Source organism: Oncorhynchus mykiss, chromosome 19, assembly GCF_013265735.2.
Source record: "Oncorhynchus mykiss isolate Arlee chromosome 19, USDA_OmykA_1.1, whole genome shotgun sequence".
NCBI classification, from domain to species: Eukaryota; Metazoa; Chordata; class Actinopteri; order Salmoniformes; family Salmonidae; genus Oncorhynchus; species Oncorhynchus mykiss.
This window is the reverse complement of record NC_048583.1, coordinates 5053624-5108470: the sequence shown is the minus strand read 5'-3', so window position 1 is coordinate 5108470 and position 54847 is coordinate 5053624. Positions and strand designations below refer to the sequence as shown.

Here is a 54847-nt window from a genome sequence, read left to right as displayed (position 1 = left end):
ATCCATAGATGATGCAATCGCTATTGCACTCTACACTGCTCTCTCCCACCTGGACAAGAGGAATACCTATGGGAGTGCTGTTCATTGACTACAGCTCAGCATTCATAGTCCACTCAAGCTCGGGACCCTGGGACTAAATACCTCCCTCTACAACTGGATCCTGAACTTTCTGACGGGCCACCCCCAGGTGGTGAGGGTAGGTAGCAACCCATCTGCACATGCATACACACACTCACATTCAAACACACAAACATGCATACACACGGACCCACACATACACACAAGTAAATAGTGCCACACATGCACTCAAACGTATACAGTTGGCCTTGCTGTTTAGATGTTTCTTTTCCTCTGTCTTTTGTTTTAGCATTGTTGTTTTCTGTAGTTTTTCTCTTTAGTTATTTTTGTTGGTGCATTGGGTGGGTGGTGGTTTTGGTTAGGTTGGAGGGGGACGGTGTCTTGGGAGGGGTGGGAGGGGTTTGGGGTTGGAGAGTGGCGGGGGAGGTTTTTTCAGGGGGTGGAGGGGTTGTGGGGGGATCTTGGATGGTTGGTGGCCTGGTGAATGGTAGCTAGGACCAGTGGCCAAGAGGTTGCTCATTTGGGTCCCCAGTTCGACTTGGTGGAGATTCGGTCCTTGTGGCCTTGGGCGGAGCGCTTGAGCCAGGTTGCTCCTGTGGGTCGCTCTGGATGGGAGTGTCTGCTGGAGGACTGAATGTAATGTAAATGTTGAGCGGCTTCACTGCAGGTAGATTGTATGTTTTAAAATTAGATTTAAACATTTAAATTACTACCCATCTGCCACGCTGACCCTCAATACGGGGGCCCCTCAGTGGTGTGTGCTTAGTCCCCTCCTGTACTCCCTGTTCACCCATGACTGTGTCAAATCAAATCAAATGTTATTGGTCACATACACATGGTTAGCAGATGTTAATGCGAGTGTAGCGAAATGCTTGTGCTTCTAGTTCTGACAATGCAGTAATAACCAACGAGTAATCTAACCTAACAATTCCAAAACTACTGTCTTATACACACAAGTGTAAGGGGATAAAGAATATGTACATAAAGATATATGAATGAGTGATGATACAGAGCGGCATAGACAAGATGCAGTAGATGGTATAGAGTACAGTATACAATCAGTTGTGGCCACGCACAACTGATGGTCGGATTCGCGTTTATCACGGAAGGAATGAGCGTTACACCGAGGCCTGTACTCTGGAGCGGGACGCCATTTCCGGTCACAACTTGCAGACTTGTTTACGTGTTGAGGTGCGTTTTGTTGCCAACCTTACTTTGCTACCTGACAACTTTACGGTTTTTACTTTTTAATTACCGTTTATATTTTTGTTTTTTCCTCAACTTTTTTTTTTCATTCCGGATGCTTTATCTGGATATGGTTCGTCAGGACCTCCAACAGCCGAAGCTAAGTAGTAACATTAACACGATGCCTTCTAATTGCAGTCGCTGTACTCATAATATACAGGAGAACGATCGCCTTACGGCGAGGATAGCTGTGCTACAAGCCCAGCTTCAGACGCAATCGTTAGGCAAGGGTAATTTCAGTGTATGAAAGGATGAAACAGCGTCTGTGCCACCAGTAAGTACAGATAGTTAGTATAAATCCCCTGGCACGGTCCCTGCAGCCGGACAACTTTCTCACGGTTTCTGGAGGGAAATGCTGTAGGAACGCTCAGCCGACAGAAACTTTCAACCGGTTTTCCCCATTAAGCAGCGGGGTCGGAGTCAGAGGCCGAGCCTTCTCTTGTCTCTACTCCTCCCGTTACGGGGTCTGAGACGCCAAAGCTTCCCACCATTAGCTCTGACAAATGGAAAACTCTAGTCATTGGCGACTCCGTTACCCGCAGTATTAGACTTAAAACGAATCATCGAGCGATCATACACTGTTTACCAGGGGGCAGGGCTACCGACGTTAAGGCTAATCTGAAGATGGTGCTGGCTAAAGCTAAAACTGGCGAGTGTAGAGAGTAAAGAGATATTGTTATACACGTCGGCACCAACAATGTTAGGAATGAAACAGTCAGAGATCACCAAGCGCAACATAGCTTCAGCGTGTAAATCAGCTAGAAAGATGTGTCGGCATCGAGTAATTGTCTCTGGCCCCCTCCCAGTTAGGGGGAGTGATGAGCTCCACAGCAGAGTCTCACAACTCAATCGCTGGTTGAAAACTGTTTTCTGCCCCTCCCAAAATATAGAATTTGTAGATAATTGGCCCTCTTTCTGGGACTCACCCACAAACAGGACCAAGCCTGACCCGCTGAGGAGGGACGCACTCCATCCTAGCTGGAGGGGTGCTCTCATCTTATCTACCAACATAGACAGGGCTCTAACTCTTCTAGCTCCACAATGAAATAGGGTGCAGGCCAGGCAGCAGGCTGTTAGCCAGCCTGCCAGCATAGTGGAGTCTGCCACTAGCACAGTCAACGTAGTCAGCTCAGCTTTCACCATTGAGACCGTGTCTGTGCCTCTACCTAGGTTGGGCAAAACTAAACATGGTGGTGTTTGCCTTAGCAATCTCACTAGGATAAAGACCTCCTCCATTCCTGTCATTTTTGAAAGAGATCATGATATCTCAAAATAGGGCTACTTAATGTTAGATCCCTTACTTCAAAGGCAATTATAGTCAATGAACTAATCACTGATTATAATCTTGATGTGATTGGCCTGACTGAAACATGGCTTAAGCCTGATGAATTTACTGTGTTAAATGAGGCCTCACCTCCTGGCTACACTAGTGACCATATCCCCCGTGCATCACGCAAAGGCGGAGGTTTACGTCTTTTGAGCTTCTAGTCATGAAATCTATGCAGCCTACTCGATCACTTTTTATAGCTACTGTTTACAGGCCTCCTGGGCCATTACAGCGTTCCTCATTGAGTTCCCTGAATTCCTATCGGACCTTGTAGTCATAGCAGATAATATTCTAATTTTTGGTGACTTTAATATTCACATGGAAAAGTCCACAGAACCACTCCAAAAGGCTTTCGGAGCCATCATCAACTCAGTGGGTTTTGTCCAACATGTCTCTGGACCTACTCACTGTCACAGTCATACTCTGGACCTAGTTTTGTCCCATGGAATAAATGTTGTGGATCTTAATGTTTTTCCTCATAATCCTGGACTGTCGGACCACCATTTTATTACATTTGCAATTGCAACAAATAATCTGTTCAGACCCCAACCAAGGAACATCAAAAGTTGTCTGTGAATTTATAGCACAACACAAAGATTCCTTGATGTCCTTCCAGACTCCCTCTGTCTACCCAAGGACGCCAGAGAACAAAAATCAGTTAACCACCTAACTGAGGAACTCAATTTAACCTTGCGCAATACCCTAGATGCAGTTGCACCCCTAAAAACATTTCTCATAAGAAACTAGCTCCCTGGTATACAGAAAATACCCGAGCTCTGAAGCAAGCTTCCAGAAAATTGGAACGGAAATGGTGCCATACCAAACTGGAAGTCTTCCGACTAGCTTGGAAAGACAGTACCGTGCAGTATCGAAGAGCCCTTACTGCTGCTCGATCATCCTATTTTTCCAACTTAATTGAGGAAAATAAGAACAATCCGAAATTCCTTTTTGATACTGTCGCAAAGCTAACTAAAAAGCAGCATTCCCCAAGAGAGGATGGCTTTCACTTCAGCAGTAACAAATTCATGAACTTCTTTGAGGAAAAGATCATGATTATTAGAAAGCAAATTACGGACTCCTCTTTAAATTTGCGTATTCCTTCAAAGCTCAGTCGTCCTGATTCTGCACAACTCTGCCAGGACCTAGGATCAAGAGAGACACTCAAGTGTTTTAGTACTATATCTCTTGACACAATGATGAAAATAATCATGGCCTCTAAACCTTCAAGCTGCATACTGGACCCTATTCCAACTAAACTACTGAAAGAGCTGCTTCCTGTGCTTGGCCCTCCTATGTTGAACATAATAAACGTCTCTCTATCCACCGGATGTGTACCAAACTCACTAAAAGTGTCAGTAATAAAGCCTCTCTTGAAAAAGCCAAACCTTGACCCAGAAAATATTAAAAACTATCGGCCTATATCGACTCTTCCATTCCTCTCAAAAGTTTTAGAAAAGGCTGTTGCGCAGCAACTCACTGCCTTCCTGAAGACAAACAACGTATACGAAATGCTTCGCTTCAGTCTGGTTTTAGACCCCATCATAGCACTGAGACTGCACTTGTGGTGGTAAATTACCTTTTAATGGCGTCAGACCGAGTCTCTGCATCTGTCCTCGTGCTCCTAGACCTTAGTGCTGCTTTTGATACCATCGATCACCACATTCTTTTGGAGAGATTGGAAACCCAAATTGATCTACACGGACAAGTTCTGGGTTGGTTTAGATCTTATCTGTCGGAAAGATATCAGTTTGTGTCTGTGAATGGTTTGTCCTCTGACAAATCAACTGTAAATTTTGGTGTTCCTCAAGGTTCCGTTTTAGCACCACTATTGTTTTCACTATATATTTTACCTCTTGGTGATGTCATTCGAAAACATAATGTTAACTTTCACTGCTATGTGGATGACACACAGCTGTACATTTCAATGAAACATGGTGAAGCCCCAAAATTGCCCTCGCTAGAAGCATGTGTTTCAGACATAAGGAAGTGGATGGCTGCAAACGTTCTACTTTTAAACTCGGACAAAACAGAGATGCTTGTTCTAGGTCCCAAGAAACAAAGATATCTTCTGTTGAATCTGACAATTAATCTTAATGGTTGTAAAGTCGTCTCAAATAAAACTGTGAAGGACCTCGGCGTTACTCTGGACCCCGATCTCTCTTTTGAAGAACATACCAAGACTGTTTCAAGGACAGCTTTTTCCATCTACGTAACGTTGCAAAAATCAGAAACTTTCTGTCCAAAAATGATGCAGAAAAATTAATCCATGCTTTTGTCACTTCTAGGTTAGACTACTGCAATGCTCTACTTTCCACACTAAATAAACTTCAGTTAGTGCTAAATACAGCTGCTAGAATCCTGACTAGAACCAAAAAATTTGATCATATTACTCCAGTGCTAGCCTCCCTACACTGGCTTCCTGTCAAGGCAAGGGCTGATTTCAAGGTTTTACTGCTAACCTACAAAGCATTACATGGGCTTGCTGATACCTATCTCTCTGATTTGGTCCTGCCGTAAATACCTACACGTACGCTACGGTCACAAGACGCAGGCCTCCTAATTGTCCCTAGAATTTCTAAGCAAACATCTGGAGGCAGGGCTTTCTCCTATAGAGCTCAATTTTTATGGAATGGTCTGCCTACCCATGTGAGAGACGCAAACTCGGTCTCAACCTTTAAGTCTTTACTGAAGACTCATCTCTTCAGTAGGTCATATGATCGAGTGTAGTCTGGCCCAGGAGTGTGAAGGTGAACGGAAAGGCTCTGGAGCAACGAACCGCCCTTGCTGTCTCTGCCTGGCCGGTTCCCCTCTTTCCACTGGGATTCTCTGCCTCTAACCCTATTACAGGGGCTGAGTCACTGGCTTACTAGGGCTCTTTCATACCGTCCCTAGGAGGGGTGCATCACTTGAGTGGGTTGAGTCACTGATGTGATCTTCCTGTCTGGGTTGGCGCCCCCCCTTGGGTTGTGCCGTGGCGGAGATCTTTGTGGGCTATACTCGGCCTTGTCTCAGGATGGTAAGTTGGTGGTTGAAGATATCCATCTAGTGGCGTGGGGGCTGTGCTTTGGCAAAGTGGGTGGGGTTATATCCTTCCTGTTTGGCCCTGTCCGGGGTTGTCATCGGATGGGGCCATAGTGTCTCCTGACCCCTCCTGTCTCAGCCTCCAGTATTTATGCTGCAGTAGTTTGTGTCGGGGGCAAGGGTCAGTTTGTTATATCTGGAGTACTTCTCCTGTCCTATACGGTGTCCTGTGTGAATTTAAGTATGCCCTCTCTAATTCTCTCTTTCTTTCTCTCTCTCGGAGGACCTGAGCCCTAGGACCATGCCTCAGGACTACCTGGCATGATGACTCCTTGTCTGGTGCAGTCCATGAGGACCCCCCCCCCCCCCCTGTTCAGGGACACATTATTCCATTTCTGTTAGTCACATGTCTGTGGAGTTTATGTGTCAGTTGTTGAATCTTATGTTCATACAAATATTTACACGTTAAGTTTGCTGAAAATGCAGTTGACAGTGAGAGGAGGGGGAGTGAGATAGTTTACCAACATGAGTCATTTGGTTGCTAACTTATTGCTAGTTATTTATTATCTCATCTGATTACATAGTATCTGTCTTGACTGCATTAAACCGAGAGAAGCTAGTTAAGCTCAGCTAGGTAACGATAACTAGGCTAATTGAGTCTACATAAGTTTAACTGTGCTCTCTCTCCCCTTCCAAATCCATTCAGATGACAATGGGCCTCAGGATCTCGTCACGGTATCTCTGCATTCAAATTGCCATCGATAAAATGCAAATTGTGTTCGTCTGTAGCTTATGCCAATGAGTCCAGACAGTTTGCAATGTGCATACGAGAAGAGGGGCATCATTTACTACCAAAATGATCGCGATTATCTGGTTACCACCAGTGTTTGGAATACGTTGACCTCCTTGACAAAACAGACCATGGGACACCTTTTCACAAAGAGATTCATTGTTCAAATTCCGCAGTGGGTCTGTGTAAATTATGCGATTGTATTGGAGACAGGTTTATGGCAGTCATCTATTCATTTACTGTTATAGTATCTCTAATTAGCAGCCAGGAAAACTAATTGTTCTCACTTTATGATAGAACAGTTAGATTTTTCTGCCTGACTGTGGCGTTCTTTACATTAATTATTAGTATTTTCTTGTGATCACAACAAGACGACTTATTTTGCTCAAATAGAACATTATGTTTTCTGCCTGAGTGGGGCGCTGTTTACCACAATTGTCCGGATTATCTGGTTACCGGAACAAAACAATTTATTTGACTCAGAGATCGAAATAAATTGTATTTCTTTCAAAAGATGGGCCTGGCTGACACAAAAATACATTAGGGGAAAGGATCCACAGATACAGAGGCTGCTTATCTTTCTGCACATCTCTTTATTTACAATGCTGGCTGTCATGGTTAACAAAAACGCAGGACATTGAATGCTACCTGAATTGACTCAAAGGTAACATAAGTAGGCCAATAGTATCACAGCGAGGTCAAACAAGTGTGTTTGTGTCCAGTGTCCACAGCAACATCATTGATTATACTCTACTGTGATGTGTACTATGGTTTTAGCCATGCTCTCACTAACACTCATCTTTTCTCTTTCTCCCCTTACGGAGACTCTTGGACCGCAATTCAGGACACCCTGGCCTGATTCCTAGACGTGCCTGGGCCAATCTCACCTGGCCTCCTTCTACCTGCCTGTTGGTGTCCTGATTCCTAGACGTGCCTGGGCCAATCTCACCTGGCCTCCTTCTACCTGCCTATTGGTGTCCCGATTCCTAGACGTGCCTGGGCCAATCCCACCTGGCCTCCTACCTGCCTATTGGTGGCCTGATTCCTAGACGTGCCTGGGCCAATCTCACCTGGCCTCTTTCTACCTGCCTGTTGGTGTCCTGATTCCTAGACGTGCCTGGGCCAATCTCACCTGGCCTCCTACCTGCCTGTTGGTGTCCTGATTCCTAGACGTGCCTGGGCCAATCTCACCTGGCCTCCTTCTACCTGCTTTTTGCTGCCTCCACTGGATCTTTCTCCCCCATCAAATAACTGATCCCACTCTGCACACACCCAGAACCCTGGATTCCATTACTTACCATCACGTCTTTATCAAAAGCCATCAGACCATAGGGTCTTGAAGAGTTAGTACTTTCCCTATAGTCATTATGGATATGGTCTGAGCCTGTCAGTTATCAGTTATTCCATACCAAGGCTAGATGAGGCTGAATGGCAGTATCACCACACACAACTGCAATGCAACTAATGACGGAATATTCAGCAGTCTGTTCAGTCTGTTCAGTCTGTTCAGTCTGTTCAGTCTGTTCAGTCTGTTGAATATTCCATCAATGAACAGAGGGATGTCTTGGCTTTATTCGACCTTCAAAAAGGGACACACACCATAAAGGAAGTTCATCAAATAAAGTCATTGACAAGAAAAGTCATTTACTACATCAATTATAGTCACAGCCTCTCTCCTTCATTTGCTTAACTGGGGTGATGGGCTGAAGTAACAGTTTACAATAAGCAGGGTGGGGCTCAACAGGCGGAAGGCATCCCAAAGGGCACCATTTTCTCTAACTTTTCCCATATAACGCTCTGCTTTTGAGTTTCTGAGAGCCTTGGTCAGACGGTCAAATGGCTTTTCATAAAGACGTGATGGTAAGTAATGGAATCCAGGTTTCTGTGTGTGTGCGGAGAAGGATCAGTGACTTGAGGGGGAGCAAGGAGTGGAGGCATCAACAAGCAGGTAAGAAGGGGGCCAGGTGGGATTGGGCCAGGTACAGTATGTCCAGGTGTCAGGCCAGGGTGTTCTTAGTCGCGGTCCAAGGGGAGGGGAGACCTTGAAAAGACGAGTGTGAGTGAGAGCATGGCTAAAACCACAGTACACATCACAGTAGAGAATAATCTATGATGTTGCCGTGGACACTGGATAATCTGACACACACACCTGTTTGACCTCGCTGTGATACTGTAGGCCTATTTATGTTACTTTTCTGAGTTAATTCAGGTAACATTCAATGTCATGCGGTTGTGTTAACCAAGCCAGATATTGCTTCAGTTGTTTCGTTTTGACTTCTTGTTACCTGGTAAATAACCAACAGCCATGGTTAACCACAAGGGGGAAAAGGCGGGGAAACAGTCCATGTCAGCTAGGGCCATCTTTTTAAAGAAACACCTTTTATTTCCATTTCTAGTTGAGTAAAATAAATTGTTTTGTTCTCGTCATAAAATAATCCAGAGAATAGCGGTAGCTCCAGACTCAGGCAGAAAACTGAATGTTCTATTCTCAGCAAGGCCCACCTTTTCAAAGAAAACAAATTATATCTATTTGAACAAAATGGGTCGTTTTGTTTGTGATCACAAGAAAATCCTAACAATTCAGGAAAAGAGCGTCACAGCCAGGCAGAAAAATCTGACTATTCTATTATAAAGTGAGAACAAATAGTTTCTCTGATTGATATGGCTTTTACTTAGAAATAGAATGAGATGATTTGTCTGTATTAAAACGTGTCCCAGTGCAACATGCCTAGCTCTGCCCACGGGACTCGTTGAAATAAGCATCCGTCACCATTTTCCAACGGATCAAGAGATCTCACCACACCAGTTTGATGAAAACAAGCTACTACACGCACCGCTGTCGTGAAAACTAACAGCAGCAGGGTTTTTCCTGCATAGAAAAGTCTTGGGTGGGCCACCTGAAAATCTGTCATTCTGACCCTGAACAAGACAGTTAACCCACTGTTCACTGGTAGGCTGTCATTGTAAATAAGAATTTGTTCTCAGCTGACTTCCCTAGTTAAATAAAATATAAGGAAATAAATGATGAATTGCAACACATGAGAGTTGCAGGCTCATGTCTATCAGAGCAGAGAGGGATCATAGAAAGCGAATATCCTAGTTATGTGAGAGATACTGGCGCGCTTCTCACACAGCCATCGCCATGCGTTGATCTCAAACATAGGTTACAATGGACTAAGGATGTGGCAAACCATGAAGAGGCAACTCGAAGGAACTTTGATCAATTCCGAAAAAGTTCAAATAAGTGTTCATGCCACTAGAGGTACCGGGTCTGGCCAATTAGGTTCCGGGACAACACAGTCCAAAACGGAGAGACGCCAGGATCCGGTCCAAATTAAGCACTGGGTAATGGCGATTGAATACTGTAGATTGTACCTTTAATCGTGTTTTGTCCTCTCTCCGCCCGAGCAGACAGTGGAGACTAGGAGGTTGCATTCCCATGTGGATCAATAGACACTTCTTGAACAAGTGGAGTATAACCAAGCCATCTGCGTTGTTCGGGGTAGGCTTCCCGGGGTGCAGCCCCGAACCGTTTGATGGTCTAATAATTGGGCGACAATTATTCCTGAGGAGGGCTTTAGGACCATGCGGACTAAGGATGTGGCATCGCGCTTGCTGCAGAGAGTGTGGGAGAATATTGTTCTTCTGCCCAGGTTTTTTTTGGATCATAATTTAGGTGGTGGGCTGGCGAGGCGTGGTCATGAACGTGGCCAATGGTGCAGTCTCCAACATAAAATGTCTTGTTGGTCACAGTGACAAAATGTAGCTGTTGTGAAGATAATTTCCTGCTATTCTACACAATTTGCCATGGTTTATGCTATCTGAGTGACTCAAACATTATGTCAAAATCAATGGGCCCCATGCCATAACAAATATACTCCTGAATGCATCATTTTAGGAATATTAGATTCTCCCTTACTATTTAGCTTTTATTTTGGTGTTCGTTCTCAAAGATGATCTTATTTTAAAATATAGGTCCATTAACTTTTGAGCTTACTTTGTGAGATTTTAGTTTTTAATTTAAAAAATATTTTTTTTTCATCCTGAATTTGTATTTTTTTATTATAATATACTGTACAATATGTGTCTCCAACCACCTAGGCCGAGGCTATTGATGGATTCAAGACAAAGTCGTTTTTCTGCCTGAGTGCCGCTATTTTCTGGATTATTTTGTGACCAGAACAAAACTTCTTATTTTACTCAACTATATATTTAATTCAATTGTATTTCTTTGAAAAGATGGACCTGGCTGACATGAAAAATACATTAGGGGAAAGGATCAACAGACACAGAGGCTGATTATCTTATTTACAATGCTGGCTGTCATAACAAAAATGCAGGACATTGAATGCTACCTGAATTGACTCAGAAAGGTAACATAAGTAGGCCTTTAGCGAGGTCAGACAAGTGTGTTTGTGTCAGATTATCCAGTGTCCACAGCAACATCATTGATTATACTCTACTGTGATGTGTACTATGGTTTTAGCCATGCTCTCACTAACACTCATCTTTTCTCTTTCTCCCCTTACGGAGACACTTGGACCGTAACTGAGGACACCCTGGCCTGATTCCTAGTTGTGCCTGGCAAAATCCCACCTGGCCTCCTTCTACCTTCTACCACGACTGAGGCTTGACACCTGGACGTGTTGTTTTACTGTTCCATGATACATGGCTTAGATGTGTCTATACTCTGGGGCGACTTTACTCTTAAGATGGCTGTTTTTACACCTGTAGGACAATTGCTGAAATATAAGATATTGCATTCGTAGGTAGGATACATTATTCAAAATTGGAGGCAAAATTATTTACATATTTTTTTTAAAGAGTGTGTTTGTCTGATTTTGTAGAATTCATCACCAAATGGAATCACTGTTCTACTGTGAAGTTGTCACATACCACTCCATACCATTGCAGGTAATGACAAGAAAAATGGTTTGCAATGTATTTCAACAGTCTTTCATACTTACAAGTTATTTCCAGTTATCTCCATGACCTTTCACTATCTTTGGGTCGTAGACACAGTCCTCCTCTTCCATGCCAACCTCAGGTGATACCAAGCCAGTGTCATAGCCATGCACAGTGTGCCAGGTCTTCTGCTTGGGGTGGTACTTCTTCTCGATGATTATAACCTTCCCCACATCCACTCTGACTTGAAGTACTCGTTTCTCCCAGTAGGGGACACCAGGGGGGGGGGGTTTCAATGGCTTTTAGAATGTCCCAACTAACATAGGCACCAGTTCCAAGAACACTTTAGTCTGCACTTGGTGTGAAACCATTGTTCTTAATCAACTCTGTTGTGGTGCCGTGGAACATCACATATTCTGTCTGGTCTTCAGGAAGTGTGTTGCTGTCTAGAAAGTTGATGTAGTATGTGGAGTTAGCCATAAACTAGAAACCAAACTGCAACTGAATACACCTCTGCTGAGATGAACTGTATTATAAGTCAATACAATGCACAATAACACATTGTAATATTAAATAGTCCTTTGGCTAAAACTGTTACACCAAATAGTGATATTTATACAATAACAATGTGCTGAATCACTATTGTTACAGTAATATTACAAGTGTTGTAACATCATCATGCTTACATATAAATGTACTTTGTAAACAGGGATTGTTTAATATATCTAAGATAAGTGTCCAATAACAAGACTGTTTAATAAAGACTTGTTTATTATACTGTGTATGCTTAGGAAACAGTGCTTCTTACTGATCTCGCTACTGTGCTTTCCACTAGTTACCACAGCCACAAATGAAGGAAAATAAAAATGTGCCTTTTGGTCTTCATTTAAGGTTAGGGTTAGTCATCAGGATTAACAGTGAGGTTACAGCTAGGGTTAAAGTTAGGGTTAGGTTTAAAACCACACTTTAATAAGAAATAGGCGAGGTTGAAGACTTTGCGGCTGAGGTAACTAGTGACGACTCACTACCGTGCTTAGGTTTCATTTCCAGGTTTCCACTCGTCACTAGACATAGAGAAGAATAGAGGGCACACTTGCCACAAATAACTATGTCACTATGTCTCTAGAGAGCATAGCAGTCCATCAGAATGTAGAACCATGATACCTCTATGTAAGTGAAAAGCAACCATCCCACACAGATAGAGGTGGTCTAATAAATACATAACCATAAACCTACTGTATTAAAATGCTTAAGTGGTATGTCACCAACCTGACATTGAAAGCTGCTGACATCTTTTGCAAACAGTAGTGAGCATTCAGCTGCCACCAGCGTCAAACTGGAAGACACCTTATAAACCTATGGCAGACACACAACATTGACTAAATATTGCCAATGTTTCCACAGTAAAGATGCTTCAGATTAAATGAACACACTCAAACAGTGGGTGACCTTTAGGGGTTTATTTGAAATTTATTATAGGAAGACAATTATTCGGAACAATTATGATCAATGATACACGGCTTGTTTATGTCAAGTGAATATCATTGAATCGTTTTTAAAAATGTGATAAGGTTATACTAATTGCATATACAGTAGGTGTATGGCCAATAATCAGCAAGCCTTTGGCAAAATATAGCATATTCCTATGCAATATTGAATGTGTAGCTATAGCAGCATGTTACATCCTCTTATCCTGATGAACATTGAAGTGTAATGCTCCTTGAATACACCTTCAAGACTCAACCTCCAGTGAGGGGTTTAACCTGAGGATAGAGAAACACACACAATATGTTAGAACCTGCAAGTAGTGGAGTACATATCTCAAGTGCAAGCCTTCTAGGAGAATGAAAACTTCCATCTAGTGATTTGTGAGAGAAGTTCAATATTACATACTTTTTCAAGATGGCCACTTTCAGCAATGCCATGACTTTGATTCTCTTTGGGTCGTAGACACAGTTCTCCTGTTGGTTGCTCGGCACCATGCCAACACCAGGTGGAACCCAGGCCGTGTCATAACCATATGTGTGCCAGTCGTATTGCCTGTCGTGACCCTGCACATCAATGATCTTAACCTTGCCAACATCCACCTTCACTTTCAGAACCATCCTGTCTGAGTCATCGGCCCCAATGGGGTATTTAATGGCTTTTCGGATGTCTCGACTGAGGTAAACACCTGCACCAAGCATGCCATCTTTGGAAGGTTCGAATCCATTTCTCTGTATTTTCACAGCAATCTGTTTTGATGTTCCATGGTACATCACGTAGACGTGGCTGTCCTCAGGGGTGACTCCACTCTGAAGATGACGGTGTCGAGATCTGTAAGATAGAGAGACCGTTTTTGCAGAAATGTGAGAAAAGTACAACCTTCTACAGTTGCAGTATTTTAAATTTGAGGCAAAATATCTCAAACTAATTTGTAAGCCCTCCACAAATATACTATAACAATGCCATTGGAAAGCTCAAAACACAATTGACTGCTGTGAAGTTCAATTGTTCATGACAGGTAAAACCAAGAGAATGTTAGCAGTGCTTTACAACAGTTTATTCTATACTTACATGTTGTTTTCTTTTACTTTCATGACCTGCATGACTTTGATTCTCTTTGGGTCGTAGACACAGTTCCCCTGTTGGTTGCTCAGCACCATACTGACCCCTGGGGGAACCCAGGCCGTGTCATATCCATGCTCGGTATGCCAGGTCTCCTGCATGGGGTGGTTCTGTTGATCTATGATTTTAACCTTCCCTACATCCACTTTGACTTTTAGTACTCTTCTCTTATTGTTGGAAACACCAAGGGGGTATTTAATTGCTTTTCCGATGTCTCGACTGACATACACACCAGGCCCAAGTTCTTCTCTTGATGGTGTGAAACCATTCTTCTTTATCAACTCTGTAGCCTCTTTTGTGGTGCCGTGGAACATCACATATTCTTTGTGATCCTCTGGATGCTCATTGGTCTCAAGAATGTTTTCTAAGTAGTATGGTGAATTTGTTTTGTTTTTCTGCTTGGTGTACCCCTTCAAAGCCATAATGATCAAACTGCAGCTGAATACACCTCTGACAAATGAGCTGTAATCCCCAAAACTATTTTTAAGGCCTAGCCATTTTGCAAATGATTTAGGCTGGAACCGTTAAAGCAAATTGTAATGTTTAAATAACTATTCAACGTATCCAGAATCAATGTTACAATAGTATTAGAATAGCATTATAACATTCGAAAGTAAAGACTGGTAAACAAAACCGTATTTGACTTATATCGAGTGTTCAATAATAAGACAGCTAACTTCTAGTGTTTCAAATAACATTATTCTCACCCGCTAAAGTAACAGACGAATGCAGGACTATACCGTATGTGAGGGTTTCCTCCCACTCAAGTTTCATTTCCTGGTTCTTTGACGAAAACGTTAGGTTTTCTGTTTCTTTGTAAGTAAAAACCACACCCACTCACGTTAGAATCTAGTCTAATAGGTACATGATCATAAACATATGTGAAACGTCATGCCGTATTAAGACCTCTGGAGCGTTTTAAAATTGCAATGCGGACACCTTTGACAAATACATTGAGTTTTTTTGTCTTTATACAGGACCAGTCAAAAGTTTGGCACGCCTACTCATTCAAGGGTTTTTCTTTATTTTTACTATTTTCTACATTGTAAAAAAGTAGCGAAGACATCGAAACTATTAAATAACACATGGAATCATGTAGTAACCAAAGAAGTGTTAAACAAATCCAAATATGTGTTATATTTGAGATTCTTCAAAGTAGCCACCCTTTGCCTTGTATATCAGACTACGATCAGAATCAGTAATGTGTTGTCGATCTGAACAGTGATCACACAACTGCTGTCTGCGACTAACAGGAAGACACCGTTGATACGTCTATGGAAGGCACAACATTGACCAATATTATCAATATATTTCTACATCACAGGCGCTGTACATTAATAAAACCTGATTGGATTTTGTGGAGGTAAAACACTCAAACAGTATAGGGAACTTCTACAGTTTATTGGAGATTTATTATAGGAAGAAAACCCTTCTTTAAACAACGTATGATCATTGATACACGTTCATTATCAAGTAAATATGATTGATTATATTTCTAAAATGTATGATAAGGTTATATGATTGATTGCACATCAATTCCCATATCAACTCCTCAGCCTTTTGTGAGTCTATTTTGCTCCTTCTTACTGTGGACTGTTGCTGCATCATGCTGGACAGTTGAACCATCCACTTCTGACACCGAAAATCCAGAAGAAAACCCTCTTGGTGTTCCAGACACTAAGACAAGAGTAGCTTAAGGGACATTTCAAAGTGTTTCAACTTCATTTTCATCATCTCCAGCACCACCCCAACATCAACATACAGTGTGTGAAAATTGCACATTTCTATGTTTTGTAGTTAAAAAAAATGATGTTTCCAATGACATCATCAACCAATTAGTAGAGAATTATTAGGCAACGTCTACTCATTATTTGTTAAAATCACACAAACGCACACCGATGACGTCATCTTTTTTTACCACAAAACATAGAAACATGCCACTTTCTCATATGTTGTTGATGTTGGGGTAGTGCTGGAGATAATGAAGTTGAAGCATTTTGACGTCACCCATTAAAGTCAGAGTGGATGCAGTACCACCCCAAGGGGAAGACCTGGCAGATTGAGTATGACACTGCCTGGGTTTCACCTGGTGTTGGCATGGTGCCGAGCAACCAAGAGGAAGACTGTGTTTACGACCCAAAATGAATCATGAAGGGAACCGTAAAGAACTTGTAACTCTGAATAATCCTGTTGAAGTGCAAAATACAGGTAACTGCCAAAATAATAGAAACAGTTGAGTAAATGAGGGGTACAAAGTATATTGAAACCAGGTGCTTCCACACAGGTGTGGTCCCTGAGTTAACGAATCACTTAACATTCCATCATGCTTAGGGTCATGTATAGTATAAAAATGCTGGGCAGGCCATTATTTTGGCTACCATGGCTATGCCCCCATCCACAGGGCAGGAGTGGTGACGTAATGGTTTGATGAGCATGAAAACAATGTAAACCATTTGCCCTGGCCGTCTCAGCCACCAGATCTCAACCCAACCGAACACTTATGGGAGATTCTGGAGCAACGGCTGAGACAGCGTTTTCCACCACCGTTAACAAAACACCAAATTATGGAATTTGTCATGGAAGAATGGTGTCACATCCCTCCAATAGAGTTCCAGACACTTGTAGAATCTATGCCAAGATGCACTGAAGCTGTTCTGGATCGTGGTGCCCAACGCCTTATTAAGACACTTTATGTTGGTGTTTCCTTTATTTTGGCACTTACCTGTACAATACTGCACTTAAATATATAATGCACCTTAAAATAATGTACCTACTGGACAAAATGTATAATATTAGTCAATAGGTGTGTTCTATAGGCTAATAGTATCTTCAATTTAGTCGCAAATGACAGCTGTGTACTCACTGTTCAGATTGACTCAACAACTGATCTTAGTCTGATGTATAAACACTACAGATATCATTTTACTGGTCAAAGGTGTCAGCATTGCAATTTCAAAATGCTCCAGACGTCTTGCAATAAATAATAAGATGTACCAGACATGTTTATGTACCCATTAGATTAGGCTTCTTTCTCATCTGAGTTGGCGTGGTTGCTTTTCACTAGCAAAGAGATATCCTGGTCATAAATATGGATGGACTTTGCTCTCTCTCTCGATTTAGAATTTGAGAGAGAGGGGGAGGGGGGATAGAGCGAGGGAGAGGAAACCGAGGGGAAACGAGAACTAAACTCTGTCATATAATCCTGAATTAGTCTGACTGGTTGGTTGAATCTGATTCCACAGTAGCAGGTAAGGATGACCAAATTATAATTTGACTTTTTAGAAAGTTGCTTATTAGCTACTTCACAAATGTTAACATCGCATTGAAACATTTAAATCACAAGCCAGAGGATATAATCCAATATCTAGTATTTTCTATAAAAGTGAATGATACAATAGAGATTATCTGAATTATAATGTATTTATAAAATTACAAAAAAGTATCAAGTGCTTGTAACATACCAAGTACATTGTGCACTATTCACGTATTATTCATGTGAGCCAAATAAATATACTAAGGCAACACAGTAGTTGGCAAAAGCATGTGACATTTCTGAATTAGTAGCCTGGATAAAGTCTATTTGTGTTTGACATGTTGCCCTTTATAATTCCTATTTAACTGGCAAGTATTACAATGTGCAGGCGGAGTCTCCTTTTATTACACTTCAGGTTACTTTCACAGGGCCTTCAGAAAGTAGTCATACCTCTTGATTTATTTGTTGTTGTTACAGACTGAATTCAAAATCAATTAAATAAATACAAAAATCTATTTGGAATGTCAAGGCAAAGGGGGTGTGAATACTTGTGTAAATGAGATATTTTAAATATTTTCAATAAGTTTGCTAAAATGTCTAAAAACATGTTTTCACTTTGTCATTATGGTGTATTGTGTGTGTAGATGGGTGAGAGAAAAAACATTGAATCAATTTTGAATTCAGGCTGTAACAACAAAATGTGGAATCAGTCAAGAGGTATGAATATTTTCCGAAGGCCCTGTAGGAGATCTAAATCGTTACTACAGGATTGCAGAAGTTTGTATATTCATAAAAGCATATTTTGCCACAGGTTCTCATAGCTAGAATCATCATGTTGACTAGGGCTTGCCGGAGGAAAATGAAACCAAACTCTCCATACTTAGACAACTTTCTCTACACTGGTGAACATCCTGAGGATCAACGAACATATGTGATGTTCCATGGCACCTCAGTAGAGGCTGCAGAGCTGATTAAGAAGAATGGCTTTATACTATCAAGAGCAGATATCAGCATGCTTGGTGCTGGTGTTTATGTTACACGGGACATTCAAAAAGCCTGTGAATACCCTCTTGGTGTTTCCAAATCTAAGAGAAGAGTACTAAAAGTCAGAGTGGATGTAGGGAAGGTTAAGATCATAGACCAGCAGGATCACCCCATGCAGAAGACCTGGCATACCGAGCATGGATATGACACCGCCTGGGTTCCACCAGGTGTCGATATGGTAGAAAGCAACCGACAGGAGAACTGTGTCTATGACCCAAAGAGAATCAAAGTCATGGAGGTCATGAAAGTAAACAAAAAGACCATGTAAGTATGAAAGAGACTGTTGTAGTACAAACCCTCTGATTGGTTTTACCTGTGATGATGCAATAGATACATTCTAGAGCTTTCTAATGGATTTGTTTTTAGAGCCTAGTTTGGGAGGTCAGATGACCAGGAATTAAAAAAAAAACACATTTCCCAATGACCTAAAAATCAAGTCTCCTTTAACAAATCATTATTTTAAATAAACTATGTGAAGAATGGAAGCTAATATAATATCATATTGAAGCAAAAACTGTCTGCTTGTCTTACAGATCTAGATACCGTCATCTTCAGAGTGGAGTCACCCCTGAGGACAGCCACGTCTACGTGATGTATCATGGAACATCAAAACAGATTGCTGTGAAAATACAGAGAAATGGATTCAAACCTTCCAAAGATGGCATGCTTGGTGCAGGTGTTTACCTCAGTCGAGACATCCGAAAAGCCATTAAATACCCCATTGGGGCCGATGACTCAGACAGGATGGTTCTGAAAGTGAAGGTGGATGTTGGCAAGGTTAAGATCATTAACAAACAGGATCACGACATGCAATACAACTGGCACACTAAGCATGGGTATGACACTGCCTGGGTTCCACCTGGTGTTGGCATGGTGAATAGCGACCAAGAGGAGGACTGTGTTTTCGACCCAAAGAGAATCACAGTGCTGACAATGCTGAAAGTGTCCACCATGAAAATGTGAGTGATATTGAGCCACAGTCAGTACCTTATCACAATGGAAGTACCCTTACCGTAGAAGGCTTGAAGGGCACTTAATGTGAGTTCCACTATACACACATGCAGGTTTTAATTGAGACAGCTTGTATTCTATTCTGTTTCCTGCAGGTTAAACCCGTCACTGTAGAACTGATGGCGTTCTGCATTCAGTGGGAGCATCCAGCATCACCTCATGGTCACCAGAAGAGGATGGTTAGAATCAGACGGACCCACATGATGCAGTTCATAGGAAGAAGAAGCTATATTTTGCAGGCCCACAAGATGATTTCACATGTCAATCTATATGCAATCAATCATTTAACCTCATCATATCAATTATTCATATTTACGTGATGTAAATAATGCATGTGTAACAATAATCCTCGTTCCTATAATAAATCTCAAATAAACACGTTTCACATTGTTTGTTGTGTTTTCCCCCCTCCGAATTCCAATCAGTTATTCTATTGAAGTATCTGTGGTGCAGAAATATATGAACTGATTTAGTCAATGTTGTGTGTCTTCCATAGACAAGCAGCTGAGTTCCACTGTTTGCGGAAGGTGTCAGCCATTTTGAAATGCTCAGATTGGGATACCATATGTGTTTATAGTTCGGTATTCATTAGACTACCTGTACTATCTGAGTGGGTGTTGTTGCTTTCCACTTACATAGAGGTATCATGGTTCTACATTCTGAGACTAGATTCAGCCGCAGGTCCCATTTCTTTCTTGAACGGATGGTCGGGGGGCCGGAACATAATTACAAATCATTTGTAGACTGCAAATTGACCGCAAGAAGCACAAACAAATAATGTTAGACTAAAACATAATAACAAACCTCTATTATACATGGAAATACCTTAGAACAGATTTCCCAAATGAAAATCACTTGGAGCTGATTTGCTGGTGTTTTTACTGTCTTTTATGTCCAACCATTTAACTGGGCCACCAGTTGGAGATCCCTGCTCTGTGTGCCTTATCCATCTCTATAGAGACAAGCGTTGTAACCAGGAAATGAAATCAGTAAAGCACTCTGTATGAAGTACTACTGTAGGTTTCCTAAGAATACAGTATAATAATCCTGCATTTGTCAAGTAGTAGCAGGTAAGAAAAATATCCTGTAATTCTAGACAAATGAACAGTCTTGTTATTGACTAGTGGAAAGCACAGTAGCGAGATCAGTAAGAAGCACTGTTTCCTAAGCATACACAGTATAATAAACAACAGTCTTTATTAAACAGTCTTGTTATTGGACACTTATCTTAGATATATTAAACAAACCCTGTTTACAAAGTACATTTATATGTAAGCATGATAATGTTACAACACTTGTAATATTACTGTAACAATAGGTATTCAGCATATTGTTATTGTATAAATATCACTATTTGGTGTAACAGTTTTAGCCAAAGGACTATTTAATATTACAATGTGTTATTGTGCATTGTATTGACTTATAATACAGTTCATCTCAGCAGAGGTGTATTCAGTTGCAGTTTGGTTTCTAGTTTATGGCTAACTCCCCATACTGCATCAACTTCCTAGACAGCAACACACTTCCTGAAGACCAGACAGAATATGTGATGTTCCACGGCACCACAACAGAGTTGATTAAGAACAATGGTTTCACACCAAGTGCAGACTAAAGTGTTCTTGGAACTGGTGCCTATGTTAGTTGGGACATTCTAAAAGCCATTGAAAACCCCCCTGGTGTCCCCTACTGGGAGAAACGAGTACTTCAAGTCAGAGTGGATGTGGGGAAGGTTATTATCATCGAGAAGAAGTACCACCCCAAGCAGAAGACCTGGCACACTGTGCATGGCTATGACACTGGCTTGGTATCACCTGAGGTTGGCATGGAAGAGGAGGACTGTGTCTACGACCCATAGATAGTGAAAGGTCATGGAGATAACTGGAAATAACTTGTAAGTATGAAAGACTGTTGAAATACATTGCAAACCATTTTTCTTGTCATTACCTGCGATGGTATGGAGTGGTATGTGACAACTTCACAGTAGAGCAGTGATTCCATTTGGTGATGAATTCTACAAAATATTTTACTCCCCCCCTCAGTCAAACAAAAAAATTATTTGCCGACAATATGAAATAATGTAACATACCTACAAATGCAATATCTCATTTCAGCAAATACTGTATGTTTTACTGATCTAAAAACAATCATGTTAAGAGTAAAGTCACCCCTGAAGGTTGCCGTGTCTACGCCATGTATGTTGAAACAACAAAACAGTCTGCGGTGACACTACAGAGATATGGCTTCACACCATCCAGAGATGGTATGCTTGGTGCTGGTGTCCGAAAAGCCATTAAATACCCCATTAGGTGTTCCTGAATCCGACAGGGAGGTTCTGAAACTAAGGGTGGATTTTGGAAGAGTTCTGATCATAGACAATTACCACTTGTTCTGACTCTGCCTGGCTACCAGCAGGTGTTGGGACGGTGCAGATCAACCAAGAGGAAGACTTGTGTGTCTACAATCCAAAGACAATCAAAGTGTGGGCAATGACATCGTGAATATTATTGATTATATTTCTGAAGTATTTGTTATGATTGTTTCATGAATAATTGCATATTGAAATAGGTGGCCTGAGTAGGCCTATTGTGAAATATAGCCTTAATTAGTGAATATGGTCTATTCATTCATTAACGCATGGTGATGTCACCATGGAAGGCCAGAACTCCATCCCATCAAAACAGTCTTCTCAAACAGCTCTTACATTAACCACTGAATGTACAAAACATTATGAACACCTGCTGTTTCCATGACATTAACAGATGTTTAAACCTTGAGACAACTGAGATATGGATTATGTATGTCTGCCATTTAGAGCGTGAATGGGCAAGACAAAATATTTAAGTGCCTTTGAACGGGGTATGGTAGTAGGTGCCAGGCGCACCGGTTTGTGTTAAGAACTGCAACGCTGCTGGGTTTTTCACAATCAACAGTTTCCCGTGTGTATCAAGAATGGTCCACCACCAAATGGGCATCCAGACAATTTGACAACTGTGGGAAGCATTGGAGTCAACATAGGCCAGCATCCCTGTGGAACACTTTCAACACCTTCTGGAGTCTATGCCCTGATGAATTGAGTCTGGATGGCTGAGGGCAAAAAGCGGGGTGCAACTCAATATTAGGAAGGTCCTCTTAATGTTTTGTATACTCAGTCTATAAAACACAGAAGAATCACGTTTTTGACTGCGCTGGGCCTTTAAGATGTTCATACCAAAGACCATTTAGCCATTTCATATAGAATTGTAGGACTCCTGTAGGGGGTGCTATTAGCCCATAGAAACACATTGAATAACACATTCACACACGGCAAAACAGATGGTAAAACAAACGTCATAACAAGGAAGTATGTTTTGAAACATGTTTCCTGTATCTGAGAGATATAAGAAAGCTCAGGATATTTTTTAATGTGTAATAAAATGTGGAATGGCTCTATTCACCTCCAGTCATTCTTACCGCAAAGTCACCGAATGACCGTCTGACTAGTCCTGTGAAGCTTGTGGGCGTTGTAGAGAAATAACGGACGACACTGCAGCTGGAGCCTCAGTCAGCACACCCGCCTAGCCAAGGGCCACAGGCCCCTTCACTAGACCAGCAGCAGCCAAATCCCCGGCTGACCCAGCATTCGTCGGCCCTCTAGTCCACTCGGCAGCCTCAGCGACACCATCTATCCTCATCCGGGGTCCTCCAGTTCCTGCACTAGTGGGACAGCACACCTCGGGCCTGCTCTCCAATGCTGGATTGTGGCCCTCCTCTGTTGGGGAGACACCACCAGCACCTGACTGGAAACCTGCTGCCTCCAGAGTGCAGCCGTGGACTAGCCATGCCATGGAGTACTTGTCATATGGACACTTTCAACACTGTCCCCTGGCTACTGCTTGCTGCTGATGGGGTGGACCTGCCTTGGCCAAATGGACTTCATATTGACATTGGAGCAGGGAATTCTTTATTTTTGTAAATATGATACTCATACGTAGGGGTGGCAGTTACGAATTCCCTGCCGGTGAGCTCAACCTGAACTCAGTGGTAGATGTAGTATAGTAAATGTAAATCCGAGACACTCCATATAGCGTATGTTACGTTTCATATGGTATGTATTACATTGAACACAAATGTAAACGCAACATGTAAAGTGTTAGTCCCATGTTTCATGAGCTGAAATAAATGATTACGGAAATGTTCCATACGCACAAAAAGCTTATTGCTTTAAAATGTTGTGCAAAAATTAGTTTACATCCCTGTTAGTGAGCATTTCTCCTTTGCTGACATAATCAATCCATCTGACAGGTGTGGCATATCAAGAAGGTGATTTAACAGCATGATCATTACACAGGTGCACCTTGTGCTATGGACAATAAAAGGACAAATCTAAAATGCGCAGTTGTATTACACAACAATGCCACAGATGTCTCAAGTTTTGTGGAAGTCCATCATCCATTTCGTATGATACAGTATATTACAAATTACAATTTGTTGTGGCTAACGCTGGCTAGGCTAGAGTTAAGGTTAGGATTAGGAGCTAGTTTAAAGAGTTAAGGTTAGGGGTTAGGGGAAGGGTTAGCTAACATGTTAAGTAGTTGAAAAATTGCTAATTAGTTAAAGTAATCTTTGATGAGATTCGAATTGCACACATTTTGGATTGCAAAATGTGTGCATATTTTTCAAACATTCACTATGGGTTTTTACAAGGTGCAGGCCAAGCCATTCCATCAGACATTCACTATGGGTTTTTACAAGGTGCAGGCCAAGCCATTCCATCAGACATTCACTATGGGTTTTTACAAGGTGCAGGCCAAGCCATTCCATCAGATATTCACTATGGGTTTTTACAAGGTGCAGGCCAAGTGCTGGGGGTACAGGCTGCTGGGGGTACAGGCTGCTGGGGGTACAGGCTGCTGGGAGTAGCTGTGACACGTAAGATGGCTGTGCCTTGTTGGCCGGAAGAAAGCGATAAGTGGGGAGTGGTTCATCCTGGGATTCCCCTCTGCGGATATGGAACAGTAACCAGCAGTGGTTATGGAGGAAAAAGTAGACACTTTTGTTCCCGAACCACAGGAATAACCGGAGAAGGAATCCAATGCTTCTATCACCATCAGGTTAGTGCTACCAAAACCACATTGACCAGTCCAGGCTTGAATCTGTAACACCATGCTTCAAGGGCAAGAGCCATCAGCTACTTCACACGTGGAAAAGATCCCAGCATAAATCTGTGAAGGTAAAATGGGGCGGGACTAAAGGAATAAGCTAAAATCTTCGACCAACTAGTCTCATTGTACTAGTCTCATGTAGCCATACCTCCAAAATCACATTGTTGTCATGCTGGAGAATTGGAGAATTTTGTATGAGCCAAAACAGAATGGTCTGCTGGGTTCCAGCGGCTACATTTTGATTGGATGTTATATTTCAAGAAACCTCCCCCACATGCCCTTAAAAGGGAAGCTGCGTGTAATGTTCATCACAAGTCGATGAAGGCATTACAACTGCTCTACTAAATACATTTTATTATGATGTGTGTACATACAGCCTATGTTATACACCAGCGATTTCCTGGGCATCCTCACACACTGTTCCTCCTATGGCACTAGTGGCTACCTTTAGTGCTCCGCCAAAGCAAGGCAATTGATTGGTTTGACGTGTTGCGAGGCATCAATGGTTTCCACCCACTTGTAGCTACTTTCTGCCCTGAACTTCACCAGGGCTGCGTTCAGTATGTTTCTACGTTCTGAAACGGTTCAAATGAACGTAAACAGTGCTGTACTGAACAACCAGTTGAAAAATGGGGAGGGGTTGGGTTGTGGGTTGGAGAATGCTGTCAGCATGGCCACGGCCCTTTAAAAATAAAAATATGTCAAGCCACACCTCGCTACACCCACCAAACGTACCTCGAAGTCTGTTCAGGAACATTTCGGGGAAACGTGTCATTCAGTACAAAACGTTGCACAACATAGCAAACGTTCAAGAGAAGTCAACACATCTCTTGCTTCCTGAATAGGGAAGCTTGGTTCTCAACAGGGCTAGCCTGAGTAACAATACCATGAGGTTGACCTGCAACAAAACACTCATGTATTAAGTCTCCCACTGCAACTGTAGAACACATTCACATCAACCTGATAAATACTAGACTATAAAAGCACAAATACATTCCATTCCTTCAGAAGGAATTTCACAAATTGTCAGATCACAAAAATCATCTAGTAAAAACGTTATACTACACATGTTCCTGTGTTTTTCAGAACCATGTAAGAGGTAAATAAAACTACACATTCCTATCCATTACACTCAGAACATTCCAGAGTTCTGGAGTCTCAACTATTTTTACAATACCTTAGTCCCCAAATCCCTGATGACATCACTTGCAGTTCTTCTGACACCATGATGAGGTCAGCTAAAAACTAAGGGTGTGTGGCTTTCATTCAATATTTAAGAATTGGTTAAAATTAGGATACGTTTAGTGTCCAGGTTAAGGTTGATGAGATGAGGCTTCGTAGCTACTACACCCATCTTCAACATCCATCTTCGCTTCCTCTACCTCTTCAACATCCATCTTCGCTTCCTCTACCTCTTCAACATCCATCTTCGCTTCCTCTGTCTGGACTTGGACCTGATGCTGCTTCACCAGATGTCAAACCTCTTGTCTGTCAGGAACGGACTTCTGTCCTTGATTGTGTTGCTGAAGAGCCTGTAGAGAAGAACACTATCATCATCATCATCATTATCAGTTTTAGAACATTACACTACAGACAACCACCATTAAATAGTTGCACCCAGAAAAAGAGACCATATGATCTCACGTGCACACACACACTGACATCACACACACACTGACATCACACACACACTGACATCACACACACACTGACATCACACACACACTCACCGTACGGTGCGGATTGAAGTGTTGGTGGAGACCAGTTGGAGAATTCTGTCGGTCAGAGCATCAGTGATGTCATTGTGACTCAGGCTAAAATACAGAAACAGGAAGAGAATGAAGGATCAGACATTTGTCATGTAGTCACATGGACACACACACAGAGTGAAACCCACTCACTCAAGGACTTCAACTTTGTGCAGGTGTGTGAGCAGGGGCTGTAGATGGCGGTCTGTGAGTTGGCAGTGGCTGAGGTCCAGTTCTGACAGCCCCTCTGAGTGTTCCAGAACCAGGGCCAGAGATCCACAGGCCTTTTGGTTCAGCCTGGTCTCACTGAGGTCCAGCTCCCCATCCAGGGCTCTGCACAGGGACTCTGCGTATCTCAGCACTCCCTCTTCAATCCCCTCACACACATGGTCCACCAGCTGAAGTAGCAGAGCTTTGCTGGGGCTGAGGGAACAATAACCAGAGATAACATTATGAGACAGCTCTAACTCATACTTTTCTAAACTAGTTTGTCCTTGTGTATCTAACCTCAGCTTGACAATATGCAGGATGGGAAGCAGCTCTCTCAGTGCTCCGTGCTCCACCTCACAGTCTTTAAGGATGAGCTGCACCTGGGGCTGGTTTCGGGACTGGTTCTGGGTCGGGTTCTGAACCAGCTGTGTGCTGTGCTGGCTCTGCTTCAGAACAGAGTTTATGGCCCTACAGTGGTCAGTGGTCAGACACAGCGCCTCCCCCTGGTCGTGAGCCGACAGGTCCACAGAGGAGGAGCAGGAGAAGTCCAACCTGTGCTGCAGAGCCCTGAGCAGCTCTGCTGCTGCTGTTGTTATTGCTGAAGGTGGTGATAGTGCCCCCTGCAGGATCTGAGAGGCAGCGCAGGAGTGGAGGAAACTCAGCAACAGCATCCTGTCAACACTGCAGGAGAGAGAGAGAGCGCGAGAGAGAGAGAGCGAGAGACAGGATTCGTTTCACACCAGCACACAATAAAAACACTGATAAAACACACTACAACTCTGTGATTCACGTCAACTCCCATGCATTCCCCTTCAATTCCAACCCTGAGGGTAAGGTAAGTAAGTGCATTACACTAAGGTTAGGGTTAGTGGTTAAAATGAGTCTGACAGTGTAAAGCATCACAGTTCTATCCATTCTAGAATGGTCAAAGAGTGCCAACGAAACCTGAGTTGGGAGACTCTGTCCAGAAGAGGCAGGATGCTCTCTATCTCCCCCGGTGGTATGGAGGTCCACAGCAGGTTGACTTTGACTTGGTGGCTGTGCTGCAGGGTGAAACACAGCGCAGTACAGTCCACTCTGTCCAGCTCTCTGCTGTTCAGGTTGATCCAATGGTCTGAAGACCTCAACAAACTGGACACACAGTCACTGGCTCTACTGTCATAGATCTGTCTGATGGTGGACTTCACAAAGCTGGAACTGAGCCTGCAGAAAGATGTAGAATGGATTGTCATGGTTGTGTTAAGGTTATAAAAAGGATAACTCACATAACAACTACCTGGGTAGAACACTAATAGTTGAAGTCTATCAATATTAAATAAAGATCAAACACCTCTTGAATATAACCCTAATGATAATACAGGGTATAACTCTAAATAATGTCACTGTAAAATATTTGTTTTCTTCTTTCTAAAACGTCTTTAAATATAAAATTAAGTTCACTCACCTCTTGAATATAACCCTTCCCAGAAAGGGGAAAAGATCTGAGATGTTCTTCTCTAGAAGCCTGTTCTTCCTGAGGTCCACTGTGATGTTGTGGGTTGAATGCTGCAGCAGAGAGAGAAGCACCTCCCAGTCCAGCCTACAGGAGGTCAGGTCTCCACCAACCTTCTCCAGGAACCACCGAGTCAAGTCCTTGTCCTGAGCTTCATACACAACTACAGCCAGCTGCTGCAGGGTGTCTGAGTGCAGTCTAGGAGGTTGGAACATAAAGGCAGTAAATAACACAAATATAAATAAGAACACATACATAAGTTACTACTTCTACTTATTGCTACCACTTTTTAAAAAACAACAGCTTCAAACTGACCTGAGAGTGAGAGGGCCTTGGTGACAAAGTAGTGTGATGAGAGAGTGACCCTGGATGCAGAAGTCAGTCAGGTCCAGACACTGCACCGTCCAGAGTCTCAGCAGGGACGCCACACTACTCAGAGCCCTGGATAACACTCTCTCTGGTGGCTGGCTGCTCTTTAGGACCAGGGAGAGCTCTGTGACAGTCAGTGGAGAACCCCCTCTCCCTGTCCTCCTAGCCAGTCTGGCCAGTCTCACTGCCATGCCCACATTCAGCCTGGAATAAAATAAAATAAACTCAAGCCACTTTTAAACAGAGAAACCTTGTCAGATAAAATGCACAATAAGAAATCAAACTAAATAGACCTGTAAAATCGAGCTTACAAAACATACCTGAGCTTGTGTAGCTGTGATACATGTGTGAAGAGAAGTGAGGCTCCTTTCAGAGACATCTTGCTGGGGGTGAGAGTGAGGTCCACTCTGGAGGCACAGAGGCCAAGCACTCTCACCACAGACCTGCAGGTTTTCCTGGGTAACTGTCCTCCCAGTGACAGGGTGGAGCCCAAGGCCTGGAGGAGAGAGGCCAACAGCTGGGCATCCTCTCTGGACCTCACAGGGATGGATTCACACACACGCTGGAAGAACCTGTCAGAATCACAGCTGAAACAGCAGAACATGAGGGACACATGAAATCAAACGACAGTTAGAATACATGAATATTGAACTGTCGTATGGAAAAGTAATACCATGTGATGTTACAGAGAAAGTTACATAAAATGCCATGACATAACGTAATACGAGTTTTATAGATCAGGTATTCTGAGTAAACATTGAGGTTTCATGTTACAAGATTTCATAAAGACACATCACTATTAGCATCACATAATCACTAACCACCACACATGTTCAGACTCACCTCAGCTGTGAGATGTAGGGCAGACACTGAAGGAAACTCCTCACTTCACTCTCTTCATCTGACCAGCCTTTCAGCTGTACTGGTTTCTTCTCTGATTGGAGTTTCAGCACTTCTAGGAGGGGGGAGACGTTTCTCTTTCTGAGGTCTATGGACCAGACTGCAGGAGCTGACTGGTAAACTGGCTGTAATGCTGGAAGGACACTCCTGCCTGTTTGAGTCTCGTAGTCCTCCACATGTGAATACAGATCCAGCAGGAAATCACGTTGAAACGACTCATCATAATCATCCTCATCACAGAAAGGGAAGGTTCTGTAAGTACACACTGATGATACCAGCTTCAGTGTCTTCTCTCCTGACTGCTCCTCCCACTCTGCTGCTTGAGACAGGAGACCCACCAGGAACTTGATCAGCTTTGAGGGATCAGACCACCATGGACAGAAACTGCAACAAGGACAGTAACAGCTGATTCAGACATGGATGGACACATGAAACCAGTCATCGCTAAAATATATATGAAGTAGTTGTTCATTTACATAATGTGCTTCTGTTTTATGAAAAATATATAATTTTAGATAGACATTGTTAATTCATGTGACATTTCGTATGTTCATTCAGGAAATCTGAGTATAAATGTTACCAGATTCACCAACACTTGAACTTTTATATTTACCAGGTTTCTAAAAGACAATAATCACTAGCATCACATAATCACTAACCACCACAAATGTTCAGACTCACCTCAGCTGTGAGATGTAGGGCAGACACTGAAGGAAACTCCTCACTTCACTCTCTTCATCTGAACAGCCTTTCAGCTGTACTGGTTTCTTCTCTGGTTGGAGTTTCAGCACTTCTAGGAGGAGGGAGACGTTTCTCTTTCTGAGGTCTATGGACCAGACTGCAGGAGCTGACTGGTAAACTGGCTGTAATGCTGGAAGGACACTCCTGCCTGTTTGAGTCTCATAGTCCTTCACATGTGAGTACAGATCCAGCAGGAAATCACATTGAAACGACTCATCATAATCATCCTCATCACAGAAAGGGAAGGTTCTGTAAGTACACACTGATGATACCAGCTTCAGTGTCTTCTCTCCTGACTGCTCCTCCCACTCTGCTGCTTGAGACAGGAGACCCACCAGGAACCCTATCAGCTTTGAGGGATCAAACCACCATGGACAGAAACTGCAACAAGGACAGTAACAGCTGATTCAGACATGGATGGACACATGAAACCAGTCATTGCTCAAATATATATGAAGTAGTTATACATTTACATAAAATGTGCTTCTGTTTTATGAAAAAATATATCATTTTAGAGAAATTAACAATATCTATGTGTGACATTTCTTAATGCAACATGTTCATTCAGGAAATCTGAGTATAAATGTTACCAGATTCACCAACATTTTAACTTTTATATTTACCAGGTTTCTAAAAGACAATAATCACTAACCACCACACATGTTCAGACTCACCTCAGCTGTGAGATGTAGGGCAGACACTGAAGGAAACTCCTCACTTCACTCTTTTCATCTGACCAGTCCCACAGCTGTACTGATTTCTTCTCTGGTTGGAGTTTCAGCACTTCTAGGAGGAGGGAGACCTTTCTCTCTGAGAGATCTATGGACCAGACTTCAGGAGCTGACTGGTAAAGTGTCTGTAATGCTGGAAGGACACTCCTGCCTGTTTGAGTCTCATAGTCCTTCACATGAGAGTACAGATCCAGCAGGAGATCCCATTTCCGACCCTGATAAACTTCAGACAGTGACAACACTTTCTCTACAGTTGTTTGTATGGTTTCTCTCTCATGGAGGGCTGTTTGAAGACACAGATTCAGTAGGAATGTCTTCTCTCTCTTTCTCCACTCTTCAGGGGATCTTCTCTGATACTGTGGTGGAGTAAAACTGCATGAACAGTTTAACAACAAATAGATGAATATGTGAGATATAATATGCATTTCAGACGGTCACATTATAGCAGGTCAAATAACATGACTATCTTTCTAAACTCATCATCCACTTCAACCGTTCCTTATAATCATCACCACAAAGTAAGATTGTATCTTTCTAAACTCATCATCCACTTCAACTGTTCCTTATAATCATCACCACAAAGTAAGATTGTATCTTTCCAAAACTGTATGTGTATGTTTAGCATATTCGGTTGTTACGAACAAACTTCCTTTTTAAAAGTGAAATACAGGGACAGACAACAATCCCTGAGCTGTACTGATCCAACTCACCTGAGCTGTACTGATCCAACTCACCTGAGCTGTACTGATCCAACTCACCTCAGCTGTACTGATCCAACTCACCTCAGCTGTGAGATGTAAGGCAGACACTGAAGGAAACTCCTCACTTCACTCTCTTCATCTGACCAGCCTTTCAGCTGTACTGGTTTCTTCTCTGGTTGGAGTTTCAGCACTTCTAGGAGGAGGGAGGCCTTTCTCTCTGAGAGGTCTATGGACCAGACTGCAGGAGCTGACTGATAAAGTGGTCTCAATGATGGAAGGACACTCCTGCCTGTTTTAGTCTCATAGTCCTCCACATGTGAGTACAGATCCAGCAGGAGATCACATTGAAACCACTCATCCTCATCATCCCCGTCACAGAAAGGGAAGGTTCTGTAAGTACACACTGATGATACCAGCTTCAGTGTCTTCTCTCCTGACTGCTCCTCCCACTCTACTGCTTGAGACAGGAGACCCACCAGGAACTTGATCAGCTTTGAGATATCAGACCACCATGGACAGAAACTGCAACAAGGACAGTAACAGCTGATTCAGACATGGATGGACACATGAAACCAGTCATTGCTAAAATATATATGAAGTAGTTATACATTTACATAAATGTACTTCTGATTTATGAAAAAATATATAATTTTAGAGAAATTAACTATATCTATGTGTGACATTTCTTAATGCAACATGTTCATTCAGGAAATCTGAGTATAAATGTTACCAGATTTACAAACATTTGAACTTTTATATTTACCAGGTTTCTAAAAGACAATAATCACTAGCATCACATAATCACTAACCACCACACATGTTCAGACTCACCTCAGCTGTGAGATGTAGGGCAGACACTGAAGGAAACTCCTCACTTCACTCTCTTCATCTGACCAGTCCCACAGCTATACTGATTTCTTCTCTGGTTGGAGTTTCAGCACTTCTAGGAGGAGGGAGACGTTTCTCTTTCTGAGATCTATGAACCAGACTGCAGGAGCTGGCTGGTAAAGTGGCTGTAATGCTGGAAGGACACTCCTGCCTGTTTGAGTCTCATAGTCCTTCACATGTGAATACAAATCCAGCAGGAGATCCCATTGAAACGACTCATCAAAATAATCCTCGTCACAGAAAGGGAAGGTTCTGTAAGTACACACTGATGACACCAGCTTCAGTGTCTTCTCTCCTGACTGCTCCTCCCACTCTGCTGCTTGAGACAGGAGACCCACCAGGAACTTGATCAGCTTTGAGGGATCAGACCACCATGGATAGAAACTGCAACAAGGACAGTAACAGCTGATTCAGACATGGATGGACACGTGAAACCAGTCATCACTAAAATATATGTGAAGTAGTTATACATTTACATAAATGTACTTCTGATTTATGAAAAAATATATAATTTTAGAGAAATTAACAATATCTATGTGTGACATTTCTTAATGCAACATGTTCATTCAGGAAATCTGAGTATAAATGTTACCAGATTCACCAACATTTGAACTTTTATATTTACCAGGTTTCTAAAAGACAATAATCACTAGCATCACATAATCACTAACCACCACACATGTTCAGACTCACCTCAGCTGTGAGATGTAGGGCAGACACTGAAGGAAACTCCTCACTTCACTCTCTTCATCTGACCAGTCCCACAGCTCTACTGATTTCTTCTCTGGTTGGAGTTTCAGCACTTCAAGGAGGAGGGAAGCCTTTCTCTCTGAGAGGTCTATGGACCAGACTGCAGGAGCTGACTGGTAAACTGGCTGTAATGCTGGAAGGACACTCCTGCCTGTTTTAGTCTCATAGTCCTTCACGTGAGAGTACAGATCCAGCAGGAGATCCCATTTCCGACCCTGATAAACTTCAGACAGTGACAACACTTTCCCTACAGTTGTTTGTATGGTTTCTCTCTCATGGAGGGCTGCTTGAAGACACAGATTCAGTAGGAATGTCTTCTCTCTCTTTCTCCACTCTTCAGGGGATCTTCTCTGATACTGTGGTGGAGTAAAACTGCATGAACAGTTTAACAACAAATAGATGAATATGTGAGATATAATCTGCATTTCAGACGGTCACATTATAGCAGGTCAAATAACATGACTATCTTTCTAAACTCATCATCCACTTCAACTGTTCCTTATAATCATCACCACAAAGTAAGACTGTATCTTTCTAAACTCATCATCCACTTCAACTGTTCCTTATAATCATCACCACAAAGTAAGACTGTATCTTTCTAAACTCATCATCCACTTCAACTGTTCCTTATAATCATCACCACAAAGTAAGATTGTATCTTTCCAAAACAGTATGTGTATGTTTAGCATATTCGGTTGTTACGAACAAACTTCCTTTTTAAAAGTGAAATACAGGGACAGACAACAATCCCTGAGCTGTACTGATCCAACTCACCTGAGCTGTACTGATCCAACTCACCTGAGCTGTACTGATCCAACTCACCTGAGCTGTACTGATCCAACTCACCTGAGCTGTACTGATCCAACTCACCTCAGCTGTGAGATGTAAGGCAGACACTGAAGGAAACTCCTCACTTCACTCTCTTCATCTGACCAGCCTTTCAGCTGTACTGGTTTCTTCTCTGGTTGGAGTTTCAGCACTTCTAGGAGGAGGGAGGCCTTTCTCTCTGAGAGGTCTATGGACCAGACTGCAGGAGCTGACTGATAAAGTGGTCTCAATGATGGAAGGACACTCCTGCCTGTTTTAGTCTCATAGTCCTCCACATGTGAGTACAGATCCAGCAGGAGATCACATTGAAACCACTCATCCTCATCATCCCCGTCACAGAAAGGGAAGGTTCTGTAAGTACACACTGATGATACCAGCTTCAGTGTCTTCTCTCCTGACTGCTCCTCCCACTCTGCTGCTTGAGACAGGAGACCCACCAGGAACTTGATCAGCTTTGAGGGATCAGACCACCATGGATAGAAACTGCAACAAGGACAGTAACAGCTGATTCAGACATGGATGGACACATGAAACCAGTCATCACTAAAATATATGTGAAGTAGTTGTACATTTATATAATGCACTTTTGTTTATATTATTTTAGAGAAATTCAAAATATATATGTGTGACATTTCTTAATGCAACATGTTCATTCAGGAAATCTGAGTATAAATGTTACCAGATTCACAAAAATTTTTACTTTTATATTTACCAGGTTTCTAAAAGACAATAATCACTAGCATCACATAATCACTAACCACCACACATGTTCAGACTCACCTCAGTTGTGAGATGTAGGGCAGACACTGAAGGAAACTCCTCACTTCACTCTCTTCATCTGACCAGTCCCACAGCTCTACTGATTTCTTCTCTGGTTGGAGTTTCAGCACTTCTAGGAGGAGGGAAGCCTTTCTCTCTGAGAGGTCTATGCACCAGACTGCAGGAGCTGACTGGTAAACTGTCTGTAATGCTGGAAGGACACTCCTGCCTGTTTGAGTCTCATAGTCCTTCACGTGAGAGTACAGATGCAGCAGGAGCTCCCATTTCTGATCGTGATAAACTTCAGACAGTGACAACACTTTCTCTACAGTTGTTTGTATGGTTTCTCTCTCATGGAGGGCTGCTTGAAGACACAGATTCAGTAGGAATGTCTTCTCTCTCTTTCTCCACTCTTCAGGGGATCCTATCTGATCCTGTGGTGGAGCAAACCTGAACAAACAGTGTAACATTAAAGAGATGAAGAAAGTGTTGGATGGAGGATATGAATTTTGAATGGTTACATTATAGTAGATAAAGTACAACTATCTCTCTGCACTCATCATGCACTTCAATTGTTCCGTAGACTACAAAGTAAGATTGCATCTTTTCAAAACAGTATGTGTATACTTAGCATATTAGGCTAATGCAGAAAGCTACAAACAAACCTCTCTAAAGGGAAATAAAGGGACAGACAACTACAATCCATGAACTGTACTGATTCAACTCACCTCAGATGTGAGATGTAGGGCAGACACTGAAGGAAACTCCTCACTTCACGCTCTTCATCTGACCAGCCTTTCAGCTCTACTGATTTCTTCTCTGGTTGGAGTTTCAGCACTTCTAGGAGGAGGGAGACCTTTCTCTCTGAGAGGTCTATGGACCAGACTGCAGGAGCTGGCTGGTAAAGTGGTCTCAATGATGGAAGGATACTTCTGCCTGCTTGTTTCCTATTGTACTTCACATGTGAGTACAGATCCAGCAAGATGTCATATCTTTCAGTTTGATACACAGAGAACAGTGACAGCAGTGTGTTCACAGCACCCTGGAACGTTTCTCTGTGACATAATCCTGCTTGTAGACACAAATCTAGTAGGACTGCTTTCTCTTCTTTCTCTAGTTTTTCAGGGGATTCTCTCTGATCTTGTAGTGGGGTAAAACTGAACCATAAAGCATAAGAAAGTCTTTGTTTAGATACTGTAAATACAGGTAGAAAGTGACTGCCTCTTTTACAGGCTAAATGCTGTTGCCATGTGTCTATCTTGTTGTATTGTTGCAGTGACTTCTTTGTCTAGATATTAACCTCTTGATATTTACATTGACAACCTATGTTTTTAATCGACTTAAATGAATTAATAGTCACAAAGACATTGAATAAATATGTACTGGCAGTGTAAACACTCACTGGAGTTTGTTGATATGTGTTAAACACTTTAAAATGGTCTTGCTGAGAGCCTCACTGAGAAGAGTTCTCCGATCCCAGTGTAGACAGAGGTTAACCCTCTCTAGGCTCTGCTTCATCACTTCTTCTGCTCTCACAAAAACTCGTCTTTCACCCTGGAATGGAAGGTGCAACTCATTTCCACAGAGCCCAAGTAAGCTAGTGAAGTCAATGTCTGCCTCACTGCGCAGCAAAGTTGTCCAGAGTTGACACAGCATTGATGGGTCAGATCTATGATCAGAAAAGGGTTTTAAAATAGAGTTTATTATAATTACATTTGTCAAAAAGTTTCAAAGTAGCATGAAACAGAGGTGTTTATAACTCAGTATCTGAGTGGAGGTAGAATACAACATATAAATGTATCATGTTTAGGATAAGGTTAGCCTTATCCTCATTTTATTGACTAGTTAATTGGAAATAAATTGGTGCATTAGATAACTAAATTACACAAATACATAACAAATATTACCTGAGATATCGGACGTTCTTCAGAGAGCCCAGTATCAGCCTTAGTCCTTGGTCTGACACAGTGCAGCTGTTCAGGTCCAAGTCAACCTTTCTCTCTGCAGACTGACTGATCATATAGGAGACTGCACAGCACTGGTGAGGATCAAGATGTTCTTCATCCAGGTCTAGAGTGTAGTCCAGTTTGTCCAGAAGAAGCAAACAGGCCTCAGTAGACTGAGATTCATACAAGCACTGACATAAAAACAGAAGATCTCTCTCAAACTCAGGAGCACCACCTTCTGCATGATCTTGGTTTGTTTGAAGTGGAAGAAATGTGTTTACCACTTCCTTGAAGAACCAATCTGATGTCTTCTTGATCTGTTGAGCTGGAACTAGACCATTTACCAATCGAATATTCCTCTCATTCAGAAGCCCACACATGAAAGGAACCATGTGTTTTGTGTGTTTCCATTCTTCAGTCTGGCACTTCTGTAGAACATCTCTGATTTTGTCTGGATTCTGTAAGAGCCAAAGGGCACCAAAGAACTCCTGCATTGTGTAATGGAGAAATGCAAAGTAAGTGTCTGATACTGTGGGCTCAACCATAATTATAAGAGCCCTCAAGAAAGAAAACTGGACACTGCTTACTTCGTAGCTCAGTTCTGTCAAGTTCATCGTTTTTTGCTGTGTTGCATCGAAAGCCATTTCTGCTAAAGACAATATTTTTTCTCTGTTTTCTGCGAGACACTTGTCGAGATCATTCATCTGTTTGCCACTGTGTTTTAGGATGCAGTAACGGAGGATGTTGATGTACATCTTAGTTGTAGGCCATGGCTGCTTAGAAGCCTCTTGGGTGGAATAATACATGCAGGCAACCACCATCAATGCATACATCGGGACATGGCACAGACTGAACAACTCTAGGTTGTTTAACACAATGCTCAAGGAATCATGGTTTGGCGTAGGGTTAGGCTCAGCACTCAACATCTTTGTTAAGTAAGCCCGGATGGACTCATTACTGAACCCTTTCACCTCCACTCTGAACGAGAGCCAGTCTGTCAGGAAGTCTCCTGATGGAACCTCTGGTCTGCATGTGATCACAATCTTTGCATCAAGGAGGAGGTCCTTGTCCACAAGTTTCTTTATCACCGAATGAGAGGAGAGGTCTGTGATTCCATCAAAAATGATGACAACGTTTTCAGAGTTCTTCTTAATATCCTGTAACACTTCTTCTCTACTTTCTTCTGGCTCACTGTACATGTTAAAGAGAAGGTCCTCCAGTCTCATGGGATGTGTGCTGGGTGAAATGTCTCTCACATCAAAGTAAAACATGTAATCTAGTTCTCTGTGATCTTTCTGTGCCCAGAGGTTCAACATTTGATGGGCGACTGCTGTCTTTCCAATTCCAGGTTTTCCAACTAAGAGGATCCTTCTCTTGGGTGTTTTAAGCAGGTCAGTCGGGGACGTTTCCTGTTTGGCCACGGGGATGAAGCTCTTTAGCTTTTTAGGGCGAGCTTTCTTGCATCTTTTGCTCTTTGTTTCGATTTTAGAGAGAGATGAAGGCACGTCTGTATCTAACACAAGAGGAGTGTAAGAGAAAGTCACCTCATTTCTATACCTCTCTGGTAGGAGACTACAGCTTTGTCTCCATGCAGCCTCTGTGATCTTTCGAGCTTTACATTTCAGCTGTGACTGATATCTGTGACAGGGTTTTGAACCTAAAATAATGATACAAAGGAAAAGCGAGAGTAAATGCACTGTGCCAACAGAAACCCTGTCCACCCGATGCACACAGTAAGCTAAATCAAACACACCTAAAAAAATATATATTTTCTGCCCAGCCAATTGTATACTATGTACTGGATACTAATTGTATAATATAATAATCACTTGCCAACAAGGTAGTCTGACATCTCTGGGTCTTCCTTGAAGGGGAAGCAGCTGATCCATTGCTGTAAGTCAGCGTTGTCTAAGGTCCTCTTCCTTGTGATGTCTAGAATCATCAGTAACTCGTAGCATGCAGCTTCTCCTTTGGCCGTGACCCAGTCCAGTATTTTTCTGGTTTGGTCAAAACGGTCAACTTCTGCCTGAATTTTACTGACTTCCTCCTCCTGAAGAACCTTGCGCTGGAACAGGTTTTCCACAATGAGGGACAGATTCTGGAGCCTTTCAACAAGGAGTCTCCTTCCATTTTGAATGTACTCTAAAGCGGATTGCCTTGTACAAGCCATGTCACCGGGTGTGATTCTGCCCCATCACTGGTATGTCACAACATGAAGGATATCTAGAAGATAGTATATAGTCAGTCAATAGTCGAACAGTCAAATAATGAGGTTTATTTACTCAAAAAAATCTTCTATTTTGAAAAAACATACCCCAACTGAATGTCAATTTATCAATTTATCTATGTGTTAAAACAGGCTTATATTTGGGGTTTTGATTTGGTTCGAACATTGATGTATGACAGTTAAACTATGGTCATTGGGCATGTATTAATCTCTGTTAACCCAGAAGTAAATCCCGCACTTGTGTTTACACATATTAGAAATGGAGAATTCCGCAGCAGGACCAACTCATGGAAAGAGCAGTTGTCTTTAATGTATATGTTCCATGGGTATATAGCCACAAACTTGCCAAATAATTCGCATTTAATAGTTAAAAAAAATAGGTAGTAGGACAAAGGCTGGGCACAGCAGATCATGTGTTGGTTTCACAATCCGTTATCGATTGTTAGAAAAGCCTTACCTTGTCCCCAAAATCTTTCTCGCGTCGTATTTCAGTGAGCTCGTGTAGCTTTAGCTATTTGTACTTTCACTTATACTTCGGCGTATAAAAACATTATTTGGGCGACGTTTGGCTACTAAACGTGGTGTTGTTGTATCACTAAAACTGCGCGCGTTGGTTTTAAAAACTAATACAGAGAAGAAAGGAGATAGGGGGTGAGTAGATAAGAGAGGGGTGAGAGGAAAGAGAGAGAAAAACAGTACATGCCAGGGTTGACTTCACAAGTGCATAGCGTAGCACAATGTTTTGCAACGAAAACGAGCGTTTCTCAGGTTAGTCCCGCCCCGTTTCTGCCCGTTTATTTCCGTTTGGATCTTAATGAATACACCCCACTTTAGATCCGGAATGTGAGCGAACGGCCGAGTGAACGTCGAACATCAAAACAACGTCCTAAAAAGCCCACCGAGTTCATGAGCTGGTCAAAAAAAATCTCCATAGACAGTATATTAGGCCTACCCAGATATCCTGAAAGTGAATTCTGAGCAGAATTCTGCATTTAAATTGGACAATTATGTAATTACATGATAACATTAATATGTGGCCTAACTAAGACAACACATAGGCTAAGTGTAGGGTACCTGCCATAAGTATTCAGTAAAATGAATCCTTCCTCCTCCTCTATGACAGATCCAGCCTCTCCAACCTAGTGTGTGTGTGTGTTGGGTACAGCAGAAGAAACGTTGCCATCTTGTGTGGATAATAAAGTATTTTTCTTCTCCTATACAAGTTAAACATTAGAATTATTCAGTACAGATTCCCCCAGACCAGTCATGTCTGATCAGTGCATTGAAGAAGGATGGATAGCCTGGCTACCTATTCACATTGCTCCGACCAACTGACATTTCTTCTCTAAGATGAGTATGGATTTGCCACCCTAGAACGCAAACTCATTCTGACTGTTCTGATTGGTTCCAGAAACCGACGGGATGGGCCAGAACTAGCCTACAAATTGACAATTTCAGACCACAGTTAGATTACCCTAAATTTGACTGGTCCCCCAGGAAGACATGCTGACGTCATGGTAACACTCCTCTTCTCCCCTCTTTCCTCTCTTTCCTCTCATCCCTTTCTCTTCACCTCTCTCTGCTTTCTTCTCTGTTTGCATTAGTTTTCAAAACCAAAGTGCCCAATTACAAGGATCTGTCCAGAAACAACCCCTAGCCTAGCGCCTAGACACTTCTCCCCTAACCCATATCCCCTAGACACCAGTGTAGATCTAAGAGCATTGTACAGACGTTAGAGATATCTTGCTAACACTAATTCAATCCCTTTAGATCTACACTAGTGTCTAAAATGATGTCAGGCCCAGTGGGGAAGAAGGGAAGGTGTACGTCCCAAATGGCACCTTATTCCCTGCACAGGGCTCTGGTAAAAAAGTAGTGCACTGGAAAGGGAATAGTGCACCTTTTGGGACTCATTCCAAGGGGTTGTGGTTAGAGATTGTTTTTAGACTGAGTTCCACATGGTGCCTTCCTCTAAGACGATTTGTCACAAAACGATGCGTCTGAAAATGTAAACAGAAAATAAAGACGTCAACGAAAACCCAACTTAACAGAAATCCCCACTAGACAGTAATTATTACAATACAAACATTTAGAAAAATTAACCAGGGTTCTTTTTTCTTCTCCTCATTCCTCCTTTTCTATATAACATGTCAGACTGTGTATTCCAAATAGCACCCTATTCCCCTTATAGTGCACTACTTTTGACCAGGGCCAAAAAGCACCCTCTAGTGAAGTGGAGCGTTTCTTTACAGTTAAATTAGGGTTGTAAAATTCCTCTAACAAACATTTTTGTCAAGTCATTTAGCCTAATTAATGACTGATCAGGCTACATGCATTGGATTCCCAATCATCTGCAGAGCCACACTATTGGCTGCTGTCAGCCCTCCTCTCTGGTTGTGACTAGATGGAGTACAGCTACGACCGGATGTTACTTTTCGTTACAGGTTAGGAGAGCAATGTAACTAACCCTAACCTTAACCTCAGTCTCCTAACCTTCTACGTTAATTCTCCTAACCTGCTGCATAAGTTCTCCTAACCTGCTACGAAAAAGTCACTTCTGACTAGGTGGAATACATAGCTGGAGATGAAAACTAGGTTACAAATGTTATGTTCTGAGGCAGTTGTCATTCATTCATTTGTTGTTGTTGTATTATTCATTATATTCAACAACCTTCTATTTAAATAGCATAGTAATTCTTTGAATATTGTAGTTCATGATACAAAACAATGTTTATTTCATGTCAAGACAACTGTGAATATAACAACAACAAAATTCTTCCCACATTAATCCCATTTCAACTTTCAATCATTTGACCGTTAAACATTTGGGTATGAATCATTTGGGCATGAATCATTTGGGCATGAATCATTTGGGCATGAATCATTTGGGTATGAATAATTTGGGCATGAATAATTTGGGCATGAATCATTTGTGTATGAATAATTTGGGCATGAATAATTTGGGCATGAATCATTTGGGCATGATCATTTGGGCATGAATCATTTGGGCATGAATCATTTGACTCTAATATGCAACACATATATTAGCAGCAGGTTTAAGGGGAGAGAGTCAGTATAGTGCAATAAGCCAAAGTAAACGTAGTTTATAACAATAGAGAAACCATTAAAAAGCAAAGCAATACATTCCTATTGACCAGCAATGGAGGCAAATCTCTACTAAGACTGAAATTAAGAATGGACAGTCTTAGACAAGAGAACATTTATGAACAGGTGGATATACATTTTTGTTTTATAATGTCCTAGATGGGTTGTTAGGAACATCATCCGTAGAGTATGAGATTTAGTCTACTCTCAGCAACTCTCTGTATGATGGGTTGTTAGGAACATCATCCGTAGAGTATCATCTTTAGTCTACTCTCAGCAACTCTCTGTATGATGGGTTGTTAGGAACATCATCCGTAGAGTTTCAGATTTAGTCTACTCTCAGCAACTCTCTGTATGATGGGTTGTTAGGAGCATCATCCGTAGAGTATCATCTTTAGTCTACTCTCAGCAACTCTCTGTATGATGGGTTGTTAGGAACATCATCCGTAGAGTTTCAGATTTAGTCTACTCTCAGCAACTCTCTGTATGATGGGTTGTTAGGAACATCATCCGTAGAGTATTATCTTTAGTCTACTCTCAGCAACTCTCTGTATGATGGGTTGTTAGGAGCATCATCCGTAGAGTATCATCTTTAGTCTACTCTCAGCAACTCTCTGTATGATGGGTTGTTAGGAGCATCATCCGTAGAGTATCATCTTTAGTCTACTCTCAGCAACTCTCTGTATGATGGGTTGTTAGGAACATCATCCGTAGAGTTTCAGATTTAGTCTACTCTCAGCAACTCTCTGTATGATGGGTTGTTAGGAGCATCATCCGTAGAGTATCATCTTTAGTCTACTCTCAGCAACTCTCTGTATGATGGGTTGTTAGGTGCATCATCCGTAGAGTATCATCTTTAGTCTACTCTCAGCAACTCTCTGTATGATGGGTTGTTAGGAGCATCATCCATAGAGTATCAGATTTAGTCTACTCTCAGCAACTCTCTGTATAAATGGTTGTGAGGATGTGGCATCTCTACACCTCATGGCTGAAGACGTGGTCTTCAAAGATAGTCTGCTCCACTCCGTCACAGATGAGGGTGCAGTAGGGGCACAGTCTGTGGCTGTCCTCATGCAGCCTCAGCTCATCCTGGGTGATGCCAGGGAACCACTCATGGCAGTGACGACACTCCAAGGACAACTATGGGACAGGCACATGTCTTAGGTGGTAACATCCGATAGATGGATAGTTAACTATAGTGTAGTACAGAAATGATGGTGCATAAACCATTGTGAAATCAACCCTTTGATCCCAAATCACTAGTGTATCTTGTTGTAAACGTGTAAACTGCATTTATACCATGTATATCAGGGGTGTCCAACTCATTCCACGGAGGGGCCCGTGTCAACGGCTTTTGGTTTTTTCCTTTCAGTTAAGACCTAGACAACCAGGTGAGGGGAGTTCCTTACTAATCAGTGACCTTAATTCATCAATCAAGTAAAATGGAGGAGCGAAAACCCACAGACACTCGGCCCTCCGTGGAATGAGTTTGACACGTGATGTATACCAGGGATGTCAAACTCCAGTCCTCGAGGGCCGAGTACCAGCGGGGTTTCACTCCTCCCTTAGTAACACATCCCCCTCACCTGATTGTCTAGGTATTCAATTGGTCAGTAATTTAAAGTAAATAACAAAACCAGGAGACACACGGTCCTCCAGGAAGTGAGTTTGACACCCCTGATTTATACCATAGGAATGACTCTACATACCTCTTCCTCCTGGGAGTTTGGAGCAGTTTCTGCAAACAGAATCATATGTCAATCATAATTGAACATGTTTTGTTATTTTTCAAGAAGGCGTGTCCGTGAGGCACGTGGCGTTCATTTCTCATTCAGGAATATTTAGGTGAGACTTTCCAACAACTGGAGAATTGAGATTACCTGGGGTCTCATAGTGGTTCCCAGAGAGTAGACAGGCAGATAGTACATCTAGCTGCTGCTCCTCAGTGGGGGTGAGGTCAGTTGGAGAGCCATAAGGGCTGGGATGCTCCATGGACACTGGAGCAGCCTGGAGGTCAGTGAACTCCTGGGAATATATTCAGTAGAGTATCAGATTTAGTCTACTCTCAGCAACTCTCTGTATAAATGGTTGTGAGGATGTGGCATCTCTACACCTCATGGCTGAAGATGTGGTCTTCAAATATAGTCTGCTCCACTCCGTCACAGATGAGGGTGCAGTAGGGACACAGTCTGTGGCTGTCCTCATGCAGCCCCAGCTCATCCTGGGTGATGCCAGGGAACCACTCATGGCAGTGACGACACTGCAAGGACAACTATGGGACAGGTACAGGTCTTAAGTGGTAATAATATCAAAGTCACCATTGGCCTCATGGTGAGATCCCTGAGCAGTTTCCTTCCTCTCCGGTAACTGAGATAGAAAGGATGCCTGTATCTTTCTAGTGACTGGATGCATCCAAAGTGTAATTAATAACTTCAACATGCACAAAGGGATATTCAATGTCTGCTTTTCTTTTTACCCATCTACCAGTGGGTGCCCTTCGTTGCGAGGCATTGAAAAACTTCCCTGGTCTTTGTGGTTGAGCCTGTTTGAAATTCACTGCTTGACTGAGGGACCTTACATATATACTTGTATGTGTGGGGTACAGAGATGAGGTAGTCATTCAAAAATCATGTTAAACACTGTTATTGCACGCAGAGTGAGTCCATGCAACTTTTTACGTGACTTGTAAAGCACATTTTTACTCCTGAACTTATTTAGGCTTGACATAACAAAGGGCTTGAATACTTACTGACTCAAAACATTTCAGCTTTTCATTTTTAACTAATTTGTTAAACAAGTTACTTTGTCATTATGGGGTATATTGTGTGTAGGCCAGTGGAACAAAATCTCAATATAATCCATTTAAAATACAGGTTGTAACAAAACAAAATGTGTACAAAGTGAAGGGGTGTGAATACTTTCTGAAGGCTCTGTAAGTGAAGGGGTGTGAATACTTTCTGAAGGCTCTGTAAGTGAAGGGGTGTGAATACTTTCTGAAGGCTCTGTAAGTGAAGGGGTGTGAATACTTTCTGAAGGCTCTGTAAGTGAAGGGGTGTGAATACTTTCTGAAGGCTCTGTAAGTGAAGGGGTGTGAATACTTTCTGAAGGCTCTGTAAGTGAAGGGGTGTGAATACTTTCTGAAGGCTCTGTAAGTGAAGGGGTGTGAATACTTTCTGAAGGCTCTGTAAGTGAAGGGGTGTGAATACTTTCTGAAGGCTCTGTAAGTGAAGGGGTGTGAATACTTTCTGAAGGCTCTGTAAGTGAAGGGGTGTGAATACTTTCTGAAGGCTCTGTAAGTGAAGGGGTGTGAATACTTTCTGAAGGCTCTGTAAGTGAAGGGGTGTGAATACTTTCTGAAGGCTCTGTAAGTGAAGGGGTGTGAATACTTTCTGAAGGCTCTGCAAGTGAAGGGGTGTGAATACTTTCTGAAGGCTCTGTAAGTGAAGGGGTGTGAATACTTTCTGAAGGCTCTGTAAGTGAAGGGGTGTGAATACTTTCTGAAGGCTCTGTAAGTGAAGGGGTGTGAATACTTTCTGAAGGCTCTGTAAGTGAAGGGGTGTGAATACTTTCTGAAGGCTCTGTAAGTGAAGGGGTGTGAATACTTTCTGAAGGCTCTGTAAGTGGTAATACCAGATAGATGGATAGTTAACTATAGTGTAGTACAGAAATGATGGTGCATAAACCATTGTGAAATCAACCCTTTGATCCCAAATCACTAGTGTATCTTGTTGTAAACGTGTAAACTGCATTTATACCATGTATAACCACAGGGTTCCCCTATAGGCGCGCCGGGATTTTTATGAGCCACAAAAAAGAACACAAACACACATAACAGACTTTAAAAGAAGGAAATCAGGAAATCAGCCCAAAGTGATTTTAATTTAGGAAATCTGTTCCCAACTATTCCCACGTATAAATAGATATATGTGATCGTATCCCCATGTAATCAAGGTTTGAAATGATTCTGTTTTTGTCAAATACTTTATCTGTTTGAGATTCTTTAGGTCAATTTGAAGTGTACAAATGATTTACAACTATGTTCTGGCTTCCTGACCATCTGCTCAAAGAACAATTGGGTTGAATGTAATTGGGGACCCCAGATTTATACCATAGGAATGACTCTACATACCTCCTCGGAGTTTGGAGCAGTGTCTGCAAATGAAATCATATGTCAGAATTGAACACGTTTTGTTATTTTTCAAGAAAGAGTGTTCATGAGGCCCAAGTGGCGTTCATTTCTGATTCAGGAATATTAAGGTGAGGCTTTCCAACAGCTGGAGAATTGAGATTACCTGGGGTCTCAGATAGTACATCTAGCTGCTGCTCCTCAGTAGGGGTGGGGTCAGCTGGAGAGCCATAAGGGCTGGGAGGCTCCAAGGACACAGTCTGGAGGTCAGTGAACTCCTTGCGAAGTCTCTCAATATCTCTTCTGAGGTCCTGACAGAATACAGTGGAGAACTCCATGATGAGAAAACATCACCAACTCTACAGTAAAAACAATGAAAAAATTGAATGACTAGTAAATAGTAGCAAAATTCATAGCAATCACCTGATTTTCTCTGGACAACTCCTCATTTTCTACTTTAGCCATCTCTGCTATGTTTTCTTTCTCCTCAATGATTCTGCGTAACTCTAAAAGTTGCATCTGGGAGGAGAGAACAGGCAACTCGTGATCAGCCAAGAGAATAAGGTTAGTGTGTTCTCTATTCATTTACAGGTGGACTAACTTCACAGAACAAACAACATATTGATGAACAAAAATCATATCCATTTGGTGGATCGGAAAATTCAATAGTGTCTAAGATATCCTTAAAGCACTTCTAGTTTAGGCCTCCTGAGTTGCGCAGCCGTCTAAGGCACTCTATTGCTGTGCTAGAGGTGTTACTACAGACCCGGGTTCATTCCCGGGCTGTCCCACAACCAGGGTTGGTTAGGTTACTTTCTGAATGTAATCTGTTAGTTACCTGTCCAAAATTGTAATCAGTAACATCACTTTTGGATTACCCAAACTCAGTAACATAATCTAATTACATTCCATTACTTTTAGATTACTTTCCCCTTAAGAGGCATTAGAAGAAGACAAAAATGTATCTTACCAATTAAACAACATCTATTGAAGGATAAATCAATGTTAAAGTTTACATAGCTGGCCATATACAGATGTTAAATGTTACTTTATGGGTTGGTTATGTAGGCTTCTTCTAACCCATCGCTTTCTACTACATATAATAATTCAATTAAATGATATCTTTACATTAAAAACCAAAGTATATTAGAATTCCAGTCATTCCAATAAATGTTATACCCTTTGATATCTTGATAATATGCAGCTGTTTAAAAGGCACATCCACTGATGAAACAATAACAAAACCGCCACCCCGCCTCTGTTTTGGTAAAAAAGCTGAGGGATGGGCCTGGAGAAATGTAACCACTCTTGGATGAATAGACAGAGCTACGTATCCAAGGACTGACCATCCACGATATATATTTTTATTTTAACCTTGTCATGAGGCTACACAGTGTTTGTTTACATTTACAATGTTTACAAACATTGGAATATTTTGGGTTCCCATGGAGTGTAACAGTTGAACTAAGCTCATGGGGGATTTATAAGTTATATTCTTCAAGAATCAGTGGATATATATATATATATATATATATATATATATATATATATATATCCACTGTATATATATATACGTCCAAAAATGGATGTAACAACTACTGATTACCCATTTAAGTCTATCAAAAATTTGAAAGTTTGAGCATGTGCCCATTAGGTCTATGGATTTCTCTTTGTTTATCAGCATGAATTAGATTGAGCAATACAAGCCCCACTTTTATTCCATAGGCTTGGATCTGCACTATGCAACTGTTGCAAGAGCGCATTTTTCACTGGCTGTCTAGTGAACTGTGATTGATAGGCACCTTAAACCTCTTGAATTCAACCATTATTAGGTTCAAATACACATTTAAATTTGTGACCAGACATCCACAACAACCACAATCAGTAAGGTGCAAATAGCTAAATGAGAGAGCAGCAGTGTGATTCACATCAATGCGCTATGTAAATATCAATAATAGGTGGTATCCGTATCGTCCATAGGCTACAACACTGATGTCATCCTTACCTCCAAGAGTTTATTCAAGTTGGATAATCTTTGGATGCCGACAGCATTGGCACCAAGACATAGCTTGGACTGTAGCCTACAAAAGCCTATTCCTGCTCTTTTCCCGCAATCCATCAAACACCTTTGGCGTGTCATCATAGTCGTCTCTGACTTGTGGTCAGACTCGCTGAGGTGGAACAAACTTAAATTTGCACCTATTTTGTCATTGAGAAAACAGATTTTTTTTCCACAAACATCCTTTCTGAATCTAAAAGTAATCCTCGATGTAATCCTCAAATGTATCTGTAATCTGATTACAATATTTTTGCTGGTAATGTAACGGATTACAGTTACAGGTTTTGTAATCCTCTACATGTAATCCTCTACAAGTAATCCGTTATTCCCCAACCCTGAACACAACCGGCCGTTGTCCAGGTCAGGGGAGGGTTTGGCCGGGGGGGGCTTTACTTGGCTCATCGTGCTCTAGCGACTCCTTGTGCCGGCCCGGGAGCCTGCAGGCTGACCCCAGTCGCCAGTTGAACAGTGTTTCCTCCGATACATTGGTGTGGCTGGCTTCCGGGTTAAGCTGATGGTTGTTAATGAGCGAGGTAAGGCGGGTCATGTTTCGGAGGACGTATGACTCGACCTTCGCCTCTCCCGAGCCCGTTGGGGAGTTGCAGCGATGAGACAAGATCAAAATAAGGGAGAAAAAGGAGAGTAAAATACATTTTTTTAAAAATATAAATGCACCTCTAGTTTGCTGCTCTTCTGCTTGATCTGAGCAGACGTCATGGAAGTGCTCTCCATGCGCTCATAGACCTCCTCCAGTTCCCTCTCGGCTTTCTCTGCACGTCTGCGGGTGTTGTTGGAAGCCTGCCGCTCCTGGTGCAACTGTGTCCGAGCCTCCTGCAGATTCCATGACGTTGAATGAATTAGTCAACTAGTCTTTTAAAGAGCGTATGTGTGTTAAAAGCATTCACTCTCATTGATTACTCTGCTGAGTGTGCTGACCTGTAGAAGTTGAATGTAATCCTTCAGTCTGCGGTTCTCCTGCTCAGATTTGAGCCTTGGGGTCAGCCTGTTTACACAGACACGGGGGCATGAGGAACCACATTGGTACACTAGGGCACCAAGGCAGCATGATATCATGATATGACTGGAAAGGTGTTGGACTAGAACGCTATGTTCCCATGCATTGAATGGATTGCTTCAGACAAGAATGACTCACTGTGCAATCTCCACACTTTGGACCTCAACCTTCCCTTTCAACTCCTCTTGCTCCTTCTTCAGCTGTTGGATCTTGATCAATGCTTGTTCATATTTTTCATGAATAGATGTCAGAGACTGCAGCCATTCATGGAAAGAAACAGTTAGAAACAAGACAAGCAGAGAGAAACCATTGAAAAGCATTGATGGTATTCAGCTGTATAGTGTAGAGCCTACAGCTGTCAGATTGTATTTTATTTTTTACTACCAATGATAATTAGTTGTAGTAGTACTGGTAGTACATATATATAAAACATATATTCTCATTTCCATTCTGACACAAGACTAGGGTCTAGAAAGGCAGCCTGGTCTCATAGACTACACGTAACATAGTTAATGTAAATCCAGGACACTCAAATTAGTATGATATATTACGACCAGACAGATGGTTACTCTAGACAAAAAAATTAAAGTAGGGTTGTTGGTTGGGGTGGGAGTATAATGCGAACGTCTAGCAATGTCTAGCAACCCAAAGCTTGTGAGTTCAAATCTCATCACAGATAACTTTAGCATTATAGCTAATTAGAAACGTTTCAACTACTTACTACTTTTTAGTTACTTTGCAGCTAACCCTTCCCCTAACCTTAAACCTTTTAGCTAATCCTTCCCCTAACCTTAAACCTTTTAGCTAACCCTTCCCCTAACCTTAAACCTTTTAGCTAACCCTTCCCCTAACCTTAAACCTTTTAGCTAACCCTTCCCCTAACCTTAAACCTTTTAGCTAACCCTTCCCCTAACCTTAACCCTTTAATCTAACTCCTAAACTTAACCCTAACCTATAGCCAAGCTAATATTAGCCAGCTAGCTAACGTTAGCCACCTATCTATAATTCGTAAAATATCATACGTTTTGCAAATTTGTAACATATTGTACATTTTTCAGTCGTAACATTTTGCACGTTTTGCAAATTCTTAACATTTAATACGAATTGTAATTCATAACATATCAAACTAAATGAGTGATGGACTTCCACAAATTAATACATACCATGCAAAACGTAACATATAGTAAAAGGAGTGTTTGTCGGATTAACCTACAGAATAATACAAAATGATCTGAGATCAGCTTGAGAAAGAAGCTGCTGTTGGAACAAACAACTTGAAAACAAACCTTGAGGGGATCAATCTCTTGCTGTTGCTCCTTCAGGACACTTCTCAGAGTCTCATGTTGCTCTTTCAGTTGCTCTATCTCCATGACCAGCTCTTCTTTCTCTCTCTCACTTTACTCTACCTGTTCCTAGATTCAGAAACACACATCATGTACATATCCTCTCCTATGGATCATTTTAGCTAATATGTTCTTGTGAGGAACATCATCAATCCCAACAGAGAGTGCTGCCTTTTAAAGACAAGTAGTTCACGCATGGTCTTCAAAACACAATCTTTGGATTTGAGATATTGTGGATTGTATTGTTCCTGTGTTGTGATGACCAACTGGTTGTTTTCCAGGCAGTAGTCTGTGTTTTGGGGTTTTAAAGCAGAGGGGGGTGCTGGCTCCTCTCACTTGGTCATTACTATCAGCATACCAGAGCTGATAGAACTCTGTAGAATCCTCTGTATGTTATCAGGAATAGAATATCATTGTCAGTGTAATCCCCGGCATAATATTGATCACTTAAATATCAAAGGAAAAGTACATTTACATTTTTTTGTGTATAAAATCAAGAAGTTAACATAGGCCTACTGGTACCATCAAGAAAGTGTAACCTAAACTGAGCACACTGATTAATATCAAAGTCCATGTTAGTTGAAAAGTCTGAGGATAAAATGCACACATGGTCTTACCACGAAAAACCACTTGTTTTCTAACTAGATCCTGTCCTATCAGATCCAATGATGGTTCTACCCACACAAATGTGTCCTTTGTGGTGCTCCAGCCCACCTGCACAATAATGCAGTTATTAAACTGCATCAAGACTGACAACATAGGGAGGTATTCCAGACTATGGATATTTATGTGTTGAATATGGGTTAAAACAATCCATATCATAATGTCAGATGAAACAGATCACAGATGAATATTCATGACAAAAGGTATATAATCTAATCTTGAATACCCAAGCCCAGTCTCTGGGGTTCCCTTTTAATCAACTCTGCGCCCTCTTTTGAGCAGCCATGAAACATCACATATTCTCTGTGATCTTCAGGATGAGACTTGCTGTCAAGCAAGTTGATGTAGTATGGGGAATCAGGGTTAACATCCATAGTAACCAAACCGTTGTTAAATACACCTCTGCTGAAATGAGCTGTAATATAAGTACATACATTGCAATTACAATTTGTAAGTTAACATAATTAAAATTCCTAAGGCTGAAACTGTTACACTAAATTGTTATGGCTGAATAATATTTCAAAATATGCTGAATTATTACACTAGCATTATAACACGATCATGTAAAGACTTATTTAGTAAGTAAACAGGGGTTGTTTGATAGCCAAGTGTCCAGTAATATGTTAACATGTCTCGAAAAACAGATGAGACCGTTCTTACCTGCTGCTGCCAGACAAATGCAGGAATACGCTGTATGCTTAGGAAACCTAGCGCTTAGGTTTCAATTCCTGACTGCAGGCCAATCTTACCTATTTAGGTTTCGTTTCCTGGTCTAAAACATGTTTTCACTTTGTCATTATGGCGTATTGTGTGTGTAGATGGGTGAGAATTTTTGAATTCAGGCTGTAACACAACAAAATATATAATAAGTCAAGAGGTATGAATATTTTCTGAAGGACCTGTAGGAGATCTAAATCGTTACTACAGGATTGCAGAAGTTTGTATATTCATTAAAGCATATTTTGGCACAGGTTCTCACAGCTAGAATCATCATGTTGACTAGGGCTTGCCTGAGGAAAATGAAACCAAACTCTCCATACTTAGACAACTTTCTCGACACCGGTGAACATCCTGAGGATCAACGAACATATGTGATGTTCCATGGCACCTCAGTAGAGGCTGCAGAGCTGATTGAGAAGAATGGCTTCATACTATCAAAAGCAGATATCAGCATGCTTGGTGCTGGTGTTTATGTTACACGGGACATTCAAAAAGCCTGTAAATACCCTCTTGGTGTTTCCAACTCTAAGAGAAGAGTACTAAAAGTCAGAGTGGATGTAGGGAAGGTTAAGATCATAGACCAGCAGGATCACCCCATGCAGAAGACCTGGCATACCGAGCATGGATATGACACCGCCTGGGTTCCACCAGGAGTCGATATGGTAGAAAGCAACCGACAGGAGAACTGTGTCTACGACCCAAAGAGAATCAAAGTCATGGAGGTCATGAAAGTAAACAAAAAGACCATGTAAGTATGAAAGAGACTGTTGTAGTGCTTGTTCATATTTCTCAGGAATAGTGGTCAGAGACTGCAGTGATTTGTCGCAAGATATAGCAAGTTAGATACACGACAAGGAAACAGGGAAAGTGGAATAAAGAGTAGAAGATATATTGGAAAAGATGTATGGTGTACAGTACATATATCTGTCACATGTTTTGACACTATATTCACCAAATATTTTTCATGAATAGATGTCAGAGACTGCAGCCATTCATGGAAAGAAACAGTTATAAATGAGACAAGCAGAGAGAAACCCTTGAAAAGCATTGATGGTATTCAGCTGTATAGTGTAGAGCCTACAGCTGTCAGATTGTATTTTATGTTTTACTACTAATGATAATTAGTTGTAGTAGTACTGTAGTATATAAAACATACATTCTCATTTCCATTCTGACACATGACTAGGGTCTAGAAAGGCAGCCTGGTCTCATAGACTACACGTAACATAGTTAATGTAAATCCAGGACACTCAAATTAGTATGATATATTACAGATGGTTACTTATGACAAAAAATGAAAGTAGGGTTGTTGGTCGGGGTGGGAGTATAATGCGAACGTCTAGCAATGTCTAGCAACCCAAAGGTTGTGAGTTCAAATCTCATCACAGATAACTTTAGCATTTTAGCTAATTAGAAATGTTTCAACTACTTACTACTTTTTAGTTACTTTGCAGCTAACCCTTCCCCTAACCTTAAACCTTTTAGCTAATCCTTCCCCTAACCTTAAACCTTTTAGCTAACCCTTCCCCTAACCTTAAACCTTTTAGGGGGCAGCATTTTCCCGTTCGGATGAACTACTATTATTAGTAGTATTGGATAGAAAACACTCTGAAGTTTCTAAAACTGTTTGAATGATGTCTGTGAGTATAACAGAACTCATATGGCAGGCGAAAACCTGAGAAAAATCGAACCAGGAAGTGGGAAATCTGAGGTTTGTAGTTTTTCAACTCATTGCCTATTTAATACACAGTGTCTATGGGGTCATATTGTACTTCTTATGGCTTCCACTAGATGTCAACAGTCTTTAGACCCTTGTTTAAGTATTTTACTGTGAAGTGGGGGCGAATGAGAGGGGATTGAGTAAGGTCTCTCCCAGAGTGCCATGAGCTGACCACGTACGTTCATGAAAGAGGTAGCTTGCGTACCATTGCAATTCTAAAGACAAAGGAATTCTCCGGTTGGAACATTATTGAAGATTTATGTTAAAAACATCCTAAAGACATGTTTCTACGGACTGTAACAAAACTTTTTGACTTTTCGTCTGCACCTAGTGATCGCGCCTCATGAATTTTGATTACTGGGCTAAATGCGCGAACAAAAAGGAGGAATTTGGACATAAATTATGGACTTTATCAAACAAATCAAACATTTATTGTGGAACTGGGATTCCTGGGAGTGCATTCTGATGAAGATCATCAAAGGTAAGTGAATATTTATAATGCTATTTCTGACTAATGTTGACTCCACAACATGGAGGATATCTGTTTGGCTTGTTTTGTTACCTGAGCGCTGTACTCAGATTATTGCATGGTGTGCTTTTTCTGTAAAGTTTTTTTGAAATCTGACACAGTGGTTGCATCAAGGAGAAGTATATCTATAATTCTGTGCATAATACTTGTATCTCTTATCACACACAAATGTGTCCTTTATGGTGCTCCAGCTCACCTGCACAATAATGCAGTTATTAAACAATCATGACTGACAACATTGGAATACCTCCCTGACTATGGATATTTATTATTGAATATAGGTTAAAACAATCCATTTCATAATGTCAGATGAAACAGATCACATGTGAATATTCATGTCAAAAGGTATATAATCTAATCTTGAATACCCAAGCCCAGTCTCTGGGGTTCGGTTTGATGGTTGCTGTCAGAGAGTAGCAGCAAATCACCCGCAGCATTCAGTGCGTATGAGTGGGAAACATGTGCCTGCACTTTCGGCGCTTTCCATTGACCTCTGAAATGGGAAATATAGCTAAATGAAAACAAGCAGGCCAAGATGCTCATACATTTTTTAAAGGTTGAACTAAACAACCGAGGTAAAGACAGTTTCAAATTAGATATTCAATGGAAATTCGCCTGTAGTTTTCCTTATGTCCACCAACAGCAGTTAGGGACCGTCAACATAGTGACAAATCAACATTTTCACATTTCAATAGCTATTTAACAATTACCATTAATTTAAGTTGTTAACTGAACCCTTAGGCTATATCTCTTCTCTGGCAGCACACATGGTCCATGGGTCGGTTGTTTAGAAGGCCAACAATTTTATATTACATAAAAATGTAATTAGCATTCTGATGTACTAGTAACCTGCGA

The 54847-nt window shown here is 41.7% G+C and overlaps 4 protein-coding genes and 1 long non-coding RNA gene across 11 annotated transcripts in view; 1 reads left to right on the top strand and 4 right to left on the bottom strand.

The window, feature by feature from the left end:
* Positions 1–12811: 12811 nt before the first annotated feature.
* On the bottom strand, positions 12812–14883 carry LOC110497175. 2 transcript variants are annotated; one of them, XM_036954016.1, is made up of 4 exons: positions 14681–14883; positions 13923–14488; positions 13260–13682; positions 12812–13129 (listed from the first exon to the last, which is right to left on the bottom strand). In XM_036954016.1, exons 2-4 carry the CDS (start codon positions 14393–14395, stop codon positions 13099–13101), a joined length of 927 nt encoding a protein of 308 aa, XP_036809911.1. In that variant the 5' UTR covers positions 14396–14488; positions 14681–14883; the 3' UTR covers positions 12812–13098. The 2 variants fall into 2 exon arrangements, with proteins under 2 accessions (XP_036809911.1, XP_021428824.2); XM_021573149.2 differs by having other exon boundaries at positions 13923–14883.
* Positions 14884–17074: 2191 nt separating this feature from the next.
* On the top strand, positions 17075–19662 carry LOC110497176. Its single transcript, XM_021573151.2, has 4 exons — positions 17075–17221; positions 18038–18534; positions 18804–19229; positions 19377–19662. The coding sequence occupies exons 2-4, from the start codon at positions 18059–18061 to the stop codon at positions 19393–19395; spliced, it is 921 nt and encodes a 306-aa protein (XP_021428826.2). The 5' UTR covers positions 17075–17221; positions 18038–18058; the 3' UTR covers positions 19396–19662.
* A 3982-nt stretch (positions 19663–23644) lies between these two features.
* Positions 23645–39455, bottom strand: LOC110498597. 6 transcript variants are annotated; one of them, XM_036954010.1, is made up of 20 exons: positions 39170–39455; positions 38319–38708; positions 37073–38142; positions 36447–36973; positions 35942–36208; positions 35268–35696; positions 34561–34989; positions 33823–34263; positions 31396–31836; positions 30557–30985; positions 29823–30263; positions 29085–29525; positions 28562–28828; positions 28188–28445; positions 27825–28070; positions 27326–27583; positions 26678–27061; positions 26324–26593; positions 26153–26236; positions 23645–25954 (listed from the first exon to the last, which is right to left on the bottom strand). In XM_036954010.1, exons 2-20 carry the CDS (start codon positions 38653–38655, stop codon positions 25888–25890), a joined length of 7086 nt encoding a protein of 2361 aa, XP_036809905.1. In that variant the 5' UTR covers positions 38656–38708; positions 39170–39455; the 3' UTR covers positions 23645–25887. The 6 variants fall into 6 exon arrangements, with proteins under 6 accessions (XP_036809905.1, XP_036809904.1, XP_036809906.1 ...); XM_036954009.1 differs by having other exon boundaries at positions 36447–38142; XM_036954011.1 differs by lacking the exon at positions 29823–30263 and having other exon boundaries at positions 36447–38142.
* Positions 39456–41975: 2520 nt separating this feature from the next.
* LOC110498596 (calcium-binding and coiled-coil domain-containing protein 2-like) overlaps positions 41976–54847 on the bottom strand; it is a 26078-nt gene continuing 13206 nt past the window's right edge. The window contains exons 3-12 of the mRNA XM_036954015.1: positions 49156–49271; positions 48939–49005; positions 48678–48833; positions 46367–46462; positions 46110–46254; positions 45947–45969; positions 43931–44089; positions 43698–43842; positions 43527–43555; positions 41976–42957 (exon numbers count right to left, since the gene is read on the bottom strand). Coding sequence (XP_036809910.1) covers positions 42793–42957; positions 43527–43555; positions 43698–43842; positions 43931–44089; positions 45947–45969; positions 46110–46254; positions 46367–46462; positions 48678–48833; positions 48939–49005; positions 49156–49271 — 1101 coding nt within the window. The 3' untranslated portion in view covers positions 41976–42792. The remainder of the gene's footprint in view (positions 42958–43526; positions 43556–43697; positions 43843–43930; positions 44090–45946; positions 45970–46109; positions 46255–46366; positions 46463–48677; positions 48834–48938; positions 49006–49155; positions 49272–54847) is intronic.
* On the bottom strand, positions 50455–51704 carry LOC118941425. Its single transcript, XR_005037640.1, has 3 exons — positions 51684–51704; positions 51250–51438; positions 50455–51074 (listed from the first exon to the last, which is right to left on the bottom strand). It is a non-coding gene; the product is annotated as an uncharacterized LOC118941425 (long non-coding RNA).

Bases quoted from the DNA above. Each gene is read 5' to 3' on its own strand.
- LOC110497175 (XM_021573149.2), bottom strand. From the start codon at position 14,395: ATGGCTTTGAAGGGGTACACCAAGCAGAAAAACAAAACAAATTCACCA. The intron at 13,683-13,922 runs GTAAGTATAGAA...TCTATCTTACAG, and splicing joins AAAGTAAAAGAAAACAACAT to ATCTCGACACCGTCATCTTC. The intron at 13,130-13,259 runs GTATGTAATATT...CTCTATCCTCAG, and splicing joins AAAGTGGCCATCTTGAAAAA to GTTAAACCCCTCACTGGAGG.
- LOC110497176 (XM_021573151.2), top strand. From the start codon at position 18,059: ATGTTGACTAGGGCTTGCCGGAGGAAAATGAAACCAAACTCTCCATAC. The intron at 18,535-18,803 runs GTAAGTATGAAA...CTTGTCTTACAG, and splicing joins AAAGTAAACAAAAAGACCAT to ATCTAGATACCGTCATCTTC.
- LOC110498597 (XM_036954009.1), bottom strand. From the start codon at position 38,655: ATGGCTTGTACAAGGCAATCCGCTTTAGAGTACATTCAAAATGGAAGG. The intron at 35,697-35,941 runs GTGAGTGTTTAC...TTTATGGTTCAG, and splicing joins ACACATATCAACAAACTCCA to TTTTACCCCACTACAAGATC. The intron at 27,062-27,325 runs GTTTCGTTGGCA...TCTCTCCTGCAG, and splicing joins GACAGAGTCTCCCAACTCAG to TGTTGACAGGATGCTGTTGC.